The 61,434-nt window shown below is 36.8% G+C and overlaps 3 protein-coding genes across 5 annotated transcripts; 2 read left to right on the plus strand and 1 right to left on the minus strand.

Moving 5' to 3' along the window:
- Positions 1-4,124: 4,124 nt before the first annotated feature.
- ATMIN7 (HOPM interactor 7) lies at positions 4,125-20,990 on the plus strand. The gene is made up of 33 exons (XM_087318783.1): positions 4,125-4,411; positions 7,654-7,726; positions 9,231-9,450; positions 9,552-9,673; positions 9,780-9,838; positions 9,948-10,005; positions 11,352-11,439; positions 11,525-11,767; positions 12,106-12,164; positions 12,266-12,335; positions 12,413-12,481; positions 12,566-12,688; positions 13,400-13,453; positions 13,547-13,635; positions 13,750-13,846; positions 13,955-14,053; positions 14,173-14,397; positions 14,573-14,683; positions 14,794-14,978; positions 15,063-15,689; positions 15,782-16,199; positions 16,272-16,511; positions 16,589-16,712; positions 16,823-16,971; positions 18,034-18,393; positions 18,475-18,641; positions 18,720-18,991; positions 19,077-19,213; positions 19,298-19,417; positions 19,618-19,754; positions 19,823-20,141; positions 20,291-20,386; positions 20,626-20,990. The coding sequence occupies exons 1-33, from the start codon at positions 4,300-4,302 to the stop codon at positions 20,686-20,688; spliced, it is 5,385 nt and encodes a 1,794-aa protein (XP_087174909.1). The 5' UTR covers positions 4,125-4,299; the 3' UTR covers positions 20,689-20,990.
- Positions 20,991-26,801: 5,811 nt separating this feature from the next.
- On the plus strand, positions 26,802-38,885 carry LOC147864672 (LRR receptor kinase SERK2-like). The gene is made up of 11 exons (XM_087318784.1): positions 26,802-26,894; positions 28,168-28,300; positions 28,426-28,497; positions 30,385-30,528; positions 30,664-30,735; positions 30,895-30,966; positions 31,115-31,239; positions 31,528-31,665; positions 36,970-37,311; positions 37,597-37,991; positions 38,314-38,885. Exons 1-11 carry the CDS (start codon positions 26,825-26,827, stop codon positions 38,626-38,628), a joined length of 1,878 nt encoding a protein of 625 aa, XP_087174910.1. The 5' UTR covers positions 26,802-26,824; the 3' UTR covers positions 38,629-38,885.
- Positions 38,886-39,422: 537 nt separating this feature from the next.
- On the minus strand, positions 39,423-60,629 carry LOC147864673 (kinesin-like protein KIN-7I). Of its 3 annotated transcripts, XM_087318786.1 has the most exons (33): positions 60,319-60,629; positions 59,465-59,554; positions 58,772-58,890; positions 57,656-57,769; positions 51,880-51,961; positions 49,224-49,291; positions 49,024-49,098; positions 48,569-48,714; positions 48,378-48,480; positions 48,201-48,281; positions 48,048-48,116; positions 47,885-47,944; positions 47,418-47,576; positions 47,270-47,326; positions 45,801-46,046; positions 45,620-45,679; positions 45,341-45,430; positions 45,171-45,260; positions 44,537-44,680; positions 44,378-44,467; positions 43,604-43,714; positions 42,890-42,969; positions 42,725-42,781; positions 42,569-42,644; positions 42,141-42,221; positions 41,943-42,040; positions 41,783-41,857; positions 41,615-41,705; positions 41,040-41,233; positions 40,904-40,952; positions 40,741-40,818; positions 40,549-40,605; positions 39,423-39,933 (listed from the first exon to the last, which is right to left on the minus strand). In XM_087318786.1, exons 1-33 carry the CDS (start codon positions 60,461-60,463, stop codon positions 39,718-39,720), a joined length of 3,351 nt encoding a protein of 1,116 aa, XP_087174912.1. In that variant the 5' UTR covers positions 60,464-60,629; the 3' UTR covers positions 39,423-39,717. The 3 variants fall into 3 exon arrangements, with proteins under 3 accessions (XP_087174912.1, XP_087174913.1, XP_087174914.1); XM_087318787.1 differs by lacking the exon at positions 40,549-40,605 and having other exon boundaries at positions 39,423-39,921; XM_087318788.1 differs by lacking the exon at positions 40,549-40,605 and having other exon boundaries at positions 39,717-39,908.
- Positions 60,630-61,434: the final 805 nt, after the last annotated feature.

Here is a 61,434-nt window from a genome sequence, read left to right on the forward strand (position 1 = left end):
ACATAAGCGCCAAATGGCAAACATGCAATTTAGGCATGTCTTGTACCCTCACATGCATCATATGCATGAGAGCATCTATAAAAGAAGGAAGGGGGAGGAGAAAAAACACGGTTTTTTTTATGAAAATTAAGAGGAAGAAATTCGTTATCAAATTGATCGTGTAGCTTGTTTCTTAAATCTAAAGTTAAAAGTTCAATCAATCTCTCTCAATCGTGTGATCTCAACTTCTCTCTTTCCCAATCTATCTTAAGTACTTTCTCACTAAAGCTTGCGCCAAAGCTTGTACCGACTTTGAATCCTTCCAGTCCAGAACCCCGGCGGTTCCGCCTCACGATCCGCGCGTAATGACGGATCTTCACGACAGCGCTAACAAATGTGACTTAACCTCCCATGTCTATTTGATCGCTTGACTAAATACAATGAGAATAGTTGTTGTTATGTCATTGCTATAGAATTCAATTGTAAAACACCTATTGTTGTTGAGATGGGTGAGTGAGGGAGAAACGGTTGTACATACTAAAATGAAATTAGATTTTGTGATGGATGGAGGAATTGTGATATAGATTGGCTTCAATAGTTGCACATCTCTACGGAAAGCATAGTGTTGTAGTTGGATGTACCTTTTTTAAAACCAATGGAAGGATATTTTGTTTTGAAAAACATAGCAAATTAGCTCACTCAATGAATCATTTCCATTTTTCTATACGCTCAACTAAATAATGAAGTATACACTAATGAAAGTAACTTAACCTATGCTCCCATGTCTACTAGATATGAGGGAATACAAGAAATCATAAACCACAACACACTCTTAGCAATTGATAGAAAACTAGCCACACTTGCATACGAGATTTGGTAGAGCTCAAATGCTTGAGATGAAAGTGAAAGCTTAAGGTTCGATCTAGACGATTAAGATGAGGGTGAAGGTTTAGAAAGAGAGAATCTAATATTGTAACTCAAAAGTGACCTAGTTTATAGTTTTTTACATTATTTGGTCTTTTCACACTATAACGACCACAAAATATTTGCCTCTTCTATAATGTTTATTGCCCCACTTCTTTGTCTCTAATATCAATGACAAATCATGTCATCAACAAGGCTTGAGATGTGAAATGTACGACAAATAGTTAGCAATAACTTTTATCAAGTCAAGGATAGTAACTTCAAAACTTTCCATTTTATATCAAACTTTTCACATGATCCTATAGTGCACGAGACATTGTCTTACGATTTGCCAATTAGTTTAAGAGCATTAGTTGTCAAAACATAAAACGTCCCTCAAGGAATAAAGCAGGGTATGTTGCAACATGGTAAGTGGGGCTAAAGCTACTAAGGCTATAACTTGCACACAACCATTGCACAAAACAAAAGCATCCCTAAAAGAGAAAAAGTCATTAGGGCTCGTGACCACCTAGGAAGTCACACCCCTCAAACTCGTGTGCTTTTCAAATAGATAAAGATAGTTGACATCAGCATGTAAACACAAACAAGTTGAATTTTTATAGTTGTGAGCAAGAATGTATATCTATCTATTTCATTTTTCACTCTCTAAAGTATTGTCGTGTTCGATGGTTTAACTCATGTCATTTAATAAATGTATACTTCAAAAGGGTTATTCTGTCACCCCATGATTGGCTATCTTTGATCAGATTCCAAATGAACATAGAATTACGATCTACAATAATATAACAAGATGTGTCCCAAGGAATCCTTTAGCCATGCTTTCTATTGATATGCTTGTGAAGTTCTACCAATTAATATTTTATCTAGAACACGCAAGTAGTTTTGTACCTTAACTAGTGTTAATGTGCATACATCGATATATATTCATTTTTATTCTCAAAATACATGTTGAGAATTACAATTACTATAATACACATCAAGAATGTCAAAAGGCTTTAACTACCAAACACATTTTACATAGTCAAATGAACGAATTTTTTGGTGGATGTGATTTGAAATTACGTTACCGTGATTTGCAATATCATTTTATGATGTTCACAAAATACTCCTCGTTTTGAAATGATCCATATACTATTTCAACTTCTTTTGACAAATTAAAGAAAATATGGACGTAGGTAGATAGTTTTTTAATGTCCATGGGGAATCGTACACAATCAACGAAAGAAAGATAGAGGTGATGGTATATTATTGTCCCCTCGAAGCTCAAAACATGACCTTTAGACCAAATTATTTTTTTTCAAGATAGTCTCCTCTAATAATGGAGTGGGTATAATTGCATGCAATGAGTGTTTTTCTCAATCGCTCCTATGCTTGAGTAAAGAGCCTGTGTGTATACTCGACAGATTAGAGTTTGTGTATTTGACTTACACAAGTGGTGACAATTTGGTGGATTTATAATGGGAACCATTGTTGGATGGTTGTGGATGCTTCACGTTGTATTGTAGAGATCCTTCTCATCTTCAGCCTCCACATTAGGGCCAAATGGGAGAGTGTGCACATGCAATTTGCTTTAGCTAGCCTTTCGCAAAATCCATTCCCAATTTCAAGATCACGACTACGAATGTAGAGGGGGGTGATTATCATTCTTGCGTTAAGTGGCATGGCATGAGAATATGTGGACAAGTGCATCACATCATCATTCCCAACATGTTGGGTTGATGTCATTGTACTACGAATGCAACTTTTTTTTCTTGGCAATACTTGATCCACTTTATATCACACACACATGTATATATGTGTATCCCAAAAAGACGTTGCTTTCCCATTCGTTAGGAGGGTTTTTATAAAGAAAAGGCTATACAATGTGGCTGCACAACTCACAACAAATGCACTGGTCATGTCGTCCGCTAAAGACATTACCTATATTGCTTAGTTACAATGCTCTTATATATTTGATAAGAAGGCATGATCTACAACAACATACCTTAACCAATCCACGCCCTAGAAGTTAGTGAGATGCATCAATGGGTGTTTTAAGTGGTTTGAAGGAAGCAAGTCATGGATTCCTCGTAGTTTTCATGACATTTTCATCATTTTCTGTTGATGATGGTATTGTGGATTGTCGAGCAATATAATAAGAGATTAATGAAAATAATGGATCAAGGGTGCTTTTAACCACATCAACCACCCTTCAGTGAAGGACATAAGACAACCATAAAATACCTTTAACAGCCCATACCACTGAATATTACCTTATGTGTGTACCACCAGTTGTTCACACAAGTCATAATGTTATAGGGGTAACCTTACAAACCAATTCTATCGCTAAATTTACTCGGTGAATGGTAGGATAGTTGGAAAACTAGTTACCCTAAGAATTGGGAAAAATCCATGATGACCTATGACATATGGGAACACATGGTGGCATGCGAGCCTAAGGTGTTGGCTACAAAGGGAACTAGCCACCCCTTTCATTACGACATATTGAGACGATGTTGAGACTCTTTTTGTAAGGCTAAGCTCTTTTTTCGGATTTCTTACCACCAAGGTAGAATTTGGTGGTATGAGACATCGAAGACATTTTATGTTTGTCTTGCATCCTTCAATTGAGGGTGGTCGATGTGGTTAAACACCCTTTATCGATTTTAATCCTTAAACTCTTATTCTTGTTCTCATAATCATTGGTTAGACCGAATTGTACAAGATACCACTCAAGAGAAAGGTCATCATGGGTTTGTTCAAAGTCCTAGGATAATTAGTTTCCCAATGATCCTACCCCTAAACCAATTGACATTAGATTTATAATTGGTCCGCAATATTGCATGATGCATCTATAACAAATGGTGATTATGGTAGTACATGCTTTCTGAATGTTATTGGCCAACCAACACTGATGATTTCTAAGGATCATTGGGTTGCGGGTTAAGTTTGAGGCTCTATGGGATCATGCCAAACAAAAACCATCAATCGACAGAGGATATTTGGTGTTGGGGTTAACATAAAAGCCAAGCCATCTATTTATGTATGTTCTCGAGAGAAGGGCAAGGAAAAAGGGAAGGTTAACACTAAATGTAGGGGAGAAGGGGGATTTTGTGAAGAGAAATGGTGGAGGGGTAGATTGGGAATTTCGTGAAAAGGGAAGGGTATGGTGAAAGAAATAAAAATACAGTCTGAAACAAAATTCCTCAGTTTCTTCGCTTCTTCCTGCACTAGGGCTCCTGCAACACACGAGGAGCTGCTGATCTTCTCTGCATCGTACACACATCGTACACACACACACACAGAGCGAGCGAGCGAGATAGGGAACTCGTGGCACATACGTTCTCGCAGGGATACCTGTAGAAAAGCAGATCCTTTGATCAGATCTGTGGCCTCTCGAGGAGGTTCTCCGGAGCCATGGCGGAAGCTTCTGGCTCGTTTGTTACACGTTCCTTCGAGCGTATGTTGAAGGATTCCTCCTCTGGGAAGAAATACGCCAGCCTCCAAAAGGCCTTGAAAGCCTACCTAGGTATTGCGCTTCCTTGAATCCTTCCGTTTTTTCAAATTCCATTTCTTTTGAGTACAGAAAATTAAAAATTTGGGATCTGATCTCGAGGTTTTCATTCGAAATTTGCATTTCTATTCTCCCACTTATTGGTTTCCATTTTACCGAGTCCAGAAACCTAAATCTTTCAGATCGGACCTTGAAACTGTCTGCACAATATGTAGTCCAAGCTCCATTCCTCTGAGTTTATGAGACAAATCTTTTAGGATCTGATCTTAGACTTGCATCCAAATCTTTCCACATTTTAGTTTCTATTTCATGAATTTATAAATCTAAATCATTAGAATCCAATAGTAAACCTTCCATGTGTAATCTGTGTTCCTATTATGTTGAGTTTTAAGGAGCTAAATCTTCCATTTTATCAAATTTATTGAGCTATATGTTTAGGATCTGATCTTGACTTTTGTATTTAGATGCTTCAGTATTCTGGTTCTCATTCTGTGGAGTGTATAGAGCTAAATCCTTACGATCCAAAGTGTTCACGTTTCCTCGAGTTATCAAGCTAATCATAGGATCTGATCTTGACATTTGCAGTCAAATCAATTCCACATTTTGGGTTCAAGTTCATAGAGCGAAGACTTTAGAATCCAGTCTGAAATTACAAACAATTTGTTCCACATTTTGGTTTCCATTTCATTGAATTCTAGAAAGCAAATTCTATTGATTCCCCTCCCCCTTCCTGGGATATTCTATCGAAATGTTTTTTTCACAAAGTCTTCTTCAGCTGATATATATACGCTGAAAACTGCACAGCTATCACAATTAAGTCCAAAAGTTTAGATTCACAACCAAACTCTGTTTCCTTCCCTGTTATGTTGTAGAAAAGACTTTGCATGAAGTCCTTCTCACTGTTATCCAACGTCAAGACTTCATATATGACAATAGCATCTCCTCCTAAGATATAAGATGAATTATAGAAAGAATAGTGTTTCCCCCTTTTTTTTCTGTATTACAGGCATTCACAGCTTGCTTTCATACATATGATTAATAGCTGTACCCATTAACTATTGAGTGTCAACCTGATGTGGCAAACTTGCTGAATCCCGTCAGCAATTGTCTCTAGCGTTCTTTGCTGGGAATTCCTCCTGAAAGGCCTGAGGAGCTCACAATTGATTTAGTTCCTGAGTGTTGTCCTCGTAACAGATCACCTTATAGGATTAATACAGTTCAACAGAATGAGATTATGGGTCAGACCAATGAGGTTTTAGAGGATGATCCAGCGCAGTCATCGTATTTTTGTTTTTGGCATATATTTACCGCTTATTTTGCTTTAAACAATAATACAATAAAAAACGGATTTCTGATCCTAAGAATTGACGATATTCTTGATCGGTTAGGAGAGGCAATATTTAACAGGATAGTTGCTACACCAGATTCAGATCAGGTCTGACGATGTACATAAGATTGTGTGTTTGAACGTTCTCTGATCTCCATGCATTTCTTGTGTTACCTTTCAGACTTGCAAATGATCCAATGTGTAGCATCTTTCGTCTACATTGGGCCGGTTGAGCACATATTTGGTTGCAATACTCCTCAATGAAAAACGCACACAAGAAGGCTGAAAGGTCTAGAAAACCACCAGAAACATTTTAAAACGGCTAAATAAGCAAGTGCTGTGAATGTGTTTTGGGATTATACTCTACTTGTGATTGCAGTTTCCTTTGTAAGCCAACAGGTTTCTTCCAACTATAGCAGGTGTAATGCTACCCTATCTTGATGTCCATATGATGGAGCACACAGATAGTGCTTGTAGGCATGTGCTCTCAGTGAAAGTAGGTCATCCTCGTTTGGAGGTGCTATATGGGGTTATATTGGCCTCCCATTTTCCTTGTTCCATGCTTTCCAAGTAAGCTATCCCCATCCTTAATTGTGGCTCTACGATAGAGACTTTTCATATATTCATGAGGGGCAAAATCATAATTTAACATTGCCTCTACTCTTTAGGAAAATTGTAATCTGAGTTCGGCTCGCCCAACTCAAAATATATCCCATGGATTAAGTCTTCCCAGTGTTTAACATATCTTGGCAAACGTCTTGCAATGTGTGAAGGTACCACTGCAGTCCCTCTAGTGAATCCAATATTATAGCACATGTCCTTCGTGTAGCAAATTGGGGCATCCTGAATCAATTCATTTATTCTGCTTCAGAACATGGATCCCACTGCATCAATGCATCGAACAAAATGTCGACAGTTTGTTTTCATCCAGTCATGTTAGCAATTCTTTTGACAAATTCTCATTGTGCTTCAATCCCCAACCTTGAACCCCCAGTTTCAACAAGTTTGCATGAGGGTCTTGTGGCATTGGGTAAAGGCCTTTCAGGAGTACTACATTTGGACCATATGCTTTTTCACTGTCTTGGGATGAGATCGTCCATACAGTTGTCGTGATTAAGGTGAACAAGGAATGTTAAAGACTTACAGCATTAATGATCATCACACCTTATTCACAGTCACAGGGACTGTTGTGCAATGGCAATCCACTGTGCCAGCAAACATAATGACAAACCCAGGAATGTTACTTCATCTGCACAAGATAGAATAACGTAGAACAGTCTTTTGGTAACAAAGTGTTTGGATTCTCCATAATTATTGCTAACTCTTTATCTGTCAGCATTTCCAAAATGTAACATCCCAATAAAAAATGTATTAATTTACTTTTTTTTTCAATAATATAGTTGTATTCCTTATCAACATTACCTCCACAATTCTGGGTATAGTCCTTGTCATTTTTTATGCGAACGATCCAAATTAGCTACCTAGGAGAAGTGACAATGTAAATAGAAAGAATGGGGTGGTAAAACTTCCAACATAAACTACGTTGGCACAAATGCTGAAGCCTTAGTGAATATCTATCTAATCAATGTGTACCAGCATGGAATGGAAAACGTCAACCAATTGATATAGGTGTACTAACACTTTCAGAGCTTCTGAATTCAAAAGAAAATAGAGAAATGGCCTGCCTGCCTTTTGATTGGGATAAAGTCCTGAATTGTGGATATTAGATGGTTAATTGGTCTTCAATGCATGGAATACATGTACAGTGTGATGGCTTTTGTTTTGAAGTTGTCTTGTAAACAGTTTTGTATCTACCAGAGTACAATAAATGAAGCCATTAATAAAATGTTGATGTTCTAAATCTGCATGGTTCTTGATATTTTCATGCTTGAATGAATAATGAATTATACATTTATTATCTTTCTTGCAGAGAGGTCAAAGAACCTTGGACTTCCTTCATCTCCTTCAGCATCTGCTGATGCGAACGAAAAAAGCAGCGAACTGTAAGAAATTCTCCAGTACTATAATAGGTCATAAACAACAATGCGTACCTGTGTGGTTGGTACTTACTCCATGCTTGCTTTTATGATGATTTCTGCATCGCTGCTGCTTAAATCATGTACCGATTATTTGATACAATGGTATATGCACAGCTGCTACAACATGTATTTCATGGTTGCTGATTATGCTTAGTGTTCTGGTAATGTCGAGATTATTTTATTAAATTGATATTGTAAGACTATTAGCTGAAGGGGTTTCTAGAGGTTTGGCAGTGTTTTCTGCAACTTATAACTTGGGTGGGAAAGTTTATCAATACGAACTAATACCCGTCTGTGGTTATGCAATGATGATAAACAATGCAGTAGGATTCTCAGGTATGGATCTCCCAGAAAGTAAAATCTGTTCAAAGGAGGAACTTAAATATTCTGAATCAACATAATTTTTGTTGATAAAATGATCTAGCTACTTTTTATAGTATTGGTGAGATTAATATATGCGTTGTGTGAGTGAGTACTTTGAAGATACAGTAGTGCATGGGGGCTGGAACTATAACTACATGGCTTCATCGCTATCCAGTTGCATAGCTCCATCATATTTGAGAGGAACTACATGGAAACAAATCACCAATACTATTGGAAAAAAGCATCAGATAATCATGCATTTGTGTCTCTATAACTTTGTTATGATTCATGAGTGATCATCAACATTGTGAATGGGTTGTCATTACAGAGCAGCTGGTGCATTGCCTGGGACATGGTGGCATTTTAGTACGTCTATTTGATGTTCTAAAAATGGAAATAGTTTTGTTGCTGCTTGGTGTCAAAGCAGGACAATCTCTAATATGCATTTTAGTGATTGTTTGTCTCGGTGTGACATCATATCTATGTGTATAAACAAAACAGTGGGAGCTGGATAATATAGGATTGTACGTTTATGGTTAGAGGAAGTTGGAATAAACAAGATAAGCATAACTGTCAACTGATGCCAACTGGAAGAACATTTAATAATTTGCAAACACCATGGAGTAAAGATATGTTGAAAATGCCAGGTTAAGTTTAATGTGCATGGATTCTGGACTGCTTATTTGGGCATGAATCTGGTGCATAGAAGCATCTTATATCAGTATACATATGGTGGTGGATGGTGAATATACACATGAAAGTTTTCATTGAAGACATTTTCAGCATATCTGGTTGAACTTTGTTATGCTGGCTTTGACTTTCAAATGTTTTAAAACATAACACACATTTGAGTGCAGAGATATAACTGTGTATTTCTACATAGATATAGGAGCTCTTAGTCTACTTTTATGAAATTTTATCAGACCTCATAACTTCTTTCACTGTAGAACTGAAGTGCTCATGTATGGCTTCTAACATGTGTGGATTTGCTTGATACATTAGCCAGATTTAGAACTATTTCGTAGGCCCAACTAGTAGTCCAAATCTACTTGGCCATTAGGACCTATTAGTCCCATTGTGCTTACTGATGCTTCTGGATGTGCAGTTCATCAGAACTGGGGAAAGAAAATGAATCAACACCAAGTAGTCCTGTGTCCTCTTCAACCACAAGCACAACAGATACAAGTGTTTTAGCTGCTGCAACACTTGCCACAGCCGGTCATATATTAGAGGGATCTGAAGCTGATCTTGTTTTGCTTCCATTACGCCTTGCCTTCGAGACGAAGCAACCAAAACTTGTGGATTCAGCACTTGACTGTTTACATGTAATATTAAGTCATTGATTTACCACTTCAATTTGATCTGATGCTGGTTTATATTGTTTAACATGCTGTACTATTCTTTAAATGCGTGTTTCTGAATACAGAAATTGATTGCGTATGAGCATCTAGAGGGAGATGCTGGCATAGCTGGTCATAATAATAGCTCTATGGTTACTGATATGTTCAACATGGTGTGTGCTGCGGCTGACAACAATGCCTCCGATAGGTGAGTACATCTTGCGGGCAGCATATTGAAAGTTTTCTTTGTTCCCTTGCATGATGAGCTTGCGGCCTCAGATTATATGACTAATTAATCTGCAATTTATTTTCAGTACTGTTTTGCAGGTTTTAAAAGTTTCATTGATGGCTGTTGCCTCAACAAAATTTAGAGGTGAATTTCTTTGCATGATCACAAAACTGTATGCAATAATTTTGCCATTGATAAATATTGAGGGGCCTTCTTTTTTTCTCTCTTCTTTTCTTGTTTGGTCTACATGCAGTTCATGGTGAATGCATCTTAAGTGCCATTCGGACTTGTTACCACATTGTACTAACAAGGTATGCAATAATTGCTCGTAGTTAGGGAACCTTCTAGGAATCACTCGTTAAAATATCTTTAGGACGATGTGGAGTCAAATTCTACTCCTGGATTATTAGAACAAGACTTCAAGCACATATGTTTGGGCAGCTTCATATCTATTGGAGGAAAGAGTTTACACTATTATCTTTGAAGTTTCGGGGTTGCAAAATGGTAGTGAAATGAATCAGGGTCCATGTATGATGTCTAGTTGCAATATTGTCACAATCTTTTGTCCCATGCTTTTGCGTCCATATTTGGAACTGTCACGCTACTCATTGAATCTACTATGTTTTTTGGATATTCATGGATACTGGTTGGCCAAGGTGGGAAGTTTTAATGATTTTTGTGGCTTAGAGCTAGTCGGTCATGCCAAGTGACAAATGATGTTTTGATATGCTTTGGTTTTAGTCAGTTACATACACCCATCCTAGAGCAATCACCTCAATGGACCTTCCTGTTTCAAGGAGCATGCGAAGTTAAATCTCTTGGAGAGCAGTCCTTCCGTTATCCATCTCGGTATCCTGTAAAATCTTGGTACATTTTAAAATCTGGGCATCCTTGAAAATCACCCTTTGATACCCTGATTCACAATGTTCAAATTGATGGATTTCTCTTTCAATGTCTTTATGTATCTCCGCTATATTTTGGATTGGACTGAAGCTTTGTGTGAGAAAGAGGTAGTGCTAGTTCTCCCTTGCTCATAAAATACAGTATGATGGCAAAGATAACGTTCTTCTGATGGACTCTGATGAGCTGCCCAGCTCTGTATAAGAGGGCGCTTCCTCGTGTCTCTTGGTTGGAGCCTTAAGATCACAGATGAGTGATCCTTATTTGAGTTCATTGGTTGTTTTGAAATATACGGCGTTTGCTCTAGGTGCAATCATGCACTCACTTTCTTGACACCAATCTTGCCCTACTATGCATTTCTCTTGGAGGACTTCTGGAGTGTCACTCGTGTGTACCTTAAATCTTCTTGCTATAATTTTTTACTTCGTAAGTGAGAATTCCTATGAAAAAGAGCTCTGTATCATTGAAACCCTTTAGCTTGTCAATGCATTCCAAGAGTTCAGGGAATTCCCAAGTCAACCCATGTGCAAAAGGGAGTGTTGGGATGCTACTTCTAGTGTCACTCACAGCTGTTGTGCTTGCATTGTTGATTGAGCATGGTGAAATTCCTACTTCTAAGCTACCTGATGTGTAGTATATGGATCACACCAGCTCTAATTGCCTTAGGAAATTACGAAAAGCGATAATTATTTTAAAAGAAATAGAAATATAATAATCGACTTACTCTTGAAACTGCTATTATGTTTTCGATCACTAGCAAGAACCCCATCAATCAAGCAACAGCGAAAGCTACCCTGACACAGATGATTAGCATTGTTTTCAAGCGAATGGAAGTTGAGTCCCAGGTAATGCATTTTTGAATACTTGACCTAGGAAACTCTGTTTTTAAACTTGTAGACTTACCTTTCTTTGTTGAACTTTAATGCACAGGAGCAAGTGAAAATTTCAGGTGATGATGTGGGAATTTCTGCATCAGTTGCTGATGAAAAGATGATTGCTTCAGATGAAGCACTTTCTGATGGAGTACAAGCATCAGTTGCCAATGAAATAGTGATAGTTTCAGATGTAGCAGTTCCTGATGAACCAACTACAACAGAAGCATCAATAGATTCAGAAACAGCTCCTGTATCGGTGGAGGAGCTTCAACATCTTGCTGGTGATTCTGATATTAAGGCATGCAGCTGTGAACTGTACTTGCATTTTATTCACTTTGTTAATCTAGACATGAATGCCAATCTACAAGATTTAGAAGAATATCAAACAATCTGACTGCATGGTTGTGCTAATATATGTTTATCTATTCCTTGTATTTCTCTATCCCCAATTTTCTTTCTACAGATTGTAATGTATCCATTTGTTATGGAAACAAATGCTTGTAAATACCCTCTATATTACCTTTTATTAACTACATCCCATCTTATTTGAAGTTGTAGATGTGTATGATATTGTAGGACATCCATCATATATGTTGATGTTCTTAGAATGAGTCTTAATATTGTAGTATGAATCAGGGTTTGGAAGCTGCTTTGGTGAAAGCTGTACATCCGGAAGGTGGAAGGAAAATGCCAGAGTAAGCTTTTAAATCTCTGCCCTATTGGCTGCTTAATTAGAAATGAGATTAGGTTAACAGGAATTTAGGACTTTGGGGGCCTAATTTTTATTGGTTTACAGGGGCCTTGATCTTGACAACATGACGGTGGCCCAACGAGATGCGTTGACAGTCTTTCGAACACTTTGCAAGGTGATCATCTTTTATTTCCTGTTTTTCTTATATTTGGAGTCATGTTTTTTATTCACTTCGGCATGTAAAATTAGCAGATGTCCATGAAGGAGGAAAAGGATGATTTGGTCACATGGACAAGGATACTATCCCTAGAATTGCTGCAGGTAGTATATCTAGTTCATAAGTATTTGGCTATATTGCGGAAGTAGCTGGCAGCTAACCTACAATGAGGAATGCATTGTTTTCAGGGTCTTTTAGAGAGTGTAAGCCACTCATTTACAATAGACTTCCGTTTTATAGACTCAGTGAAGGCTTATCTCTGCTATGCATTGCTCAGAGCATGTGTTTCCCCTGTTGCTGCTATTTTTCAGGTCAGTTCACCCACTGTCAATATGATTGCTTCCATCTCCCAGGAACAAATTGTATTTGCTTGAAATTATAAATCGTACCTCAATCTTTAGTATTGATAATCAAAGCAACTGCTAATTGAGCTTGCTATCGTATTTGATGGATTTGACGTTGTGTTGATAATTGATTTGATTAAATAACATACAAATAGACTAATTCTGGCAATCGATGATGATGTTATCAGTTGGCATGCTTTGGCTCTCCAACATTTGAGATAAAAACAGTCTGGTGCTAAGTCTATTGCTTTTTGTCTTTGGCATTAGTTGTCTAGTTACTTTTAACTTTAAACTGATGATATTGAGGACTGGCTTTGTGCGCAATCGTATTGGTTTTAACTTCAAGCGTGAGGTTTACAGAGTATTTTATTTACATGAGAGAAAATTGAAGTGTAGCGTTTACAGTCTTTTGATTGCCATAATTTAGGATATCTGCAAGGAGCTCGAGTCTGGTGATAGAGAAACTGTAGCTTTGTTCATGGCTGAGAGGAATTGGGTTCTCATAGTGTCCAACCCATTTCATGCATGAAGGATTTGATTAGTCTTGCTTCATGAAATAGAGTTCTATTCAATTTGAACTATGCAAGACCCTCAAATCTAATCCTAAACACAAGTTTTTTTATCTAAGTAATATTGTTTTTGCTACTTCTAGATTTTTAACATTATCCTTAATTTCAGTTATCTACGAACATATTCAGCGTGCTGATCCTGAGATTCAGAGAAAGTCTGAAGGTATTATTTTGGATAGTTAATAACGATAATATTTGTTTTATGTCCATTTTATTATTTTGCAAGTGATATTGACTTCTATGAGTCTTATTGCAGGCTGAGATTGGAGTTTTTTTTCCTCTAATTGTTCTACGTTCCTTGGACAGTTATGAAAGCCCCCTTCACAATCGTACTGCTGTGCTGAGGTACATATTGATTATTTATTTATTTTGTACATGTGATGTTTAATGCTAAGGAAGCAGAATATCATATCATTATTTTCCATTTTTCTAAGCTCTGCTGATGCAAATATAAATTAGGATGTTGGAGGGTGTTGGTAAAGATTCACAAATGTTAGCAGATCTATTTGTAAATTATGATTGCGATCTTGAATCTACCAACTTATTTGAACGTATGGTGAGCTTCATGTGTCTTATTTTTTGTATATTATTGAAATCTTGTGTCAGATAGATTTGATTTAAATGTCCATGCTCTATTTTTGCTTTTGAAATAATTCATCTACAGGTCAGAGCACTTTCAAGAATGGCTCAAGGTTCACCAAATGCTGATCCAAATAATATCTCTCTGACACAAAATTCTATCGTGAAGGGTTCATCCTTGCAGGTATGATTATAGGTAGTAAGATTCAATTACTCGAGTCCTCCCATTACTTGAGTGCTATTATTACCAATCATGGACCATGGGTTCTTCACTGAATTACTACTATAACTTTTGCATGGCAGTGCCTTGTTAGTATTCTGGAATCTCTTGTACAATGGACTAAAACTCATCAATATTCAAGGGAAACAATGATGAACTCTGGGTCCCCTGCTGATAAAACATTCAAGGATAGCAATCTTGTAGAAGATGCTTCAGATGGATCTCCTACAGAAGAACCAGGACTACTAGCTGATAATTTTGAAAAACTTAAAGCTCATAAGTCAACTTTAGAAGCAGCTATAGCAGAGGTTTGTGAATGATATCCAAAAAGAAAGTTGTCATTTTTCTTTCCATCACTCAAGTCTACTGGATAGAATGAAGCATGCTGCTAATGTACATTCCCGTTTTTGTTATGTAAATTGTCTGTATTGCGTTGAAATACGATTCCATTCATAGATTATTCTGATTTCTTCCACTTTACAGTTCAACAGAAAGCCTGACAAAGGCATTGGGTTCCTCATTGACAATAAATTGGCAGAAAACACACCAAAATCAATTGCAAACTTTTTATTGAAAACGCCAGGACTTAGTAAGGTGTGAAATATAGTACCTTGGGATATCCGCTGTTCTTATCAGCCTGCTATGCATTTGTTCTCATTCGATGATTTGTCCTTCCATTCTTGTATGTTATTTTGATTGGATAGAGCACAATGGGGGAGTATCTCGGTCAGCATGAAGAGTTTCCTCTATCAGTAATGCATGCTTATGTTGATGCCATGAATTTCAAAGGTATGAAGTTTGATGCTGCCATAAGAGATTTTCTTAAAGGTTTTCGGTTGCCAGGCGAGGCTCAAAAGATTGATCGTATAATGGAAAAGTTCGCTGAACGGTAATAACTTTGTCTAATAGGTTGTTTTATGCCTAAAATATTCTTCCTTTCATGTGGCTAAATCTTTTTTTCATGGTCAATCAGGTATTGCTGTGATAATCCTGGACTTTTTGAAAGTGCAGATGCTGCATATGTGCTTGCCTATGCAGTTATTATGCTCAATACTGATGCTCATAATCCTATGGTTTGGCCAAAGATGACAAAGGCAGATTTTCTGCGAATTAATTCAGGAACTGAATATGAAAATGGTGCCCCAAAAGAAATGCTAGAGGAAATTTATGATTCTATTGTCAAGGATGAAATAAAGATGAAGGACGATATCACTACATCAGGGAAAGGCACATGGCCAAAAGTTGATACAGAAGATAGATTTCGTCTTCTCAGCATACTAAACCTAGGACTTCCTAGCCGTAAAGATTCTACAGATTCTAAGAAAGAACGTGAAGACATTATAAAGCAAACACAGATGCTTTTCAAAAAGGGAGTTGTCAAAAGGGGAGTTTTTTATAAAGCTAAGGAAATGGAACTTGTGAGACCAATGCTAGATGCTATGGGTTGGCCACTTCTTGTGGCTTTCTCTATTATAATGGAAGACACTGACAACATATCTCTAGTCCACTTATGTATGAAAGGATTTCGAGCTGGAATTCACTTGACAAAGGTTCTTGGCATGGACACTATGCGCTATGCTTTCTTGACCTCTTTAGTTAGGTTGGTTGTACTTTTTATATCTACTCTACTCTACTCGGTCTTTCCTCAAGTGGGGAGTGTAGTTTATATTTTTCTATGGCTAAACATTCCAGGTTTACATTCCTTCATGCTCCGAAACAAATGAAGAACAAAAATGCAGAGGCACTTCGAAGCTTACTTGCTTTGAGCGATGCAGAGCCAGATGCTTTAAAAGATACGTGGAATGCAGTTTTAGAGTGTGTTTCGAGATTGGAATACATAACATCATCACCTGCAATTCTCAACACTGTGATGGTAGGATCAAACCAAATATCTAAGGATGCCTTAGCACACTTACTCACTGAGTTAGCAGGGAAGCCATTGGAACAAATCTTTGTAAATAGTGTAAAGCTTCCTAGCGATGAGATTGTTGAGTTCTTTACTGCTCTCTGTGGAGTATCTGCTGAAGAGTTGAGGCAGACACCTGCACGGCATTTTAGTTTGCAGAAGCTTGTCGAAGTCAGCTTCTATAATATGGCGCGCATTAGAATGGTGAGTTCTATTTATGATATAATTACTAAATTGAGGTGATGTATGAAATATTTATAATACTTGGTTCTCCAGGTGTGGGCAAGAATATGGATAGTGCTCTCTCAGCAGTTTGTTTCTGCAGGCAGCCACCAGGATGAAAAAATCGCTATGTATGCCATAGATTCACTGAGACAACTAGGCATAAAGTATCTGGAACGTGCTGAGCTAGCAAATTTTACATTTCAGAATGATATTTTGAAACCTTTTGTAATCCTCATTCGAAACAGTAAAAGTTCAACTGTTCGTTCTTTAATTGTAGACTGTATTGTTCAGGTAAATGTGGAGTACTTTGTTTCTGCTAATAGTTGTTGCAGCTGATTGTTTTAATCAAAAGCTCTGGTGTGTTCCAGATGATCAAGTCAAAGGTGGGAAGCATTAAATCTGGCTGGCGTAGTGTATTCATGGTCTTCAAGGCTGCAGCTTCTGATGACACAGATTCCATTTCGGAGATTGCATTCGAAAATATGGAGCAAGGTTAAAGCTGCACAGTTTTATATAAAGAATTATCATGTTCATGATGACTTGTTACTAATGGATTTGAATAATAGTTTACTCTTGTTGAGTCTCCTTTCTATGATTCGCAGTTGTTTTGGAACATTTTGATCAGATAGTGGGGGACTGCTTTATGGATTGTGTCCATTGTCTTATTGCATTTGCACATAACAAGAGCTGTCCTAGAATAAGCTTGAAAGCAGTGGCCCTTCTTCGGATTTGTGAAGATCGTCTTGCAGAGGTATTAGTTCATTCATTATTGTTTATTATCTATACAAGCCCAATCACATTTCTTGTAAGTTACTATCAAAGTTCAATGCTATACACGATTTCATCAATTTCCTATGCTTAAAACAATTGTCTACATGAGTTGAATCTGGAATGAAAGTAAATAGTTAATATTGGGAAAAACTACCCTTGTAATTGGCAAGTCTATCAAAGAGGTTGTTTGATGGATTATACAATTCATGAAGGTGTCAAATAAGAGCAACCAAGAGTGAGCGATGATGTTTCCATTACTCCTGAATGGTTCTTATTTGGCCTCTCTTTCAGAGGGAATACCTCCTCCTTGAACATTCATGGGGAGTTGTGTGTAGAAGTGGGTATTTAAGGTACTGTCGGCAAATATAATATGGAACGCTAACAAAAAAAAATCATAGGCAATAGTATGCAATGGTCGCCCATGATCAAAAAACATTTGGCCTTACTGGAACCATATCAGGCACATTAATTAACAAAGCTTTCTTTAATTTAGGTGATAATGATGTGAATCCACATCTAATGACCTCCTAGGACATGGGTATATAAACCATCAATGATAATGTGTAGGTAACTGCGTCGGTGGATCAGAATTTGGTCCCATAATATGCCTTGAAGGTATTTAGTGAAGGAAATATGACTTATGGGTCAGTCTTCAATGATGGGTCGTACACTATATATGTGTCACAGGAGGTGGGGGCCCTGGGGATGTAGAGGGTTAGCAGTTTGGCATCTACTTTGTCATAGCTAATACATCTTCGTGTGACATAGATGGAAGACTCCAAGCAGCCTTTAGCCTAGATTTCTCATGGAATCTGTCGTATGTCCTCAAAGAGGCACTAAATCTACCGTTAATGTTGAAAAAGAAAGGATTTGGAAGAATAAGTATTCCAAGTTGAGAAGGAAAGCTTTCAATCATTTTTTGAATGTTGTAGAGTGTCTTTCATTCTTTGGGATATCCCAATCAAGCTGTATTCTGTGATGATGATGATGGCATGCATTTCTGTACTTATAGCCATTAACTGTCTATTGCTACTATCAACAGGGTCTTATTCCTGGTGGAGCTCCGAAGCCAGTCCAGATTGACTCTGCAGAAGGTCTGGATGTTGCAGAACATTACTGGTTCCCCATGCTTGTTGGCCTTTCAGAGCTAACTGCAGATCCTCGGACTGAAGTTAGAAATTGTGCACTAGAGGTTTTGTTTGACCTTTTGCAAGAGAGGGGGCATAAGTTTTCGTCTGCGTTTTGGCAAAATGTGTTCCAGGATGTACTCTTTCCAATATTTGACTCAGTTAGGACTGTTGAAAATGATGCACAGAAATCAGCATTGGCTGATGTCTGGTTACGTGAAACCTGTATTCATTCTCTTCAGCTGCTTTGCAATCTCTTCAGTACTTTCTACAAGGTAAAGTATGGCTAAAAGTTTTTAATTTCTTAGGAGTGGTTGTAGGTTTCTCAGCAACTAGTTGTACTGCTTGATTTCCAGGATGTTTCCTTCCTGCTGCCATCCTTGTTGAGCTTGTTGCTTGATTGTGCAACGAGGCCTGATCAGACAGTAGCTCATATTTCTATTAATGCACTTACACATCTTATAGAAGTAGGAGGTCACCAATTTGATAAGAAAGATTGGGCTACTATACTCGATTGCTTAAGGTAAATATGGGAATCTTTTCAAGATGCATTAGGTTTAGTACTTATATAAAAACTTTACAAGGTACTATGTGATTGCAGAGATGCTTGCTATACTACTCAACCTGTGGAGCTTCTTAGTTCAAACAATACAAATTACAGCCATGGCTACTCCAGAAAGAGTGCAAGAGAGATTCAAATGCCATCAGATTCGTCTAGTGTTCAGGGAAGTAACGAGGCAGAGAACCTCAATAAGCTTGAGAACTCACTGCATTCCGATGTGACAAATGATATACATGCAAATGGAAACGCCACAACTCATGCAAAGGATTTGGATGCTGATATCCATGACATACAGACAGGCAATGAGGAAGGTATACAGACATACTAGTGATGCAAGAGAGATTCTTCAATTTGGCTTTTAGCTTATCGGTTTGTTAATTTATTTGTGGTGCATAGTTCTCAAGGATTCCAATGGAGGGTTTTTTCGAGCTCAAACCTTTGGAAAGACGCTTATGGACACATTGCTGATGAAAAATCTTACCTTTAAAGGAAAGGGTCAGGTTAATGGTAGTCCAATACCATCCTCTGAGCAGGTATTCTATGGAGTCTACAGTGGCCTGAGATAATTTAGGGTGATTGGTGTATTTTGAAAACTAAGATGTTTAGCTACTATCCAGAACGATGATCTTGGAAGTCAGGATCTGCCGTTGATTGAAGAGGCTTCTCTTTTCCCAACTAGTGTAAGGAGCAAATGCATGACGCAACTCTTGTTCTTGGGTGCTGTTGACAGTCTTCAGGTACGATCTTTTGCAAACTCCGATTGACCAATTCATTATAATGTTCCCATATGGAATATTTATTTCCAGTACTTTGATGTAGTATTTCCATTTCTGGTGCCAGCTGTTTTACTATTATGTCACTTTTTGTGACAGGCTTTGTATAGTATTTCTGTAAACAAACCCATCTTTGGTGTACGTGGTTTTTCTTTCATGTGCAGAAGAAGCATTGGACACACTTGCATCCAAGTCATAAAGTTCTCATTATGGATGTTGTTTTGTCTATGGTCGACTTTGCTGCCTCATATAACAGCTACAAAAATCTGCAACTGCACATTCAGCAATTTTCTGTGGACAGGTACCGTTTATGATTGTGGCAAATATATGTTTAATAGCAAAACAAATTAATATGTACTATGGTTTCAGGCCCCCACCCAATTTACTGAGGCAGGAAATAGAAGGAACAAGGATTTACTTGACAATCTTGAACAGAACAATCACAGAATATGAACCTTCATCTAATCAGACTACAGTTGAGGAGAAACTTGGTGAGGAGCAAGCCAATGGTTATGCTAGTGTTTCAAGATCAGAAGAGAGTCAACTTAGAGAAACTGCAGAACAAAGGTTAGTTTCTTTCTGTATGCATACCCTTAAGGAAGCAGCCACATCACAGGCCAGTGTTGGGGAAGCCCTTGGAACAGACTTGTTTTTTGCTGCTACATTACGATCCCCTGTTGTTGTCAAGGTAATATTTAGAAAACTTGTAAATGTAAAGTTTTGTGCTATCATTTACTGAACGGCATATTTCTTGATTAGTATTATTAAAGCATCGATATTCTTATATATTTAATTGGTTTAAAGTATTTCTCATGACAAACGTGTTACAAATTCCAGGTTTTGAATGGGATGTCTAAAATTGAAGCAAAAGTATTCAGTAAACATCTTGGAGAATTTTATCCTTATTTCACAAAGCTTATTTGCAGCGAACAGGTAGTGAAGAGTTTATCTCTATGTATCTGTTTAAAAAACAGTTTCAGTGTTTACTATGCATATGAAGATGCTACGTATATGATGTTATGATGTATATGGGTGTAGAAGTATGTATCTTATGATGTTATTCATGCATGTATTTTACATGTATGGATGTGTGTATGTATTTGTGTATGCATGTGCATATGTATGTATGTATTTATGATTATGCATGAGAGATAGTGCAATTTTGGTGACAGGTGGAGGTTCGTAGAGCACTCAGTGAACTTTTTAAACTGCAGCTTATTTCTAATCTCCCATAGTGTCATGTTCTGCTGATGCCCGATTTTGATAACCTTTTGAAGGGAATAAGAATCAGCCAAATCTGTGAGCGAGCTTTCAATATGAAGATTTTGTTCATTCTTTTGGGCCAGTTATATTAGGATTGGCTCTTGTATGGCTACGATAGGGATGAATGTAGAAGTTCAACAGCAAAAGAGACTCTAATGGGATATGAGGATTTGGACAGATTCCTTGTATGAAACAACATATAATAGAAATCACTTCTGTTTGATGCATCTCTTAAAGGAATGATGTAATAAAGGTGGAAATGTACTTTTATTTTGATACATGTGACTCACACCGTGGAATTCTTATGGTTTTTCATTTGATCTCTGAGCAAGTACTAGAGGCACCTCTGGTTTGTGAGTGTAAATAGAGGTTCGTGCAGCCCTTCAATGTTATGATATGCCTACAATAGCAATGGTAAAATATGTACTGATGCGTTATCTCAAATTAAAATACATACTTTTTGTAGTGATTTTTTATAGTAAGTCATGTAGTAAAAAATACATGGGTACCCTAATGATACAAGAATGGAAAAATGCACATATGGTGATCTAATAATGAACGAGGGGACCTACTTGTATTCTGATTAATTGACATTGTTTTTATGGTGTTTGTATTCATCATCATGGGTTCACAATTGTAGTATATGAACAAAGTCACATTGTGATCTCCCTATACGCATTCATATGGTTAGTAACATGAAGTCCTCAAGAACTGGTGGATGATAGAGCACACAGCAGTAAACCCCTTACATAAGGCATAATGCCTAATACCTTCAACACTGGTTTGTATCAAAACCATGCTATAGATTGTGGTTATGCCACATGATTTTGTGACTAATTGTTCTTAAATGAGTGAAACTTAAATAATGAATTAGGAAGTTAACTTCTTATGATGTGTGAATGTCCTATTTGTTATGCAAAATTTTACTTTCGAATTTGAACTTTTGATAGGATGCTAAACAAATTCAAATGGACGATTATATATATTGCATAGCCATTGTTGCTTACAAGTTTTCTTAGTCATATGGTTAATTCTCGTTTCTATGTAGTCAAGGGTGTCATAACTTTAACCAAGCATTAGTGTGTAATTTTGTACCAAAGATAATTAGTTGACTTTTGAATACCTATTGATATTCCAATAACCTAGATTCGGCTTTGATGTGTACTACTTTATAGTTTAACAAAGAAATACACAACTTTATAGGTTCTAGATGTAAACAATAACTTTTAACAAATGTATAATATTTTAAGTCCATTTTTCTCTTTAAATGTAATGTTGAACCCATGCATTCCTACATATGCAAAGTGTATAATCTCTAGATATCATCTTCAATGCTATATATGAAGATCATACCATGCACGAGATAATAGAAGTAGAAGAGGTCATGAAGCAAAAATAAGAAATGAAGAAGCTTAATGTTTGTAGGGGAGAATGTGTTGTTACAAAGAGATTGCGGAGATTGCTTGTTATCGAGGAAGAGACCACTACCTACATTAACATATTGTTGGCTACTTTTGATGTACTTTTATCTTGGTTGAGATTTGAACCCACCTAGCTATTAAGTACGGGACCCATTGGGGCGGTACTCTTTCTTAGTTAGAAAGTGTGTAGGTATGGTGGTTTGCCAATCTTCGCACGAGGATCGAAGGATGTATCATTTATTTCATAGTATAATTTTAATGTTTAAAAGTAAGTAAATAGATAAATACATTTGATGCCACCTAGTTATTAAGTACGAACCCTTCGAGAGGTATGCTGAGTTAGAAAGTGTGTAGGTATGGTGGTTTGCCAATCTCAGCACGAGGATCGAAGAATGCATCATTTATTTCGTAATATAATTTTAATTTTTAAAAGTAAATAAATAGATCAAATGTAGTTAGAAATGACATTTTTTATCTTAAAAGCTGCCTTTCTAGTATGTACTATTAATTTAAAATATGTACTTGTGTCTTGAAAATGTTCCACTATTATCGGGTCAAATCTACATTTTGGTTTTTATGGTCTTCTAATGGCAACAAAATAAAGAGCGAAACAAATGTGGATTGTATAGTGCATGTGCTCCATCGTAAATATTTTTTGGGCAACTTCTTGGATCATGTTCACTCCAACTCCCTCCATTGAATTTATTCTTCAATTGTTCTTCATACCTTTTGAATTCAATATATGAAATCTTTAAGAGTAATGGACCCACTTATTCTCTTCTAACTCTTTAAAGTTTGAATAATAAAGACACCTTCAAAAAGTCAAGAAGATAAGACAATCAAATAAACCTTCCAATTAATATGTCAATCGTGTAGTGTATCAGGTTTGCAACAACATCAATCTCGAGAACACTAGTAAGATAGTCCATGATGTAGGAGAATGGTTGGGTTTAATAAACATTTCACTTTTTTAAGGGTGATTAATCGTACCTATGAATGTGAACCGCTAGCAACCTAGGGGGAACTTCCTTTACCCGAGGTGACAATGCACTTGTAATGGATATTTACGAGTAGATCCCCTTTCCTTATTGGCCAATAACTCGTTTTGGGATTCAAGTTGCATCAATTAATGGGTACCAATAATGTTTAATCACTATGGGGCCATAATCAACAAATCATACTAAACTATAAAATGTTTTATTATTATTTAGCTTTAGTATCCAATGTATATATTTGAGCTACTACTATAGTTGACTCTTCAACACTTGTGCTAAAATACCCCCATACTTTTAGTGAAAACGATAATAAAGTTTAACTATCCATATATTCGCTTAACACTATTGACCCATTTTCTTGCCACGCTATGGAGAAGAAATCAATGGTCATCTCATTGTTAGAAATAAACAAGAAATCTGAAGGAGAGACACACAAGGTATATGAAAAAGTCCCTAAACCCTACCCTCTCTTTGAAAAAGTCCCACCATATGTATATGAGGCCAATAATCTATAGGTACCTTGGTATTTTAAGAAATAAACTCCGTTGAGAAATTAGAAGCCATTGCATGAATGATTGATGAGGAAGAAAGAGAAGTAAAAAAACAATCAAATCATAGGAACATTAAAACAAAAATTAAAGACATGACTAATTGAAAAAAAGAAGATATTCAATAACTTACACGTCAATATAAGAAAATAAGAGAAGTTCCTAAAGGATTAGAAAGTTTGGCAAACAAATACTTTATTATTGTCCAAGAGAGGTTGAGTATGTCCTTCAAGATGGGGTTGAGCCCATGGATTGAACTTGGACTCTCTCAAAATTATAATTTTCATGCTAAGACATCAACCACAATGCCAACACAGAGCAAGAAAGGACATCGATAATAGAATATTGAACAGATTCACATAATGTATTGATAATAGCATCTTGAAGAGATTCCCACAAGAAGGAACAAATCAATCAATTGAAAAGGTAGTGTAAGATAGAGAAATGTTCAAGCCGACAAATTAGAATCATTACATATACCCACAAACAAGGAAAGAAAGCAAGTGAAGATTCCTTGTTTTTTACCAAGTAATTAATATAATCACACGACCTTATGGCTATGCCCTATAGGTTGGCATAAGAAATTTTAAATCTGGCTTGAAAAAAAGAGAGACCCAATGGAAATGTAAACTTCGTGTTTTGTTATACTTAGAACATGTAGATCACAAGGTGGAGGCAACGCAATGACTTGACGAGAAACTTAGATTTATTGAAATTGATTGTCAATTGTGTGGCTAATGAAAAATGCTTCCCTACTCACAATTCTTCTTGCAAATCTTGAGTGGTTATTTTACATGAAAAATGAGTTAGGAACAAATAGCTTGTCATGGGACAATTTTGTAAAAGAGGGCTTTAAGTAGGCAACCTTGTCTTATTAATTTTTTGAAGAGGCCAAGGATTTTTAATTTCCCTATCCACTTTGCAAGCTTGCGTACAAAACTCAATTTTACCACAATTTACTTGATGTACTCCGATTGGACAATACCTACGGCCTTATCCATAATAACCAAAAACTGAGAGGCATGTTTTGCATGTCCAACACCTTTTGTTTGTAAATGATTTCCAATATTAATTGTCACGTCTCATTGGGACAAAACCATACTACAGATGGAGAAGTAGGGTTCAATTTAAGAGAGGAGCCTATGAAACTGCTACCACATCCATGAAGGGTAGCAAAGTCACAATAGAATATGTCATTTAGATGAGTGAGGATCAAATTTATACATTTTTGTATTCAACTTCATGAGAGTAATGGCATAGTAATATGGTAGAGTTTAACATTTACACCTTGGTGAGAAAAATACTTCAAGAATTCCTCCTGCTAGAACTATCCCATTCTGATGCTTTCCAATGTCATAATCCACTTGAAGCTTCCTGTAAGTCCTTTTAGGTGAATGCTCCTTCCAACTCCAAAGTAATTGATGTCAAATTATATATGTGTGATTGTAGGGAGCAATGTTATTGAGAAAGACTAGATGCAAAATCAATATTAACGAGGGAAGAGAAAAACGGAGGATACATCAGCAAAACATTCCAAATTATTTTTAGTATGTCCAACATTTCATATATTAAACGTTTTGTAGTTGCATTGTTTGTGCAAGTCATGATTTAATATTTTGAAGAATTGTATTTGAGGAACAATTTATATATTTTAGCAGACGTTATTATCTTCTTGTACTCATGACATCTCAAGTTTATGATGCTTGTGCTTAAGAGTTTCTACATGCAATTCATAGATAAACTTCTCGAATGTCACTAGATGGGCCTACATCAAAAAGCTCACTTACCTAATGACATTTGGCCTTACCTAAAGCCTCTCATTGTCGATGTTCTGACAAGTCATAACCCTAAATGACAAATTGCATCTACCATAAGAAATAATTGGGAAATAATAACCAAGCAATGTCCTAATCTATGTAAAATTGACCTTAGAGCTCGAAAAATTGCATCATGAATTGCACGTTGAAATTAAACATGAGACAATAATTGTTGTTGACTTGGATCAATGTGTTTCCAATACAATGTTCCATGCCTATAGAAATCCCAAAATATAAACCCAGCCAAACATTGACACACGATAATCCATTTTTGCAAAAGAACTCATCACAATGTTGAGCATGTACTATGTGTAATACATGTTATCAAGATATATGATCCAATCATGTGAACCCCCCTAGCAACATCCTCTACTCCTCGCAAGCTTTCGATTAATTCAAAAGAGGAATAGATGCATTATACGATGAATGGGGTGCGGGCAATATCCCAAAACTACGAAGCTTGATGGGATTCAAAACTTGGGATGCCAGGGGAGGGGGGGGGGGGGTTCAGAATGCATGGCACAAAAGTAGTAGCCGAAACAAAGTGTGTTGCGATGCAGGGGCCGAGGTCAATTTGTGAGAGTCTGACGCAGTATCAAACAAACTGAGGGATGGATTGCGTGTGTGTAATCAAACACACAGACTGGAACATAGACGCCATATATCCAAATATATAGGTAGACATTTCTGGTGTGGATTAGGGGTGGGGGGGGAGGAACCCGGAGGAGTTACCGAGACGGATTTTTGCAAAGGGCCGGTAATCCATCAATCTCATCTCGACGAGTCAGTGATGAGAGTGGCGGTAAAGTCATTGGGAGGAGATATGGTGGTGGAAATGGATCTACAAGACTACAGACTACAGACTACATACATCTATATCATCTTGAGTGTACATAGGTTATATATTATGTTAAAATTAATGTTAAGTTATTAATGTTAATAATGTGTGTAGGGTAGGAGGAGACCACTCTAAAAGGAGACTTTTTCTTCACCAGAAAATAAAAGCGAAAAGCCAAAGGAGAGAGATGCCAGCATAGCTCTTAGATGCTCAACACTGTTCCTTCTCTTCTTCTTCTTCTTCTTCTTCTTCTTCTTCTGCTGCTGCTGCTGCTGCTGCTGCTCTGCTCTGTTCCCAATTGAAGAAGAAGCATTGAAAGAGAAGGAAGTAAGCAAGGAGGTAAAAAACAACCTCCTTTGGTGGTGGGCACACGGATCAGGTCAGAGATTAATTAGTTCTCCCACTTCCGCCCACAAAAACCATCTATTATCTGTCTTGACAGAGGAATTCACGCTCCAGATTCCAGTCCAAGGCTGCCCGAAACTAGAGATGCGCTTCTCCCTGTTTCTGTTCCTTCTTCAGTTCTTCCTTCTCGATAGAGTTTCTTCTAATTCAGAAGGTTACTCTCTGTTCCTTAATTCTTTTTCTTCTTCTTTTCTGTCTATTCAGATCCACGTTCTTCTTTTTCTTCCACATTTTTTTCATAATTTCTGAAACAGACACACTCTTCTACCCCTTTTATGATCGTAGCTTTCCATTTTCTTGGATTTATGCTAGCCTTGTCTCAAATAAAGCTCTTTAATGTTATTTAAGACTCTTGCTCTTTACATTCATTTCTCCACATGCACACATACATCCATAATGGACGAATTAACTTCTAATATTGATTGTTCTCTTTAAGTTGAAAACATTCGTTTGCTCAGTTCAACATTAATAGAGCTATGTAGCTATGACAGTTGTTTTTGTTGTATAAAAGCACAATATGTCCTTAACGACTCAGCAAAATTACAATGTGGATGTTGTTTGTTCAGAAAACCATTAAGTTTGGTATAGACCAAGTATCCAATCATGAAATGGATGACAATCACATGGAAATATTATTGTGAAGTCTGCTATCGATCATGTTCTGAACCATGAAGTGGAGGATCATCGTCATATGAACATTATATTGTTAATTTTGGGATTGTGAAGTTTCGAAGGATGAAGTGAAAGATCATCATTGTATGAACATGTATCATTGTTAGAAGTGAAAGATCCATCAACTTATGAACATGTCATTTTGAAGTTTGGTATCAACCTAGTCTCGAAGTATGAAGTGAAAGATCATCATCATATGAATATGTATCATCATCCTCTGAACGTTTATCATCTTTAGAAGTGAAAGATCACCATGCTATGAACATATCAATGTTACACTCTTCGTGAAGTGATCGATCATCATCATGCAAACATACCATTTCAACCTTATTTGTCCATGTCTGTGGAAACCTGTAGGATGCATTTTATACTTGAAACGAGCTGATTCCAACAAAATTATTTTCACTGAGAAATTGCAGGTTATGTTTGGTATAGACCATATGATTTCAATGCTATTTATCCAGGCCAATTATGTTCATATGACCATGTCATCATAAATTTTTCTATAGAAAGAGTTTCTAATAATTAAGTGGAAGACACTCATCATATGAACAAACCATTTCAATGCTATTTATGTGGGCAGGAGGAAGCCACATATATTTTGTTGGCTGATTCCATTGGATTCATCATTATTATATAATCATATCATTTCAACAATATTCATCTGGCATGAGGAAGCCTAAAGAAAATATTTTTTTAAAATGAAACAACTAGCCGATTTACATTGTTAATGAAGATTCTTGTTTTGGCTATAGGTGATGCATTAAGTGCTCTAAAGAATGCTCTTACCGATCCAAGCAGTGTTCTTGGGAGCTGGGACTCTACTCTCGTGAATCCGTGCACTTGGTTCCACGTCACGTGCAACAACAATAATATGGTTGTTAGGGTGTAAGAACATACTGTTGAGCTTTATTTTTTCTTGTTAGCATAAACTTTGTTTATCTCAAAAGAGATCCTACTCCCTTTAACATATATTTTATGCTATGGAAAATTAACTATAGTCATTCTTGTAGTGACCTTGGCAATGCTAAATTATCCGGTAGCCTAGTGCCTGATCTTGGTGAACTTCAGCATCTTCAATATTTGTAAGTTCTTTTTCATTTGCCATTTGGATTTGAAGTGATTTATACTGTTTGCATATGGATCCAATAATCTATTTCAATATCTATTAGGTCAATAATGTCTTTATTTATATCTGGTTTTATAGGTAATATTTTCCCCTTTGGTTTAGCAGAATGCTATAAAAGGGTTAAGATATTACCTCCTATTTTGATATTTTAAAGATTTATCTCCACCATTAATTTATAACACAATTGTTCAGTTCCACTTGCAATGTATTAGATGGTTAATGTATTTCTGTATCAACGTACAATATCACATTATCTACTTTGAGGTGTCAACATGGAAGGAGAAGAAGATTGGGAAACAATAAGTTTTCCTAATGACTAGAAGAAGTGAAACGCCGTCCATGATTCACAACATCATATGAAGAAAAAAGTCTACCCAGTAGCAAACAACATCTTAAAGTCATCCATAAATGTCTCAGACATAAAGGGAACCTTTTACTCTAAGGATTCAACATGAAAGACTGGCCAATCTGCTGACTCACTCATCGTCTTTCATTATATTACATAGTTAGTTACTATCATAGCAAAATATTTATCCTAGATTTTCTTGGTCCAAATTGGGCATGACGTGTAAAATGCCAATGGTTATAATGTGGCATTGGTTTGACATGCTACTTTGGAACGCAAAACGAGCTCTTCTTTATATTTTACCAAATCTCAAGACAAGTTCTTACTCTGAATCTTGAAAGTTTGATATGAATAATAAACCTGAATAGTAAATTCAAATGTATATGTCAGGATTATATAGAAAATACGCATCCGCAAAGTAGGATTATGACGTGAGCTATACTTATCTGAAGTAAACACCACTGGGAAGCCAAATGACATAAATTCATTGCAATAATCTGCATATAGGAGTATCAAAACAACGAAAATGCTTGACATATCACTCCTGTCTCCACCAAAAAGTATGGCAGAAAAAATCTCTACTAGTTCCACAGTTGCCAAGTATAAATTGCATTCTGCAAGTTCTGCAGATGCCAATCTAAGATATCCAGTCATTCATGCATGATTCATTGAAAATCACACACATTGCATGCCACCAAGCAAATATAACCCTGGTTGTGAGAAAGTAGTACCAGTGTCGCCAAGCACATTTAAATATATATATGGTTGTAAGATGCAACCTCCCAACTCATTGTTTGAAGCATGAAACTGGAGAATGGCCAAGGACAAAAACACAAAGGTAAGTTTCACATCCATTTCATTGACGATATGTTTTCTAGTCTTTTCATAAATATCTTGGCCACGATTATACCCTATATGTTACGAGTCTAACTAATTAGTAAGCAAAATATAAGGAATTATAGACCAAAGAAAGGAAAGAGGGTTGTTAGATGGACCCAAATCTCCTTGATGTTCCATACCATTGAGTGTTGATGCAGGTCGTACCTTGGGTACTGTAGGGATCGTAGGTGCTTAGCTAACAAGAGCTATAGCCACACTGACACAGTCTCGACATAGGTCAAGCCTCCCTCATAAGAAGGTAGCTAGCCTTCTTATATAGGCAGAAACCCTAGGCCTTGGTATGTTCACACACTTGACTTCTTCATGTAAAGTGGTCAAGTGATAAAAAACTTAATAATTATCTCACGCTGTAGAATTGTAATTCCATTAATACCCTTGTTCCTTTCGGGATTAACCCACACATACTCATCATAAGATTAGGGAAAACTATGGAAAACCTATCTCATGATCAGTTATGGTTGCACTTAATATCACGGAATCTTCCAATTTTTCTCCATGTATACATCTATATAAAATTACCAAAATTTACTAGCAGTATGCTGGTAGTAATATCAAGAAAGAAAGAAATATCAGATTATTGCATTCTATTTTGTGCAGGGAACTCTACAGTAATAGTATTAGTGGGGCTATACCTCCAGAGATTGGCAATCTGACTCAGCTGGTGAGCCTAGACTTGTATGACAATAAGTTCACTGGAGCAATACCAGATACATTGGGAAAGCTGACTACTCTTCGTTTCTTGTGAGACATCTTTACTCAATGTAATCCTTCATATCAAAATAATAATAAAAGCAAAAAGAACAAGAAAAAGAAAATCTCAGTCTGAAGCTTGTATTGATCAAAATAAGGATGTGTATCCTGTTACATGTGCAAAAGGCGGTTGAACAACAATTCTCTATCTGCTTCCATTCCCTATTCATTGACAAACATTACCACACTTCAAGTGCTGTAAGTAATTATTGTATTTACGTTCTTTACATTTTTAGATGTTATAGAGGGGGATGTTGTAACTGTGACAAGTACTAACAAGCATAAATGCTTTATTTTTTGAATTTGGTGCTCCCATTTGCTTTCACCAATTTTGATGTTCATTAAAGCTTTTGATAGTGATTTGTCGAACAATAATCTGTCTGGACGAATCCCAGTGAATGGATCTTTCTCTCTCTTCACTCCGATCAGGTAAACACTGTGTCTTGTGCAAACTTCCTAGTTAGGATTAACTGCCTTTTATAAAAAAAAAATGCAAACACCTTTTATCTTGGGGTTAGCAAAAATAGAGTTATGACTGTCAATAATGCTAAACAGTTACTTTTGCATCTTATGACAGTTTTTCTGGCAACACTGATCTTTGTGGATCTGTGATTGGCAAACAATGCCCTGGGGATCCACCCTTTCCTCCTCCGCCTCCTTTTCAACCCCCCCCAAACCCTACAGATGTTGGAAGCAGTGGAGGTGGGAGGGTCATTTCTAGAAATTTAAATTGATTAAGACTTGGCAATAGACACAAAGTATCCGAACAGCCATTATAAACATTAGGGAAGAACACCAACATATGCCTAACCTGTTAGGAGTATTCTGGTAAATACCCAACAAGTTGGGGGTATTTTGATGGTTTTTTCCTACATATTATATTTAACATGCGACCTTTTGTCGTATGGACTTTGAACATTTTTGAAAAGCATAGAAAATCTATATTAACATGCATTGAAGTGTGATTGGATCCTGGTGACTCATGTGTAGGCAATGGAGGATCATCCACCACTGGTGCTATAGCTGGTGGAGTTGCTGCAGGTGCTGCTCTAATCTTTGCAGTACCTGCACTTGGTTTTGCATGGTGGCGGAGAAGAAAGCCACAAGAGAACTTCTTCGATGTTCCAGGTACAGACTTTTTTCTGATAATAAAGCATTCTTTATGTTACACCTATAAACTTTGATTTTCCAGGTAGAACAGTTCCGCCAGATTCCACACACACATAGACACACACACACACACACACACACACACACATATATATATAGAGAGATTATATTATGACCCCATATAAACTTGCATATTACAAAGATAGCCATGCTTTATGTGTACACACCAGAACCATGGTTGATGCATCCACATTTCAGAATGTCACATATAGCCTTAGCAATTTGGATGCCCCGCCGACACCTGGAATGGTTTCATTTTGTCATTATTATGTTTGCGCATTTCCATCGTCATCATCATCATCATCCAACTGAAGCTTGAATGCAGTGGTTTGTTTGGAGCCCATTTAGGGTCAGAATTGCGATTGAGCCACTTACATCATTAGTTTGATCCCAGCCAATCTGACCACATCATATCACTAATCAAACTGCTTATGAGGAAATCGAAATCATATATATGGAGCCAATTATAGATGAAAAGGATGTTTGTTGCTAATTGCATGGAAATATAAAGCTAGTCAACACACGGACTCCTTAGTTATGATTAGCCACCCTAAAAAATACATTCAACCCAATTCACTACGGTGTTGAATCTTAAAAAAACTCAAATTTGGAGCGTATGGAGATGTCAATGACTCATGCTATATGATTGTACTGCAACATTTTGGTTTGAAGACTTTCTTTGCATACTTATGATCCCTATTGACACACTTCCTCCACTTGAATTCCTTTTTTGCCTCTAAGTACAGACTCTCAATGGAACCTTTGAATGAACAAAGCCTTTTTCATATTTGTGAGGAGTCTGATACCTCCAATGGCATCTTAGATTTGATCCATAGCTGAAAGTGACCAAAAGGAAATGATAACTATCAGGTTTCCAATGTGGTGGAAAGGGGCTATCAATAATAGCCCCCAGGTTGCAGACATTTTTGGTAGGGCAATTCAAGGATCTCATGTACTTCAGATGACAAGATTGACTAGAAACTCTGAACTGGAGACACAATGGCCCAGCCTGTGATTTTTTATGTTAGACCCATATTTGGATTGTAAAATCCTTTGGCATCAGGCAATCAACTCCAAGGTGACTCATCTGCTGCTGCTTCTTGGCACCTTTAGATCTGGGAACAGACAGGTGCTATGCCCCATTAGTTTGGGATCAATGTGAAGGTTATGGCTTTTGGATGCATGAGCAGATTCTAGTGTCTCTTTATCATATTTCGCTCAGATTGGGCAACATTTTGTTCTAATATTTTGCTTTTGGCTTGCCATCAGATTTACCCTCAAGGAAATTGTAATGGTTATGTGTAGAGCTAGTAAAATATAATAGGGAAAAGTCCTAGATACCCCTGGAAGTTCGTCTATTTACCAGAATGCCCCTGGAAGTTCCAAATTTACCAAACTACCCCTATGTCCAAAAAATTACACTTTATAAAGTAATTATACACTCAAATCTACAAGCCCTATTTACCAAAGATGGAAGAAATGGACCCGAACTAGCCCTATTTACCAAAGATTTGAGTGTATAATTACTTTATAAAGTGTATTTTTTTGGACATAGGGGTGTTTGGTAAATTTGGAACTTCCAGGGGCATTCTGGTAAATAGACGAACTTCCTAGGGTATCCTGGTACTTTTCCCAATATAATATGTACAATAATTCATGTGACTTGGTGCTTTGCATTTTTTTAATCAGTATGTTGTAGATAATGTAATATAACAGATTATGTTTTGCACAAAAGATAGAAAAAAAGAAAGAAAGGAAGAAAGATATATTAACGCCTTTTAAGAGGCCAAAATGGCCAATAAGACCAAACAAGAGATTACATCTTAAGTGTTGTCTCATCTTTGAGAACATCAAATCAAAATAAATAAATATTATTAAGTAAATATAAAAGTAAATAAGATAAAAATAGATTAAAGAGGTTTTCGGCACATGTGAGATTCTCAAGCTAGATATATTATAACTTCTGTCTTCAAAAGATTATGGAGAGGCCTCTGAATTGAGGGAAGCACCTGCGATGGTGGTAGATAATGGCCTTTATCTATTGATGACAATGATGCTGAGGTCGTGGTCCGTGGGGCCGAAGCCTACATGCACGACGAATTGCTATTGCCCGATCTATTGCAATCCCTTTGTTATGTCCTGGCGGGAGCCCATTTGTGTATCCTTTGATTGACTTGTAACATTGGGAGTGATGGGCCTAAAGAAAGTTGTGATTGTTCTTCGTGGATGAGCTTGTGTGGCTGTACTATTGTCCTTGAACAACTTTTCCCTATGTCCCTTGAGTTCTAGCAAGAAAATCCTAGGCACCATTGGTCTTCATATTCCATTATTCCATTACCTTGCGTAGTGCCAAGTGGACCAATTGTTTAAAGAGGCAATGGTATCTCCCTCTTATTTCATAAAAGACTCTACAGTGACAAACATAGTGTTCTTCGGAAATCCACTTGTTGATGACACAATTGACAAAAAAAAAATTCTAGAGGTATTCGTGCATATCTGCCTATCTCAATCTCTTACTGATGTGATAAAGTTCACAGCTGCCTTATCACACCGCGCAACACATAGGATAGATGCATGTCCATTTAACCATCCTCCGATGTGTATAAAAAGTGTCTTGTTGTGGACCATCTTTGTACCAAGTCATATTTTGGGGCTTATTCATGTTATCTTGTTTTTGAAGTTAATAATATCAGTTCGGATCACTCTATTCTTTTCCACTTTGCTCATATTTAGATGGGGACAGTCCAAGCTATATTGGAACAGGGGTAGTGTATTATGCTTATGCCATGTGACTCGAACCATTGCTGCATTTCAGCATACCAAAAATGAATGTGACCATTTTCAGCCAGTTGTCTTGATGACATAAGTGCCAACCTTGGGTACCTCCGTTTAGGGTGCTCCCAAAGACATTGGATATAGATCACTGATCAAAACAATGGCTTGGTGATTTTAGGGGCTGCTCCCATCTCTCCCCGGATTATATCATGGGGCACCGATGCGTTGCTCCTTATCATGCAGGCAATTATTGACACTAAAGGTCTCACTAATCTTTCCAATGATTGGCCTTGTTAAGACTCGGTCCCCACGTTTCTACTCCATAGAGAAGAGTTGGTGTGACAAGTGTATCAAATAATCACAACTTAGTTTGTGGCTCTTGGAACTGCAAATGTGCACATTGTCTTTCTAGAGCACTAAGGCTGCATATCCATGAGAAAGTCTGGAACAAAGAAGCCTCTCGTAAGGAGAAGCTAGGCCCTTTAAATGTTACTCCTAGGTATGTGTAGGAGTGCGTGTATTCCACCGTTTCCTCTCCCAAGAAGAATTCTGGTTCTGATCTTGTTGCCCATGCTTGAGTGGTGTTAAACACCATCACTTTAGTTTTATCCATGTTTATCGACAAACCTTTGTCCACACAAAATAGTTTTAAGGCATTTAAATATTTTTCTAGTCCCCCCTGAGAGAAAGGAAGATATATGAATGTCTTTTTAAGAGGTCAAAATGGCCCATGGGACTGAACGAATGATTACATCTCACATCTTCAAGAACTACAAACCACAATATATATGACTAATTTAATGAAACTGCCTTAAGGCACCACATGTTCTCATTAGCTGAGCCCTTAAATATTGTGGGCTTAAACAGAGATGAGAAATGAAGAATGTATGTATGAATGAATGAATGATATATTAACGCTATTTAAGAGGCCAAAATGGCCTATAAGACCAAACAAGAGATTACATCATGTAACTGTTGTCTCATCTTTGACAACATCAAACCAAAATAAATGTTACTAAGTAAAAAAAGTAACTAAGATAAAAAGTGACTAAAGAATCTTGTTATCGTTACATGTAAGAATCTCAATCTAGATATATTATCATTTTTGTCTTCAAAAGATCTCTAGCATAGGTGAAAGGTCTCTGTAGCGAGGGAAGTACCTGCGATTGTGGTAGATATGGCCTTTATCTGTTGATGAAAAACGTCATGAGATCGTGTTCCATGAGGCCGGGGCCTATGTGCATTGCAAGTTGCGATTGCCTGATCTATTGTAACCCCTTTGTCATGTCTTGGTTGGATGTCATTTGTATAGCCCTTGATTGACTTGTAGCATGAGGAGTGATAGGGCTAAAGAAAGTTGTGATTGTTCTTTGTTGATGAGCTTATGTGGCTGTACCGTGTCCTTCAATAACCTTTTCCTGTGTTTCTTGAGTTCTAGCAAGAAAATCCCTAAGCACCAGTGGTCCTCATAGTCCATTACCTTGCATAGTGGGCCAAAGGCTTGCTTAAAGAGGCAATGGTATATCCCTCTTATTTCATAACAAACATTACAATGACAAACATTGTGTTCTTTGGATTCCACTCCTTGATGACACAATTGGCAAATTCTTTCTTTTAGAGGTATTCTTGCATATCTGCCTACCTCAATCTGTAACTGATGTGGTGAAGTTTGCAGCTGCTCTATCACACTCTGTAGCGCATAGGATAGATGTATGTCCAAATAAGTTGACCTAATGATGAAACCATCCTCCAATGTGTATAAATATTTTCTTATAGTGGGGCATCTTCCAACCAAGTGATATTTTGGGGCTGATCCATGTCATCTTGTTTTGAAGTTAATAATATCAGTTTGGATTGCTCTATTCTTTTCCACTTTGGTCATGTTTAGATGGGGACAGTGCAAGCTATATTGGAACGAGGTTAGTGCATTTACGCTTATGCCATGTGATTCAAACCATTGTTGCATTTCAGCATCCAGCAATGAATATTTCCTTGTTTAGCAAGTTGTTTTGATTACATATGTGCCAACCTTGAGTACCTTCATTTATGGACCTCCCAAAGCCATTGGATACAAGTCACTGATCGGAACATAAGTCAATGATCAGCGAGTTTAAAGGTCTCTCTAAATGTTTCCAGTTATTTTCCTTGTTGAGACTCAGTCACCACATGTCTACTTCGTAGAGAAGAGTTGGGTTCACAAGTATATCAAATAGCTATATTTAGTTCGTGCTTCATAAACTCCAAATGTGCACATTGTCTTTCAACAGCACCAAGGGCTGCATATCCACGAGAAATTTGAGCACAAGCAGCCTCCCATAAGGAGAACCTATGCCCTTTGAATGTTACTCCTAAGTATGTGTTGGTGTGTGTATGCCACATTTTCATCTCCCAAGAAGAATTCTGGTTTTGATCTCCCATGTTTGAGTTGTGTTAAAAACATCACTTTAGTTTTATCCATGTTTAGAGAGTGTTTCATCTTGTATGCAGCGGAGGAAGACCCAGAGGTGCATTTGGGACAGTTGAAACGATTCTCTTTGAGGGAGCTTCAAGTAGCTACAGATAACTTCAACCAGAAGAACATATTGGGTAGAGGAGGTTTTGGGAAAGTATACAAAGGGCGGTTAGCCGATGGATCACTTGTGGCAGTGAAACGCCTCAAGGAAGAAAGGAGTCCTGGTGGAGAATTACAATTCCAAACAGAGGTAGAGATGATAAGCATGGCGGTGCATCGGAATCTTCTCCGACTCCGAGGGTTTTGCATGACCCCAACTGAGCGGCTTCTTGTTTACCCTTACATGTCACATGGAAGTGTATCGTCCCGATTGCGAGGTATATAATCTTATTCATTGAAAGATAAATCTGTCCTTTTCTCAATCTTTTGAGTGTTATTCTTCTGTTGCTGAATATTTAGTACAAAACATCATAAGAATAATCCGTAAATCTTAAAAAGTTACAAGAACACTCTGAGTTACCAGAACTTACCAGATTACCTTTTCAATGATATTTATAAAGGGTACTCTGTGGAGTTTTGAAAACATGGTAAATACCCAACGAGTCCTGTCCGTTTTTTCCCTCATGTTTTCATTTGATAAAAATCCTTTGCTTGTTCTACAGATAGGGCTCAAGGGGTTCCACCTCTGGATTGGGATACAAGGAAAAGAATAGCTCTAGGGGCAGCTAGGGGGCTCTCATATCTTCATGACCATTGTGATCCAAAAATCATACATAGGGATGTGAAAGCAGCCAACATTCTATTGGATGAGGACTTTGAAGCAGTTGTAGGGGATTTTGGGCTGGCAAAACTCATGGATTATAAAGATACACATGTTACAACTGCAGTGCGAGGTACCATTGGACATATCGCACCTGAATATCTCTCTACAGGGAAATCATCAGAGAAAACCGACGTTTTCGGGTTTGGGATTATGTTGCTTGAAGTCATAACTGGTCAGAGAGCATTTGATCTTGCTCGGCTTGCTAATGATGATGATGTCATGCTCTTGGATTGGGTATGTTGTGAAATAATCAATTTTTTCAATATAGGAACATGTTTATGATACGCTTTTGATTCCGCACATATGGAAATGAACCCGCTCTGCATTCAGAACATATACAAGATTGTAACTGATGTCATGCTCTTCGAGTATTTTGACAAAATGAGCACTCTTGGCATTTTTTTCGTATCAGGTTTGATGAACAAAAGCATATTAGGATACATAGAGATTTGGGGATTTCCCCAAAACTCTGCCTTGGATGCCAATAACTAGATAGATTCCTTTTCCAGATATAATTTACCACTAGAAGTTGAAATGACATGAACTTATTTTGTAGGTGAAAGGACTGCTTCGTGAGCAAAAGATCACAACCCTGATGGATCCTGACTTAAAGCTGGAATATCGAACCAATGAAGTAGAACAACTTATTCAAGTTGCTTTACTGTGCACACAAAGCTCACCAATGGATAGACCGAAGATGTCAGAAGTTGTGCGAATGCTTGAAGGAGATGGTTTAGCTGAACGTTGGGAAGAGTGGCAAAAAGTAGAAGTAGTTCGCAGTCAAGTCGAAGACATAGCTCCTCTCCGGAGTGATTGGATAGTGGAATCTGTGCATAATTTACATGCTATTGAGTTGTCAGGCCCAAGATAGGTAGCCAACTATGCCCATTATCTCATTCCCAGAATACATTCAAGGTTGGGGTTTGTATGTATATTATCTCTGATTTTTGTTGTATAGTTACTATTATCAAGGGATAAGCTCACAATTATTGACGAGAATTGCAATGTTTGAAGGAAGAGGAAGGTGGTTCTATTCATCAGATTGTTGCAGTGAACTTTGCAACATTCATGTGACTAGATGTATGTACCAATACTGTGATACAAATATATCTTTTTTAGTATGATATATATATTTATAGTGCCAATATTGTGTTACAAATGTAGATTCAATATAATGTACATACTTATATCATAAACCTCAATTGCTTGACGTTGTCAACCCCAAATATCCATATTTTGTTCTTGACTATACTCAAGCAATGTGCTATTTTTAAACTGAAGTTACACTGCCTATCAGCAAATTATAAGATAAAAAACATCAAAAACATCCCAAGAACGGAGTATTCATGCACTCATTGTAAACTTATTGGTTTCAAAATCAATAACAATTTCGTACTGCATTTTTTGAAGGCCTTTTCATAGTCAAACAAACTTAATTAACATCTAAGGAATAAACACTAGTAATAAACACTGGATTCAAAAACACATTCACAAAAAGAATAAGCTTCCACTTCAAACAGGCAAGACAATGTTACCTCATAATTCACATAAATCTTGTCTCCTAAAGTTTAAAAAACATCAGAGGTTCCAGCAACATTTGGGTATGATTATAGAGAGCAACAATATAGTTAAATTAATAAAGTGCACAAGAAATTAGCTCAAAACTACCTCTGGAGTTTTGTGGAGAGGCATTATTATATGTAGAAAATCATTAGTACATGGGGATTCTGTCAAGGGGAAAGAATCACTAACAGAAAGTACACCTAAACCACCAAAAACCAGTGGTTACTTGGCAATTAGTACGCGAACATGAGTGTTAGACCATCCTTCAGATCTGCAGCCTGTTCCTTTTGCTGAAGCCAATGAGGTTCGAGATCACATGAATTTCTTTGGTCTAAGCGGGTTTCAAACGAAGGTTATAGTGCAAATTCAAATGTAAAGCACCTGCCCGGTATTATTATTAAATTTTGCAATGCTTCCTTTCAGAAATGTGAGGAGCATGCGTTGTAGATTTACTCTTGAAATTAGTAACCACACTTTTGCGGTCTTGTCGTTGTGAAGCAACAACCTCTTTGATTGGTAAACAAACTGTATTTCTGCCCAATTTGTCCTTCATTGGTTCTCCTTTTGACTGTCTGAAGTTAGTACTTGCTGTATATGTGCCCTTCACCATGGGCTAGAAACATTAGTATGGTATCAAGCTCCAAAAAGCTAAATTAAACATTAGTATATAATAGGGAGCCTTTAGTACTGGTGGAAGGACTCTGTTGTATAGATGCTGGCTTCAAAAAACTATACTGACCATTTAGCATTTCATCTTCCAATTTGTTCTCTTTTCTTTACTTCATGCAACTAAACTAGACTTTACAAAATGATGTCTATATGACAAAAACATTTGAAGATTATAAAATATAAGTCAACACTACAGGTTCTATTGATTGTTAACACTACACTGTGGTTCAACATGAATGTTTGAATGTTTGTTCATGCTGAAATATTGAAAGGGCCTTAATGGAATCCTTCTGGGGTTTTATTGAGAATAAAGTTAGTGCCCTTAACTAGCGATTAATAATAATCAACAATTATCGCTAGAAGTCACATTAACTAACTAGATTATGAAAACCATTAATCGCAATTTGTGATTAATCAATGGAAAGAAACAGTAGAAAATGAAAAAAAAAATCTCGATTTATTGATGGGAATCACGATGGAAAATGAATTAAAATGACAACAATGAAAAAACTGAACGGTTAATAATTGGAAGTGGCTCTTTCTCACCTCCTTAGCCTACACAGTCATGGGAGCTAACAAGAAGCTCACCACTGGCTTCAAGAAGTGGTTCTAATCCCTGCCAATCGTGTCTAAAATGCAATTTCCCAATGTATTCTTCATAGTCTCTTTAGGGTTGATTAATTGTTATATAGATGCACTTCAACATGAGATCAAGTTAAATTGTCATTTTTTCCCAGCAATGTAAACATACCTGTAGATTTGTAAGCTTCTTGTTTCGATGACTGCAATCATTTTGTGAATCTTCAATGATATTTCTCACTACTATGTTCTGCATTCCATAGAAACCTTAAACCCCATCATGCATGCACTTGAATCTTGAAATGGAACTGGAAAATTCATACAAATAAGCTTACTTTCTCCAAAATCATGGATTGGTGATGTCTTTGCCCCATCTCAGCATCGCTAATAGTAAATAAATAAAGGTGGATTTAGTTACAGCTTCATCATTCTTCTCTTTAAATCAGATTGCACAGAAAGGCACTGTATTACCTTTCTGTACCATCACAATTTCTTTTCTCGATGAACTTATTATACGATGTTTTGAGATGGTCAAGCTCCTTGTGCATCTCCTCCAACTCATCCATTGCTTCATGCCACCGTCCTTCATATACCTCTCTCTTTGCACTCACTGCGTCAAGGCTGACTAAGAGCTTTAAGTTTTCCTTCTCTAGATCGCATTTTTCCTGGAAGCAGCCATTTTTCTTATTGGATTAATGGTTTCTGCCCTCTTGGAAAACACGACCAAAAAACATATTTGAATGTGTGACAGGACTCTTGGACTATCAAGAATAAGAAAATGTAATCGTTCATAAGTACATAGGTTATGAAAGCATTGGTCACACATATAGACACATGCTTCTCATGATAGTCATTTCTACAAGAACACTGCCATGAGCTTTGTTATTAGTCCACGAAGAGTCATGCATAATCATTTGAAAATGCATCCTTATCTTCAAACTCCCTTAATAATGTCATTGAGCAAAGAGACAAAGAGTTTATACATATTTTTACCAAATTAAAAATGAAACAGATGTTTCCGTGAATTAAAGAGCTGAAGTACACACCTTTGAAAATTCAACAGCATTCCTATTCATAGAATCCTCTAGAACACATAGCTTTGTTTGCAGATCTCTGATTTCGTTGAGGTCGCGTTCTCTGGAATAAGATGGGTATTTAATCTAATACTATCAGTTTTAAATACATACAATACAGATATTTACTACAAGCTTTACCTCAATTCTCTCTCTTGGAGTAGCATTGTCCCCAATTCATTTAGTTGTACTTCTAAATCTTTAATCTCAGACACCCTAATTTCAACAACAAACAAGAGTTATATCATCACAATGCTTTCCTATAACCCATTTGAAGGGAGATTTTGAGTTCCTAGAATACCTCAGATTCCTCTCTTGTTCTGCAACTGATTTGGCATCTGCTACCTCTTTATGATATTCTCCTATCTTCATTTTATATGACTCCAATAACAACAGACACTGGAAAATGGATATAAAGTTGAGGTCCAAGTATCTACCACTCACCCCAATTTAGCAGAAAGTGCTAATTCATGTTGCCCATCCTTCTGATTATAAATACCTCATCTTTCTCTTGTGTGATTTTTCCAACGCAATTTTGAAGTTCATGGTATTTTGCTTCTAGATCTTCATGATTTTTGGTCTGTGAGGACAACATCGCTCACAATTGGCATTACAATATGTTATTTAAAATTTAAAAGAAAATGGTCATATAAAAAATCCTATGAAAATCATGGATATGATTTCTTCCATTTCATTTTCTTCTTTACACATAAATGCGATTGCTGAGCAGATTTTCCCGAGACCAAAAGACAAAGAATTTTTTCTTGAGTCTACGCATTCCCTTTTCATCATGGGAAGATTTGGACAATAAATACATACCTTTCCGTCAGCAAACTTTCCTATGATCAATTCTTGATCAGTTTATTATTTCTCCTACAAGAACTACCATAAAGTGGACAATTAAGTTTAAAATCATGCTATTATTACCTTTGATATAATGTCATCATTCAGGATCAATGAAAAATCCCTTTCAAGGCCATTCTCCTTCAATGTATCTACCATACTGCAAATTAACCATTGTGTTTGTAGGATACTATGCAAAATTGCATGGGTTTAATACAATCTTCTTATGAAGAAGTTTACCTTTCCAAACTAGTTATCTTTTCATGCAGTTTTGCAATCTCCTCACCTTTTTTAATTCTGTTTAGAAGGGAGCAAAACTGTATTGAATTAAACAAGCTTCCTGAATCATTAAAAGGTAGACTTGAGGTGATTGTCACAAATTAATCTTAAACTTCAGATACAAACCTTTCTTGTAGCTCATTCTCTGCAGTTAAATTAGCTGCAGAAAGGTCATTGCGCAGTTTTATCACCTTGTCCTCCAACAGCTGAAATTGTTTGAAATAAAATACCATGACTACTAATCGAAATATCTATAATTTAAGGAATTGCTTCATTATTGAAACGGCACATTTTCCTGTCAATAAAGTACAAATATATTTAAATGTGCCTATCAATAAGGTACAACTTGTGATGTCCTGTCCTCTTCATTCCTTAAATTTCTTTTTAAAGATAGGAAAGACAATATGCATCATCTTAATCAGTCTGATTTTAGTGCCTCATACATAAAACAGCCTCTAAGAAGCATGGCTTGTATCTGCAATAAACCACTACAGTGGGGTATTATACCGTCATGACTATTGTTGGTTAGAAGCTGAGGGACTCCACCATAAACTGTTGACAAAGTGGATCAACTCAATCCATGTGTAACTTATCTTTATCGTGTATCTCAATTTAATTGATATTTCCTCTTCTCTTTTTTTACTTGTATCACTCTAATCGTGATTCAGCATAAAAAGAGAGAAACAGGAGATGAAGAAAAAAGTTCCATGCAAAATAGATGATTTAGTTATGCCATATAGAAGACTTTTGATCATATAAAGAACATGACGTTTTCTGTTGGAAATGCCATACATAACAATATGCAATCATTAAACATTATATTTCTCATCAAACACAAACCTTCAGCTTTCCAGCATCATCTGTGTTAGTCATGTTTGAAATTGGTTTATTGTGAACTTTTCCCAATGCTGCTTTCTCTGCCTCAAATTGTAGGTGAGCATCTGTGAGTTGCTATATGTAAAAAGAAATAAGAAACTTAGTAGCTTTAAAATTGGCCAAAATCATAATAAAGATTGTGTCTATTCTATCAATATGCACATAATAGTTCTCTTTGATTACCTAAGCATTTAGATCATATAGATATACAAGTAATGGCAGTTGCACAACCTCAACCTGTTTTCTATTAATTATGATGTACAGATGTATCTAGCAAGAAGTGGATGGAAGTTTTCTCCTTTTTCATTATGGCTCCATAATAAATGTATATGATTGTTCAACTTGGTTCCAAGCATTCACAATGCGCATGTGGACACCCAATCTCAAAACATTATTTTCCTTGTTGCCAGGCTTCATTACTTCTTGTTTTTCTTTGCAGTGATGACATTATATTGTGCTATGCATGTATGCAGCTTATTCTGATGAGCTCAACACAACATCCCTTGAGAAAATATATAAGAATTATATAATGCAAGACATAAGGAACGCACTAAGCTTGGAATTCTAGAAACATGGAACTTTCTGATGAAGAAGAACGTTTAGTACAATAGCATAAACAAACAGAAGAAACTCCTTATAAGATTTTTCTCTAAGATAACCCTCCAATCCGCTGTTAACTTTTCATCCTACTTTTTTAGGATGACACAGATAAAAAGATTGGCAAGAATATTTAATCACCTCCAGCAGTTCATTCTGTGATGTTTTCAAGTTGTTAATGATGCTCTCAAGTGCAGTGTTGCTGGCTTTGCAATCAATAAGCTCTTCAGACTGCAAAATGCAGCTTGATATTTATTTTGAAGCATTAGATAATGCAATAGTAAGCTTTCACATTCATACCATGGCTTCATTAGCTTTCTTAACTAAAGCAAGCTCTGCCTGTGATGCCTCCAATATGTTTGATTTTTCATTCAGTTTTTTTTCTTGAAGTTTTATCGATTCTTCAGCTTCTGCCAAAGAGGCCTTCAGTTCTATGTTCAAAGCCTGTAAATTTCAAGATTATTGTTTAGCTTTTGGCAAATATATAAGCTTAGCAAGCCTATTCAGACCTCAGCTATACAACAAGTATCGCGTTATCCATATATAAATCCATACTTCAGAAAAGGCATTATCTATATATGAATCCATACTTTAGAAAACACCACACAAGCATTCTGAAAATCACTGATATCATGAATATGCATTATACATCAAAGACTGATCCATTGATATCATGACTATGCACTACAACTGTATCAGTTTTATTTATTGTTGCCAATAACTGGCCTAGACAGCTAAACTAATGCTGTATGGCAAGTCATCTTGCAGTTCAAAATACAATCAGACATAACAGGCAGAGAAACATCTAGAGTAGCAACAAGCTTAAAACCTAAGAAATGTAAGTTAATAACAAACACTCTTAACTTTTCAACACAATGCATTGGAAATACCTTCTCAGATAATAAAAACTTATGAAGATATAGATAAACATCACCGTAATCTTTTCAAGTTCCAACATTGCTGAACCAAATTGATTGTTGCATCTGATTATCTCCTCATTTGCCTGGATTTTCTCAAGCAATAACTAAAAACCCATCTCATTAACTACGTATTATTCATGGTTGTGTGTAATTATTTTAGTAGAAACTAAGGAGTCCATATTACCTTTTGGATTGTGTCATTTGTTGAGCCTGTTTGTTGATCATCACAAATGCTCACTAGCTCAGTTGGTGTCTTTACATTCATGCTTTTTCCCTGCATTAAAATATTTTATATTTTCCTTAGTCCTCAAAGGCAGATATAAATACAAATCATACATAGAACATCTGTAACTTGAAAGATCATAAGGCATGACTCTTTAGAAACCTTGAAAGCAGGTCAGCATTTCAGATTTCTAGACAATCTTTCATATCTCTACCTGAAAATTTTGAGAAAGAAACTTACTTGCACACTATCATCTTGTTCTTGCCTTTTCGAAAGATTTCCTTGCTCCTGAGAGTCATCCTTTGTTTACACAAAATAGCCATAGTAAGCATCCCCCATGAAATGCTTTCTTCAATGACCTTGACAATCCCTTTTGATGGCAAAACTAAAGGAATTCGTATGAGAATATAGATATAAATACCTCATTTAAAGTGGGCATTCTAGGAGAATATTTTCTCTTTCTGTCAGCCACATGAATTCTTGCTTTTACATCTGGAAGAACAACTTTAGCATTGCCATTTTGCTGCTCAAACAAAACCTCCTCGACTTCATTGGAGTCTTTGAAATCATCCTCCTCCACCAGAGAATCAAATGGTGGCGGCAAAGAAAAAATCCTGTCTCTATTTTTTGATAGGCATCTCTCTTCCTTCAAAGGTTTGCCGATCAACTTTGAAAAAACAAGTTTGAAAAGCGTTTTAAATTAGTCAAATATTCCAAAAATACCAGAACAGAAACGCATAAATATATTAGAAAAAGTATCCATGGAAGATTGAAAGGTACAATCTACATCCATTACGAGGGTACATTTATTAATACCTTAACAAATGAGGGCCAAGGTGTTTCACCTCAACAGACAACCAGACCTAGTATTTTGCTTTAATATTTGGTAACTGTGAAATATATATTCACATTACTTCATGAAAGACAATATTTCATGCAGATATTTCTTTCGTTTCATTCAGATCTCATCTCAGGCAATGAAAATGTTTAATGAGACACAACGTCGCAGGACTCAGGCTTGTCATGAATAAGCAATGGTACTCTATGAGGTTTCCAATCAAGCTTCCATCCCCCACCCACATAGATTGCATGCACATGAATCCACCTTTTTTACGTTACAAAAGGTCAGAAATGCCATTGATGGGTTACAATTTGGAATGGCTCAAAATCATGAAGGATTCCTGGATGATCATTTCATTTATGCCCGTGATACCTTTCTCTCACTTCTTGCACACATCTTTCATAAAGCTATGTGTTAAGACTTCCTTAGTATCTGGACAGAACATAGCATTGAGCCGATATTCAAGCAGAGATCTCATTATAGTTAGCAATTATAGGACTATTATCATAGGCAATTATAGCGGTTCATTGTGGAGAACTTGACTTCATACAACATCATTCTACGAGAGCATTCATGGGTCAATCCAATCCACTCATATCTATTTTGTACATAAGATGAAAGCTATCATCATACTTTTCATCCTCCTTGGCCTTCCCATATTGGATTACCCCACGATGGATATCTTCAAAGAGAAGCAATTTCAGTTACAGTGATCAGGCATCAAACCTTATTGGTATATATTCAATTTGTTTAGTTTTAAGAAGCTAGAGTAAGAAATTTTTCTTTTTTTCACTCACATTGACGAGCAAATTACCATCTACAGTTGAAATTTTTGTTACATCTCATAGACAACTATGGTCTTTCAGATATAATAATGGTGAATTTTTTTCTTGTTTCTCTTAGAACAAGTTTAAATACATGTTCACAAAAAGCTTTAGTTAAAACTCCAGTGCAATCTCTACCATTTTTTCCAGAAGAAATGCAAATTCAGGTCAAACTCTAAGGCAAAATAGTTTCTGTGACTAGAAAAATCAAAGTTAGAATACAACCTCATCAAGCGGATTTTCACTTGCCACTCGTGGACACCAGGTTTCCCGTCGCGCATTCTATATTCAACAAAATTTTATAAGACTCAATTAGTTTGTCTTCAAATCAGTTACTGGAACCTGACATGTTCAGAAAGTATTCAAGCAGCACCTTTTTTGTCCTCTTTTCAAAGTCTCGATCATCAACTGTGGAATTCAAAACAAGTGTGCTTAGGTTCTCGATCTTTTGAGCTTGCTTCTGCTCCCTCTCTGCATGAGCCCTTTTCTCCTCTTGCAACTCAAAAGCTATCCTTTCTCTCTCATATTCACTCTGATACATTCATTACATATGAATTACAATTTTGTGAATTGATTATCAATTGCCATCTCTTGAAATTAAAGACCTATCAACTACTTCCCTTTTATGAGTTGAGATCCACGATCCATTAAAACACATGTGCATACTTAAGAGAATTATAGCACAAATCTTCTTTTTCTTTTGCTTTTGCAATGCAGACAATAGACATTCAAGATTTTCGGAAATGAATAAGGGCCATTATGCTTTCAAAGAAACATATGGCAGTTTATAATTTAAGTCTTAAATTAAGAACTTAGGGATGTACTGGCATTCAGGTATACCTGCAAGAGAGTATTCCGAAGACACAAAATTTCCTCTTCAAAGTGCTCTGAATGAGATGCCTGTCATATTATTATCATGACTACTTAGATATTATTCTAAGTATTATCATATCTCAGAAACACACATAAAGTAGACATACAAAACCTAAGAGAGAGAACATACTTTCAATTTGCATCGTAACTCCTCAATCTCTTTTTTCTGTCTCTTGAGTAAAGCTGCATCAGTGAGAATCTGCACAAAATAAACAGTATGCAATGAAAAGACAGAAAACAAAGGAGAACTAGTTTTTAAACCAAAATAAATAAACCAGTAGACCTCATTCACTTGTGCACAATTAGTCACACAGATAGCCCTACTGGCAAATTGAAGCGTGCCTCGTGATTCATCAACATGAACCTAGAGAGAAAAAACAGCTATGTGAGCAGCATATACCTGTTTTTGTGCATGATCTTCCTCATATTTGCACATCATTTTTTCAAATATCAAAAGTACCATGGCAGGTGTAATATTACAAATTACAGCTGTTCTTGCATTTCCTCCCAATGCTGGTTGCAAAATTCGAGTAAGCTTACTATCTCGATAAGGAACATGTCCCCTAATAATAGAACACAACAATGAAAAGTCATGATGACATTCAACAATCAATGAGATACTTGTTATGAATATGTCCATTGAAAAATCACCCTTGGCTCTGTACACCGTCACTCAGTTTGTTAATAACAGTTCCCAACACCATTAAGCTCTTATTAATATGTGTGCCTTCCTTCAGACGAGCTCCTTCTGCTCCCGTCTTTGCAACCCGTTCAGAACCAGCTAGATCTACCAAATTCTGATGATAACATTTTAAATCATCAGAATTTCTAATCATAAATTATAACTATACCCTCTGTAAGCTCAGAACGCAATGTGAAAACATCTTACCAAACATACATAGATATCCTCTCAAAAAAAATATGTATATCATTATGTGGAAGCTTTCAAATAGGATGAAAAAAATCCCATGGCAGTAAATTTGCAGTTTCACATTTTTACTATAGGAAAGACCTCAGTTTACTCTATAACAAGAATAACATCTCTTTTTTGGCATAGGATCCAAAAAATAAATTTATAGTGCATATATGTAAGCCATAGTACATACCAGGACTGAAACTCGGACAGCATCACATGAGAATCCCAAAGAGTCATCTTGGCTTTTATCTCTGCTCTCAATAACCTGGGAAAAACATTGCAAATGTATTCTCTGGTTGTCAATAAAACACATAATAAAGGTCTTGCTCTTGTTGTGGAACAGTCTCCAGAAGCAATGCAGCAATAAATTCTAAATGTATCATTGCTTACCATGCGGAAAATAGTATGAGATCTGCTGCTATGTACATTCATGTTTGTTTCACCAACATGTCTATGAGCTGCATTATTGTTACTCAAAAGAAACAGCAAAGATGTTACCTTTTCAATGTCAAACAGATACATTTTATTGTACCTAAGCTTTTGTTTCCCAAGAAGAGATGCTACATTAGTATTAAGAAACAACCTAAGGATGTATACGAAATATGTACAAATAGGTAATTACCCCAGTTTTTTTTATCAAGGTTAAGTTCTAATTATCGACTTAAATAAATACTTCGGTGTAGAGTAAAACAACTCCACTTTGTCAAAAATTCCGCCTATCAAATATTCCTCTATCCAATATGGCATGAAACTCCAATCATTGTAAATCTGCCCATTGCATATTACCTTTTATGTATCCAGAGAACCTCTAAGATTATGCACAATCTCTGCCCAAAAATACCTTCAAGCACCTGGCATTCCAAATATACCAAATTGTGATACTACTTGCCAATTGCCATATTTCAGGTTTACCGGTCTCTAATTTGTGGATTCAGGGGTATAATTGTTTTTTTCTTTTCATCAAACCATGTCTCATAGAAAGAGGATCTGCAACATCCTCTGCTCATATAATATTGTACTTAACCTTTACATCCATATGCTGTTTATGAAGGAGATTCTGTATGGTTCATCCAACAAAATACGTTAAAGATAATATGGCAAATGTATCCGCAATTGCTGATAGCCGTGTAGATAAGAAAAGACTGGATACCATGTGTATGTAGCATTTACTTCTCATGCTCACGTTAAGAAAAGAGGATTTGATTGCCTTATTATGAATGTTGTGAAAGCTTATGATCTGGTGGATTAAGCCATCGGGTTCCTATCAGAGTTGATGGAGATAATATAACACTCCTAATATATTTGTTTCAGGGGCGATGACATGTTGTTATAATGAGAGTTGAACAAATAGTTGAGAAAGAAGCTACTATTTAAAGTCTGAACTGTGATCTACAGTGAAAATTAAAATACAGTTTCTTTTACAGCTATTTACAGTCAGGTTAGTCTAAGTAAATATGCACAATTAGCAAAAGGTGATAATCAACCTCTTAGAACCACTAAAACCAGAACAGCCCACAACTTGATGCATCAAGAATCATATAGACAGAAACATAGTGCAAGTGTCTGAAAAGGACTTTGAGTAAGTATATGCAAGAATAGATCATGTTACATCATGCAAACTGGTTGCTCACCAAAGTGTTTCTCACTTGAGAAGCTTAGTAGAATTTATATCAAGTAGCTATGAATAACTTGAGGTGTGTATGTAGCTTGAATGCCCTCTTGGGTTCTAGATAAGACATGGCAGAAAGATACGGGATTCTTGATCAGAAAGCTCCATATATATGTTCAAAATCCATTTTTGTGATTAATCAGAACCCCCAATCTTTAAATGCCTGCATTCTTCGTATATTCTTGCCAGTTGTGCTGATTCTATCTTCAAAAAAAGGAATGATACATTAGCGTCTCTAAAAATGTATAATGGCCTATGAGATCTGACAAAAGTTAGTCATCAAAATGACAGCTCATCTTTGCACAACAGTTCAAAATGGCCTGTGCGAACATATATTAAGGTCTTCAATAGTTCAAAATGGCCTGTGAGAACTGAATGAGAGTTTACTTCTTAAAATGTTGTATTCTCTTTGAGAACAACCCAAAATAAATACAACCAAATTAGTAGAATTTTCTAGGGTACCAGGGAATCAATCTCATTATATAAGCACTTGACATTCTAAACTTAAATATACTGAAACTTCTGCCTTCAAAAGACCTCTGACATGGGATGATCCAAGATGGAGAGGTCTCAGAATAAAGGGAATCACCTTTGGTGTCTGGTGATAATGACTATAATCTATTGATGACAAGGTGATGTGGTTGTGATCCAGATGGATGTGGCCTACATGTATGGCAAATTGCAAATATCCGATCTATCATAACCCCTTTCGAATAATGCGGTCAAGGCCGTACTCATAATGTATCTAGTAAACAGTTCTATGTACTCATGTGTAAATTCACCCCCCTTTCAAGTCAGTATCATTGTCTCCAAATTTGAGAGATTGCTAGCATCATTACTGATTAAGTTTCTGAATTCCTTCAAATAGTGTGATATTTGCTTCGGCTCTCCAACAGATCGTGAACATGATAGGCTCTCCAAATTGATCATTCATGTTACAGTTGCATCTAACATTAGATAGAGATCCGTTGCTCAAAAATATCCACAATGATCATCTATGTGTACAACAATTTGAAATTTGAAAGTGCAACCATTGATTCGTTTTTTTGTCAATAAACATTTCTTTTTCAAAAAGGATTTATCAAGTAATATGCAAATTCACACAAAAATTATGTGGAAACGTAAGCTGAATGTTAAGAAATAAAGATACGTTAACGTCTTCTAAGAGATTGAAATGGCCTATGAGACTGGACAGGAGATTACACATTTAAATGGTGTTTCTTCTTTGAGAACGACAAACCATAATAAATATAGCTAGATTATTGAAACAGTCTGAGCTATCAGATAATCTCATTCATTAGGAATGAATGTATAACAGATTAGTATTATAAGCTTAGATGGCATGAATAGAAAAACAGCTGAAGGAATTTTATATACCTTCTCCAAACTCCATCATTTGAAGAACCTGTTCAGGACTTGTTACAATCTCCTCCCGTAGCCCTGCTACAAAGATGCCACGCTGTCGAGAAAACAGTTGGCAATATCTTTTTCAAAAATAAATTAGAGTAGCATTTATTCCTTTTAATTTGACATTAAAAGTGTTTCCATATTTGTTTTCATCCATAAAAACAAGTTGTAAATTTTGCAAGACCCACCCTTTGGATGAATCCAAGGCGTTGTTGCATAAGAGGAGAAAAGACAGAAAGATAGATATAGTAAAACCTCTAAAATATAATATCTTCTTCTTCCTCATGAGGAGTGGGAAGGTTATTCTTGCTTGTTTGTGTATACAAATTCCCCAAGTTGTTTCCCATTGCAAGTGGCTCCTTGTATCACAACATTCCTCATCATGCCAACTATTTTGTATGACTCTACCAGGATTGGCTGCATTGCATATTTTGTAAGGAAAAGCATTTGCGGCTGCTTCATACAATGACTGACAGAAAAGACAGAAAGATAGATATAGTAAAACCTCTAAAATATGATATCTTTTTCTTCCTCACGAGGAGTTGGAAGGTTATTGTTGCTTGTTTGTGTATACAAACTCCCCAAGTTGTTTTCCATTGCAAGTGGCTCCTTGTATCACAACATTCCTCATCATGCCAACTATTTTGTATGACTCTACCAGGATTGGCTGCATTGCATATTGTGTAAGGAAAAGCATTTGTGTCTGCTTCATACAATGACTAACAATCCATGTGTGACCTCCTCTGGGTGTATGAAAGTGTGCCATTGTGTACTCTACAACTATATGTCTCAGCTGCCTCCCAGGTATTGGTATTTAGCCAGCCCACTCTCATTCTTAGCATTTACATCCTTTCTGCATCCATCCTTCACCTTAATGCTTAGATATGTGTGATCTGCTGCCAAGCCAATAGGTCTACCAGACATAGTGAACTCTATCATTCTGGCTATAAGAAATGGAGATCCCATCAGATAATCGACTGTGCTTGCATCTCCCTTTAGTTTCCAACATGTTGAAGCATCTGAAATGGAGCATTGTGACAAACCATTATATATCACAAATCGATGTGCACTTCCCAAGGCTAGAAAGTGCTTGCCATATTCTGTTAATTCGTTCAAATCTTGAACTTGTCATCTACACCAACTTTTTCTGCATAATTTCTCCATACATAACCTTGCTTGTATCGGCATAGTTCTTAATTCATCACAGTTTGTGCACTTGAAGTTTCCTAATAACATTATACCTCCCATAGTAGCAAATCTTATGATATCATCATGCACTAGTCGATATGATGATTCTCCGAGAGGTGCAAACCTTGGGTAGGTAGGTGGAAAGCAGCACCTTACAATGCACAATTCTCTAGGATTCCCTCTTTTGATTCATATCCATATATAATGTGCATTTATATCTTTATGCATAGCATGATCTCTATAATGGATCTCTTTGTACAATACAGCCACTCCTCCAAAGCCTTTAGACTGTCTAAATACATTGATCTCTAGTTAAAACAGTTTGATTGGTCTACAACCCAGAAGAATGGTCCAAATCTCTCCATAGAGAGGCAAGAGAAGCGTCCTTGGATCTCATAGCAAATTGTACAAGAGGATACCTAATTTTTTTCAAACCCTAGCTCTAAATGACATAACTTCTGTACCCTCTACTCAGGATTGCACCCCTACACCTATCTAGCTCTACTTCCAAATAACATGACACCATTTGGTCATACCCACATGAAGCATCATATTCACTTGCCAATAGTGTGATTTCGTATCATTATAGGATGTCATCTTCTATAATGGGATGTATTTAATTGAAACAAAAATACATCAAAGAAGTGTCTATGAAATCTCATTATAAGGATGTCTCAAGAGATTTCATTTCTACTCTAAAACTAGATCTATCTTATAAAGCTGCATCAAAATGTTCGTGGAAGTAAATATACTAAGATGGGACATGGCCATTGGTATATGTTGAGAATCAAGCTCAACTTGTGTGAACATATGCTTATGAAGAAAAAGACGATGTGTGAAAACGTGTGCGAGCACACTTTATTGTAATCCGTGTAGTTGTCAAGTGTTCATGTGGTCACAGAATATTAGATATTCTTATGACAAAATCGTACTCAAGTGGATTGTTAATGGGTGGGGGGTGAAGCCAAGAACGGCTCCACCCCCCTCCCAAGGGGGTTACGTGTGAGGAAGAGAGAAGGAGAGATAGAGAATGACACAAAATGAGAGGGAAAGTTCTATATTTTATTACATGCCCCGTAAGGGGTTTATATAGTACATAATGTAACAGTTACATAATATGACCGTTACAAAAGAAGACTGTTACATTCTTGTACAAATGCACATAATACTGCATGTATTTATACATATATTATTCTCACTCACACTCGTATACATTACACATATACCACAACACCTTTATTGCATTTGACCCTTACACCACCCCGTACACTCCTACGGGTTACACATGGCCCGCTTGTGGGACAGTGCATCGCACGGTGAACCCACTCGCCATGACAATTCTTATCGACCGGAACTCCATCGGTCAAAAATCCCTCGACCAAATCAAAGCTCTACGATCGATGACTTCAATCGGAGTTTTGCTGGACTCGAACCTTCTTGTTCGGGCAGCACATCTCTTGATTGGATCACACACCAATCGGCTTGTCCACTACAGCATGGGTCATGAAATCGTGCTACGTGTATGTGTATTCTTCGGCATTAGTGACCTCCGTCTTGTTCGAAACAAGCAAATCTAGAGCAAATTCTGAGAGTGAAGAAGAAGAGATGTTGACGACCATTATGGGTGGAGAACCAGCAAAGAGTCTGCCCGCACTCCAGCTGACTGGACCTGAGGTGTCGTCCAGCAATCAGAGTCTTGCACAGCATGAAGAAACCTTTGATGTGATGTCACCTTGGTGCTACATCCGCAAAAAGAAAAAAAGGGCAAGATGCCTGACCAAGAGGCCAAGGACATGACATCCGGTAAAGACTCGGATCATTCACCCCGATCGGTCGACAGCAAGTATGAAATGAAGAAGGCCCCGGAGGTGACCAAAGGAAAACTCCAATTGAACTGACAAGAGAAACCAATAGTTAGGTTTGGGTACAATGAGTACATGGCACATCACTATGCATTCATGATGACGGTCGCAACAAACCAAGAACCCGAGACTTACAAAAAAGTTGTCCAAGGTCCCTGTTGGATCGAGGCAATGAGGGAGGAGATGCACGCTTTGTTTGACAACAATACTTGGGATTTAGTCCCATCCTCTGAAATGAAGAAAAAGCCACTTGGTTGCCGCTGGGTGTTCAAGATAAAGCATAATCCGAATGGCACGGTCAATCGGTTCAAGGCTCGGCTAGTCACCAAAGGGTATGCTCAAACCGACTATGAAGAAACATTTGCCCCGGTGGAAAAAATGACCACCGTGAGGACAATAATTGCACTCGCAGCAACGAAAGGGTGGCACTTGCACCAAATGGATGTGAAGAATTCCTCCAAGGTGAGCTCGAGGAGGAAGTTTACATGATGCAACCACCTGGCTTTGAATCAAGCAAACATCCACATGCGGTTTGCCGATTGAAGAATCCTCTCTATGGACTGAAGTAAGCCCCAAGAGCATGGCATTCAAAGATCACATCATATCTTCACGACATTGGCTTCCGGATGTCAAAATCTGATAACTCGTTGTATATCTGCAACAATCCCAAAAGCCTCGACTTCTTAATCTTGTATGTCGATGACCTTGTCATCGGTGGAGAAAGCCTCACCGAGACACAAAAGATTAAAAAGCTACTTTTAGAGGAGTTCGAGATGAAGGAATTGAATGACTTACATTATTTTCTCGGCATCGAGGTCATTCAAACTCCACAAGGGTTCCTACTCTCACAACAACACTATGTGTTGAACTTGGTCTACAAGTTCAGAATGACAAAGTGTAAATCCATCTCGACACCCCTTGATCGAAATATGAAGCTAACCGCAAATTCTAGAAAATTCTATGAGCCGACACAATATCGCCAAATAATCAAGAGTCTTATCTACTTACTATTACCCAACTAGACCTCAGCTATCCGGTCGGGCTTCTTATCTAGTTCATGCAAACCCCCCATGATACGAACATGGATTGGGCTAAGCGAGTGTTACATTATGTTAGTGGAACACTTGATTATGGTATCTTCTATAAGCGTGGAGTACCACTTCGACTCAAAGGCTTCACACATGTTGATTGGGCGGGCAATGCATCTGATAGGCGATCCACTTCGGGAATTATGTTCTCACTCGATAGTGGAGCAATCCCCTGGAGCAGCAAGAAACAACCAACAGTCGCTCTATCGAGCACTGAGGTAGAGTATAGGGCCGCAGTTGTAGATGCTTGCGAAGCTGTATGGCTTAAAAGACTGCTGAAAGACTTCAACGAATTGGTGAACAAGCCAATACTGATCCACTGCGACAATCTCAGCAACATCCAGCTCGCAAAGAATACGGTGTTTCACGCCCAAACTAAGCACATCGAGGTGCACTATCATTACATCCGTGAGCTCATATTGGCCAGCGACATTGACCTCCAATACATTGGCACCAACGTGCAAGTGGTTGATATTTTCACTAAGGCGCTAGGTCTCGACAAGCTACGGCAATTCTTAGTGGATCTAGGCCTTAGAGCACTCGATATGTTGAGCTTGGGGGGAGAGTACAAGCACAAAGACGAAGGAAAACATCGAAAATCAGCACCATACAAGAGGAAGAGTGACACCGGCATCGGCAAAGTAACGCCGGCACATCTAATCTGACTTGACCCGGCAAGTTAGAGGAAGACTTTCCAAAGCCCGGATGTTTTGAAGTTAGAGATAAACCCGACCCTATCGGCACCCTTGACAAGCTCGAAATTTTGGGTCAGCAAGATCAACATTGCTAGATCAAGATTGAGTACATAGGAACAATGAGAAAACCACGGTCTAGTAGTCTGACCAACTATAGTCGAGTCTTCAACTACACCAAGACAACCAAGCTTAAGAAGACACACAATTGGCATTGAGGGAGCGGGTTGAGAATCAAGCTCAACTTGTGTGAACATATGCTTATGAAGAAAAGAACGATGTGTGAAAAAGTGTGTGAGCACACTTTATTGTAATCCGTGTAGTTGTTAAGTGTTAATGTAGTCAAAGGATATTAGATATTCTTATAACAAAATCGTACTCAAGTGGATATCTTGGTTAGATTCCACCAACACATTTAATATCGCAGTCCCATGAGGACTTGTATATAAAACCCCCTTTGCCCATTCTATTTTGTTGATGATCTTTAGTTAATTAATATAGCTCTCTTCAATGCATAAGCTGTCATCCCCCTACTGTGTATTTTCTTATTTTCTGGTTATTCTCTCTGATTCCTTCTTTTGCTTATACACCCACTCTCTCTCTCTCTCACACACACACTACGCTTCTGAATACTCAACTCTACTAGAGCTCAATTCTTTACAGTATATGATCAAGGTATAAAACATAGATTCATGAACATTTTCAAGCATTAAATCACAAAAAAGGTACACAAGACAAAATCAAGCAAACAAGAAAAATAAGGAAATTAGTAATTCCTCTTTCATTAAGAAAAATAACTACACCACCAGTGGCACTACCCTTTGGCAGACCCAAAAAATGAGTAAACATAAGAGAAAGATAACTCTCTAATCAGAAAAAGGTAAGCATGTGTTTATAAACCTGGAAAGATTTATACCTCTAAATTCTCATGCACTTGCAATTTCGTTTGCTCTGGAGCAAGAAGGTCATTGATATCCTCATTGTAAATTTCCATGTAAGACATTCGAAGAAGGAACTCTCTATTTACTGCCTGCTCCAAGCAAGCAATTTCATAATAACAAGGCCTCAATATAATTTGCAGACCATCTAATTATATTAGCATTCTGGAATCTCAATGACCATGCAAATTCAAAAAACAATCATTCTTGTTTGTGTTAAGATCTAGACCATTACTTTCACACATAGTCTTGTTCTCCTTATTCCTTTACCTCTTAGAAGTTAACATAGTAAAAAGTAAAGTGAAAAATGAGCCAAACAATATTAGTGCCGACGATGAGTGCAAAAGCAAAACTAGATATTTGAAGTTCAGGATGAAAGAAGAAAAGTGCTACAAGCAAATAGACAGAGCTGTACACAGAGCTGCATCGTTCTCCCACTTATCAGTTAGTTGTATCAGCTCTATAAGGAGAATCGTGTAAATACTTTAGTTGTACACAGAGCTGCATCGTTCACCCACTTATCAGTTAGTTGTATATCTCTGTTTGGATCCCTGAACTCTGTTCTTCAGTCACTGTTCATTCTCAGTGTGCTATTCCTTCTTATCAGACATCTGTAGTTGAGAGCTTTCTCAACTAATTTATCAATTTTAGCATCTACCATGGATTATGCCTCCCCCATTTCGGATGTTCACATGCTATCATCATCATCTTGCACTACTTGTATATAGATTGCCTTTTGTGATTATCTTAACTTTTCATCAACTTATTATTTCAGTTTTTATCCTCTTTCAAAGGAATGTTTTCATTTAACGAACATTTCAACTACTTCTTTGTTTATAGGCTTTTGAAAGAGGTAATATGCCATTTGCTACTATAAAACTCCGAAGACAATCAACAAGCTTTATACATCGTATATAGAAGTTTATATATTTAAAAAAAGTTAATTTCTTATCAACTACCCAGCATGAGATGAAAAAAATGCACATGCAGAAAATTATGCTTGCGGTGCACCTCCTGGAATGAGATAAATGATGCTCAATCTAAAGTTATTTCACTTGCGCTTTCTTTAAATATATGCCTGCAAATAAAGTTACCTCCTCCAGGTTTCTGAATACATCATGGATAGCACGAGGGATAATTCCAGGTTCATCTTGTGATCCACGCATTGTGAAGGTTTTTCCACTACTAGTCTGCCCATATGCAAGAACAGTACCTAGAATTTATACGCACTAACAATAAGCTATGTCAAATCTTAGAGGACCAAGATGAGCAGAATTCAACTTCTTTAATACTGTTTCGTGCGTAAATTGGTGGCTTTAAGAGATAGATACATAAGTAACATCCAACTGGAAAAACAGAATATCATTCTCATTATCCTAAACATGTTTGCACAAATGATTCTTTTTCTGTAAGAAAAGTGATTGTGCTGCTGTGAAAGATCATCCACAGTAGAATTTCAACGAAATTTTTTTCAACATCTAAAGATAGATTCCAATTGGTATTGTTTTCCTATCATCTATCTTGATTCTCGATACATGCCTGGTGAAATCCCATTGGCAATTTCTTTCGCATAGATCAGAATTTGGGCTTTATTGATTATATGGTACTTGTAACCAGAAATTGTCTGTTTGGATAAATTGAAGGCATTATCTAGAATGTGATATGATATGTGTCCCCATCACAAAGTTTGTGTCTTTGAGAATATGCTCGACTGAAAAGGAAAACTCGAAAAGATGCGTCACATGAAAATGAATGTGAGAGGCACACAGAGATTTGTTAGATTTTACCATTAATACCCTTTACTGCAGATGCCACGATATCTCTAGTAGTTGCTTCGTAGATGTCTAGCGTGGTTGAGTCCATACCAAATACATGATCTGAAAAAAAAATACATGATCTGACCAATTACTACTAAGCTAACAAAAATACAGAGCATACACCAAATGTATATATTGGTGGTGTGGCAGTAGAAGCAGCCTTACATTGACACTAAGAATTTCTCGTTCATATATTCAAATTTAGGATATTCTACAATGAGAAACTATCATTCATATACTCACAATTTAGGTGTATTCTCAATGACGAATCCTATACTATACTAAAAATGCGTTCAAACATATTTAAATTTAAAACAAAACAGAGAAAATACCAAATACATATTAAACATGGGTATAGAAATTAAAATTTTAAAAACAGAGGACTTATCAAATAGATATACTAGAAATGGGTTTAGAAAAACAAAAATTAAAAAATAAACAGAGAGCATACACAAATTATATACAAGAAATGTGTATTCAAATTTGAGAAAGAGAGAACATATCAAGCATGTATACTAGAGACAGATAGTAAAATCAACATTTTCTAAAAAACCAAGCGAGTGCCAAATATATGTGTTACAAAAGAGCATACCAATACATGTACTAGAAGTAGCTACAAAGATTCGGATGTAAAATTGATGTGGATATAAATTTGTCAGAAAATCAAATATAAATAGTTGAAATGAATATAAAAAAAATCAGAAAATCACAAACAAGTCAGGGAGAATACCAAAAACATATACTATAACTGGGTGCTGAGAAGAAGAAGAATATAATTTAATTTGAAGAAAAGAAAAATAAACAGCGAGAGTAGTATACAATACCGAAGACATATACAGGAGGAGTGGCAGTAGACAAGTTAGCATTAATGAGAGTGATTGCATTGTTATTGATCTTCCATGGATTTCCTTTGGCAGCTTCTTGTTTGTCTAGAGGGCGAACTCGTATAGAGACTGAGATCTTCTCCATCGTATGGATAAATGTGGCATACGATCCTCTTCTTCCAGCGCACTCCTACACTCTGCAGAAGTAAAAGAATGGATGAAGGAGGGAAGGCTAGATTTTTTGGAGAAAAAGAAGAATGGAAGGAAAGGATTGGCTTCTCTTCTCCTTTCCCTCCAAAAACAGAGCAAGCTTTTTGTTAATTTGAACAGGAAGGAAATGTTGATGCCCCTCTGCCTTTTTTGCAATTATTCCCTGAATGCCCTTTTGCTGAAGAACCCCCCCCCACCTCCACTACTTCATGCTACTACTGTGTATGTATGTATAGTATCAGTATGTATGTATGTATATATGTATATATGTTTGTCTTTCATGGTTAACCCGACACTCAATAGTAGCATGGCGCATTCATTAGCCTCCTTTTGCAAGGATATGAGTAGCGATGGGCACGGTTCCGGTTCGGTTCGGTTTCAAGGCAAAGAAACCAAACCGTTTACTTACAACCAAAACCAAAACGTTTATGAACTCTCAGTATTTAAACCAAACCATTTAAGAAAAAGTTGAAACCAAACCGTTTAGGGAAAAGTTGAAACCAAACCGAACCATTTAATAAGAATTCTAAACCTAATCACTTAAGTCAAACTAATTAAACATCGAAATAAACAAAAATACATTAAATTAAATAAGCATTTAAGTTCAATTTATTAAATCAATAAAAAACTATTAAAGTAAAAAAAAAGTTGACCAAAAACCTTTAAACCAAACCTATAAACCCGAGGTTTAGAACCGAACCGAACCGTTTATCGAAAATCCAAACCATTAAATTTTTTTGGAACCAATAAACCGTTAAAACCATGGCTTAACGAGTTGGTTCGGTTTGAGCCGAAGCCGTGCCCATTGCTACATATGAGTGAGTGTGTCTCATGTTTGCTTGACCATGCCTTTGTCACGTTTACGAAGCCGAAGTGTCCCCTTCTTCCCTATCTTCGAAGAAAGAG

This window comes from Azolla caroliniana, unplaced genomic scaffold (genome assembly GCF_043228905.1).
Source record: "Azolla caroliniana isolate FFs.n. ecotype wild unplaced genomic scaffold, voAzoCaro1.0.p SCAF_4, whole genome shotgun sequence".
Taxonomy (NCBI): Eukaryota; Viridiplantae; Streptophyta; class Polypodiopsida; order Salviniales; family Salviniaceae; genus Azolla; species Azolla caroliniana.

Coding starts and splice junctions, on each gene's coding strand:
- LOC147864673 (XM_087318786.1), bottom strand. CDS start 60,463: ATGGAGAAGATCTCAGTCTCTATACGAGTTCGCCCTCTAGACAAACAA. Junction 48,481..48,568: donor GACGGTGTACAGAGCCAAGG/GTGATTTTTCAA, acceptor TTCTATTATTAG/GGGACATGTTCCTTATCGAG. Junction 41,858..41,942: donor GAACAAGAGAGGAATCTGAG/GTATTCTAGGAA, acceptor TGTTGAAATTAG/GGTGTCTGAGATTAAAGATT.
- ATMIN7 (XM_087318783.1), top strand. CDS start 4,300: ATGGCGGAAGCTTCTGGCTCGTTTGTTACACGTTCCTTCGAGCGTATG. Junction 9,674..9,779: donor GACAACAATGCCTCCGATAG/GTGAGTACATCT, acceptor ATTTATTTTCAG/TACTGTTTTGCAGGTTTTAA. Junction 14,684..14,793: donor AAACGCCAGGACTTAGTAAG/GTGTGAAATATA, acceptor TTGATTGGATAG/AGCACAATGGGGGAGTATCT.
- LOC147864672 (XM_087318784.1), top strand. CDS start 26,825: ATGCGCTTCTCCCTGTTTCTGTTCCTTCTTCAGTTCTTCCTTCTCGAT. Junction 28,301..28,425: donor AATAATATGGTTGTTAGGGT/GTAAGAACATAC, acceptor TCATTCTTGTAG/TGACCTTGGCAATGCTAAAT. Junction 30,529..30,663: donor CTGACTACTCTTCGTTTCTT/GTGAGACATCTT, acceptor CATGTGCAAAAG/GCGGTTGAACAACAATTCTC.